We start from the raw sequence: 72,089 nt of genomic DNA on the forward strand, positions 1-72,089 counted from the left end.
TTTTAAAAAAAAAATAAATAAAAGGGATTTTTTCTCTCATTCCAAAAAATAGGAAGAATAGATCATAAGTCTTACAACATAACATATGTTAAAATAGAAGCGGTACTTTTACTTTTAACCAGTGTACTTTCTTTTCCTCCCTAACTGAGGTATTTCCATATCCATAAACTTTGGAATTTTCCCATTTTGTCTTTCATGGCTTAAAAAAAAAAAAATCCCTCCCTTTTATCTTTTTAGATGGGAAGTAATAGCAATAATAATAAAATAGAAAAGAACGAAAGTGTATTGCTATAAACACACACACACACACACACACACACACACACACATACATACATACATACATACATACATATATATACAGAGAAAGTGAGAGGAGGGGTAGGAGGTTTACGTCACACTGAAGCACTACCATAGCAAAATACAATTTTGCATTGAAATGAATAATGACATCCCGTCTTCACTGAACATATTGCTTGGTGAATTTCTGAAAGTTAATAGTTACTACTATACGTCACACATTATTTTCTGAAACAAAAGGACACAATTATTTCTGACAAAACAAAAAAAAATACAAAAGAAACCTTCAGCGAACTGACAAATTTTTAATATTCTTTCATGTCTTTTATATTTATTCTATGTTTGCAAGTAATAATAATACATTTATATTTTTATCAAGTTTTATGTCAATTTTCTTCGTTCTTTTATTCTTAATGCTACAGTTTTGTTAAATTGGTAGTCTGTTTACTTTGCCGTTGCTTTTTAAAACTATGTTTGTCAGAAATGTTAAGAATTTCGGACGCTAAGTTTTTTTTTCTTTTTAAGAAGTTACTTTTTTAATATTCGATATGAAGATCTAGTATACAGCAGGCATGTGCAAGGTGCAACAGAGATTGTGCCAGCCACACAGGGCTTACTGGCGTCGAGGGCCATACGACACAATGTACATTTTCAGAAGAATTAAATAACCATATTCAATTTATAAAATCGTTAGTCGTACACTAATACAGTGGTGCCCACCCCCCTTATGTCCATGACGCACTCCCCCGCAATTGTCTATCCATAGGTGTTCTTCCATTTAAAAAAAAAAATTTCGATTAATTTTTACACCCCCTCAAACATATTTATATTGATTTTTAAGCCCCCCCAAATATTTCAATGACGCAATTTGCGTCATAGCCCCCCATGTGAGCACCCCTGACTAATATTACAGGAACATATAAACTCTTATAACGGTAACTGAAGAAAACTAGAAAAATATGTTTACCATTTTAGTGAAAACGTGACCAGTCTGCCAATGTTCGGTGGTACATTCTCCACTGGATGTTCCAAAGCGGAGGATATTTTCAAGGTGGACATCAGTTACCCAAGAAAAATTTTCAGCTTAGTTTAGGAGATTACGTAAGAAATTCATTCTCAATAACAAGTCAAGTGGGCCAGATTAAAGGACTCAGTGGGTCGGGGGTGGCCCGAGAGCTGGCTGTTGCACATGCCTGGTATACAGCATAGTTAAATGAATCATAAATTAGCAATTTGCTAATAATTTGAGGCAAGATAACTACACTCATCTTTGCCACATATCGTAAAATGACAACTAGTTAAGTCCTACAATATCTCAGTGTTAAGTAAAACACAGCGTTATTTTTCTATAAGTTGATTCAAATCACACAAGTGAATCTTTTCGAAGAACAATTAATACCAGCTTCAGATATAATAATGAATAACCAAAGATAAGGTGAGAGAAGAAGGCACTTGACGTGGTAAGAAGACTCTGACCAACAGCTAAGATTCTCAACTCAACTTCCCTCAATGCGTACGCGCCTTTGGCGTGGGAGACCCGGGTTCGATTCCCGACGGGAGCTCATGTGGTTCGGATTCCACGTTAATCAGTAGGTCCACGTCTCATATAGCCTCGGTGCTGAACGGGACGTTAAACCCAAAATCAACTCAACTTCCCTCAACACGATCCTGTAACTATTCTTTTATGTTTATAGGGGGGGCGCGGTGTCTCAGTGGTAGAGCGTTCACCTCCGGTGCTTGAGGTCCCTGGTTCGATCCCAGCTCGCGCCGTGTGGACTTTGTGGTGGACAAACGCCGTGCTCGTGGGTTTTCTTGGGGTTCTCCCGTTTCCTCCCACTTTCTTCATTCCACCATTTCACTCATTTCTCATTATCACCGTCTCCTTTAGCCTAACCGGCATAACCGTGGGACGTTAAACTTAAAGATTTCATTTCATTTTTTCTTTTATGTTTATTATGGTTTGTTATTAAAACATTCTTCTTTCATATAGTCTATATCTGAAATTGATTAAGGTAATTGCCAATGCATTCTTGGAAAAGATGAAAGGGCAATGGTTTACCAAGTTAGAATTTTGTAATGAGTTTGATCGTTGATATTTCAACATAGCTAACCATGAAATCTTTGCAAGTTTGTAATTTGAAAGTATCTGAATTCTCTTTCTTTGAGTTATTGTCCTTTTACTTAATAATCTCAAAACGTATTTTGCAATAGGCGCTCCCCCCCAATTTTTTTGTTGAATGGCTCCAAGGTTTGGGGAGTCCAATATTATAAGCCATTACGTATATGAGTATTGAACGGGTATTATTCTGCGCCCGAAAAGACAATAAGTAATTGTAAAATACTTTCACCTACATTTTCAGAAAAAAAATGATAGAAATAGATTGTTTTTACAAGAGAAAGAGTTCAGAGAAAGTGTAAGGTCAAATTTTCATTGTACATCAGTCATTCTCCTGTTTAACAGGTATAGTTTTATTGAGGAAGTGTGTGTTGAGTTAGGAAATTTTTGGAGATCCGGATTCGGCTGAATCCCGTGGACGCACCCCTTTCTTGTAATATGCTGTTAAAATATTTTAAATGATATTCCATTAAAACTTAATCCATTAAAATGTTCTTGGAATTATTGTCAAGTGTATTTTTCCGTATATCCTATCTACATCTGTCTCACTCCTTATCATTAATGGGACGGCTCATGAACGATCCTAGATCCGAAGACAGTCAGATCTATGACCAGGTGATCCAGACGGTCTCGGAGACAACAAACTATTTTCATACACATAGAAAATATGAGTATGCAGTGGTGCCCACCCCCCCCCCTTATGTCTATGACGCACCCCCCCCCCCCATTGTCTATCCGTATGTGTTCTTCCATAAAAAAATCTCCTTTCGATTAATTTTACCCCCCCCTCATCAAACATATTTATATAGATTTTAACCCCCCCAAATATTTCAATGACGCAGTTTGCGTCATAGCCGCCCCTTGTGGGCACCCCTGGAGTATGTATGTAGTTAGTAATAATATTCTTTCCTTTCTCTGCTGTTTCTTTCTTTTCTATCTCTTGTCTCTATCTATCACTTTCTCTCTTGTTGTGTACATCTGTGTGTGCAAAAGCACTGCACTAAAGAGCAACTGTAAGGTATATCAGAGTATAAATAAGCGCGTTTGAATCACAGACAAGAAAAGTTACCGGTACATGTGGTTTTATTTATTTATTTTCTCATGGAAAATATTCAAGTTTAATCGAGCGAGTCACGTTTAATCTTTTGTATAGAATGTGATCAAAACTTTTGTAATGCTTTTCAGTGTGGAAAAATGAATAAAATATGAAATTATATTTGATACATTCAAGACATCGTAACTTGATTAAGAAATGTCACCTCGGGAATCAAACAAATGAATATTCGAACTGAAGCAGTGAACATCACTAATCCGCTAGAAAATTTAACAGTAATGCTGTTGTAGAGCTACATTTTGCCTGCTTTCCGTCTGTGTCGCCAGGTCTGTCCGGGTCAAACTGGGTCTGAGTAGCGAGACAACTCTTCGAATGACTCGGACCGAACTCATGAGTGACTGAAGTGACAAGTGACCCGTTCCGTCACGGATTCCTCTCTCTATGAGGCAAGGGTAAAAGGAACAAATAGGCATCAAATTGGTTACTTGTGTGTTCTTATCTGTAAAACCCTAGAGAAACCAAAAAACGTAGTCCTCGAGAATTGTGATCAAAAGGTAGGAATCGATATAAGATTCCAGCAAACATTCGAAAAATATTTTGCCGTCTACGTACAATGTATTTCAACTTTTGAAGTGAAACAAAACTAAAACGAAAGCAAATGTTCTTCTAAGGTCGTGCCTAACGTTTCAGTCGAAATCACTTCTCCGTAGAGAGACTAATTTATCCTGAAAATAGTGCAAAAACTATTTGTCATACGTAGTTTAAGATTTCTCCAGGTATTGAACTACTTCAATACTTTACGTTCAATTTTTTTTTTTTTTAATTTTTAAAATACCTTAGTAGTTTATTATTTTAAAATAATATTATCTTTGATAAAGCAATATTGCAGCGCTGGAAAGAAAACATACATGGAGATGTAGGTGACGTCTTTTCTTTCCTCAGCTAGGAGGAGTAGGTACAAGTTCTTCACTGATCCTCACAAGGTAAACGGGGCAGAGAGCGAGAAATTATCCATATAATATCGTGAAGAATACAGATCTTCGAATTTGTGGTAATAAGCATCCGGCTGTAACAAGAGTAGGGGAATGGTTGTGGAAGAGGAAAGGGTTGGGGGAGGAATGACTTGTAGCTATCTATCTTCAAATATATTTACAAGTCGTATAAGACAGGGCACTCTTTCTCTATTTAGCTCATTTTTATCCTCTATGTAAGAAATTATGAAAATTGAGTTAAAATCAAATATTCTTCTGCATCGATGTGTATAGAGCGGTATCAGGGGTGTCATCTGGGGGGCAGGGAGGGGCCTTCCCCCTGAGTTTGAGATTTATATAGATTTCATCAATAGAATAGTAGGCTAGTAAGTCAGTGAAAAACGCGAAATTTTACTTATTCAAGAGGTCTTGCCCCCCCCCCTCGAAGCCAAATCTGAAATGACGCTACTGAGCGGTATATCATATTGTCATTTGTTGCGAAGGAACTTGCTGCGTATCTAGAAATAACGGGATTTCGTGGAGTTTTTTGTTCACCTTTAACTTTCATTCCCCCAAAATAAAGTTTTTGGAGGTAGACATCAATCCAACATCACACTTATTTGGTAAAGAGACTGAGGACAATTGAGTTAGATTTCTCAGATTCTGAGTGTCATCCTTATGAGTTCGAGCACCTTTGGTTCGCGCACTATATTCCTACACTATTATCAACGCTCGCCAACAGGAAGCATTTTAGACGTTGTCATTATAGTCCTACTAACGGTGTTGGATAGATAATTTTGTGTTACCTACGCTCAATATTAAAAATAATTTTTAAAAAAACTATTAGTTTTCGTTACTTCGCGACAAAGCTACATTTTTAAATGAACACACAAAGTAAGTGAAGGTCTTTCTTTTACTATGAGAGTTGTATGTGAACAACCATGACATCGACTCCACTGCATTAACCCTAAAAGAAAAATTCACTTCGGTTTCTATATGACTGATATTTGTGTATGACGGGCCTGTCAGTCAACGCGTGCCACTTGAAAAGAACGGACGGACGTCGACGTCTTCTCTGTGAGCCTTCTCTCTAGCATTCAGTCACATAACATCCCTCACCTTTCTCTTCTTTTTCATATATATATAAAAACCACATGTATATCCTCTCCACACAAGGAGTGTCTTTGCCTCGTTTTCAAGCTGTCCGCTTGCAAGCTGATATCTCGTGTCAAATCTCCACTCTGGTGCAAGGGACTTCTTTTTTACTTGACTTTTTTTTTAAAAACTTCCAGTTTCGTCTCCTTTCTGATGCTTACTGGAAGGAGGTGCCAACACAGGCTCATCTTGCCGTCGTCCTGGAGAATTACTTCCTGTTATTTTTTCTTCTTTCTTTTTTTCATATATTACTTTTTTCTTCTTTTACGTTGACAAAATATGGGAAAGAACACCAGCAAGAGGAGGGAAAGAAAAAGTTTTTTGGCGTTTGAAGATGAATACGGATATCCACCGCCATAGAAGCTATATTTGTTGGTGGTGGATGAAAGGTAGTAAACTTATCCTGCATTGCTGTCACATAAACTTTCAAATAATGTGACAAAAAAGAAGAAGAAGGTACTGCAAAAATAAAGGATGCAAAACGAAAGAGCAAATTTTTTACACTTTTATTTCCCCTCTGTCTTCTTTGAAGAGCAGTGCATCAATTCTTTTGCACTTATTGTATTTTCGAGAGGAAAGAAATTGCAACATTCTGTTGCTCAAATCAGATTTGAGTAGAGACTCGTAAAAGAAATTTCATTTTTTGAAGTGAGATAGAGAAAGTGAACATTTTGCTCAAAACGGAAAGTTTGATACAGAAATATGCCCATGAATTGGAGTGGACAGGAGCGCTCAATTGGTCTGAGTACAATGATAGGAAGTATCAAATCTCAGCTTTGCATTTTAGTTAGCAAATTTTTGTGAACACAAAACAAAGATCTTAGAATCTCTGAATTATGTGTTATCAAAATTGTTTCATGTTTCCTTAGCTATTGTTATGTTAAATTAACGCATATTGTCCAATGATATGACTCTGGTTTGTCTATAGATTGAACAAAGCATATACTGGGTGCTCGGTCCAATTTTTGTTATATTAGAAGTATTTTATATTTAAAATATTTACCTGAATTTCCTTTCAGAACTTAAAAGATTCATATCCAGATATTGTAAGTAACTCGGTCTTATAAAGTAAGAATCAGTCGTTACTTTTTCATCTATTTAAACGGGGTGTACAAATTTATGTTTCTTTTTCTCACAGTTTCAGTAACAGAACTTCAATCCCTTGTCCTCTGAACGCCCCATATTCTCTGTTCGTTTTGGGGATTTATTTAGAGCACATATATCTCATGGGATTCAAACCGTTAAATTTACATCCTAACATCACAAATAGATAACTTATACATTTCCACATATTTTCGGACATGTACAGTACCTTCGCTTCCAATACTATCTATGTTATTTATCAGACACTCTACTAACAAATGTCTGTACAGAATAAACACTGGGGCTGCGGTGGCTCAGTGGTAGAATATTCACCTCTTGTGCATGGCTCCTTGGTTCAATCCTAGCTCACTCCAAGTGAGCTTTGTGGTGGACAAACACCGTGCGCGTAGCTTTTCTCGGATTTCTCTCGTTTCTTCCCACTTTCTTCATTCAACTATTTCCTTCATTTCTCATCATCACCGTCTCCTTTAGCCTCACCGGCATAATCGTGTGACGTAAAACTTAAAGATTTCATTTCATTCACAAAATTAAAAAATGAAAGCTTGTGATCATATTAACAGTCTGATGTAACGTTTACAATGTCAATTGGATGTTACACTCACTCTCACAACCTCACGCTCACATTATTTCTTCTGGAACACTCTTATTCGAACTCACATTCTTAAGGCGAAATCATGCTCAGTCAACTTCACGCTCATATTACCAATTTGATATTACACTAGCCCAATCTTATGTTCTCGTCACTTGTACGGTGTCCCATTCATAGATCAATCCGACGTCATACCTACTGAACATCACACTTATTTGGTGAGGAGGCTGAGGACAATTGAGTGAGATTTCTGAGATCGTGAGTTTTCTCATGATTTCGAACACCTCTGGTTTGCACACTAATTTGCTACACTATTACCAACGTTTGTCTTTGGCGCTGCACCCTCTTTGCCCTTTCAATTGCTCTGGTGTATGGTAAAATCGCGTTTATGTGGCATTGTGTGTGTTATGACTATGAGTGACGTTTATCTGGAGGAAGAAAATCTTAATTTCTTTTGGGGTTTATCGTTGTTCAAAGAGATTTAAAACAGGAAATGATTCACCAATTCACGCTTAAGTTACATATATCTTTAGATATCGAAAAATGGTCAGTAGTATATTGCTGTTTTCTATCCTAATGTTATCCTTATGGAAGAAAAGGAGAGGTAATCAGAACAAAAGGTAGATAATAGTGGCTATAAAGATGAATGCAGAGTAGTGGGGGAATACTTCCGGTAATATAATGTAACTTGAGGTGAAAAACAAGTCCAGGTGGACTAAATTCAATGGGATGATTGAATTGTAGAGTGTATGATGGCAGGGGTGGGAGAATATCTTTTGTATGGGAATTTGTGAATAACACGAGAGAGAAAGAACAGATGATGTCGTAAGAGAGAGAGAGGTAGAGAGAGGGAGAGAACCTTCATACTTTGTGTGATTGATAATTGATGTGTAGTCAAGTATGATGTGTTTTGGCTCTAAGAGACTTCCAATTATATTCTTATATATTAACCTATAGAAAGATGTAATGATGCATGAAAAGAGAGCTCGTGTTCACAAGACCCCAAGACCCCATATATGTGTGTGTGTGTGTGTTGAAAAATCATGAGAAAAAAAAAACAGACTACCCTGCATCCTGTTTACGTGAATCAGAAGGCAGATGTGAATGAACTATTATGTGTATCCGTTCTAAGAATGAGAATCCCTCTATTATATTGAAAAGCCCTATTGATTCTGTATATATATATATATATATATATATATATATATATATATATATATATATATATATATATATGTGTGTGTGTGTGTGTGTGTGTGTGTGTGTGTGTTGAAAAACCATGAGAAAAAAATAGACTACCCGTGTTTACGTGAATGTATGCTATATTTTTTCTACTTTTAGAAGAGACAATTCTTTTTTTCTTTTCTGCTTTTTTAATATGTTGTTGTTATTGTAAAAGTTTTGGTAACTTGACCGTGAGAAACGTTTCCTTGTAGCAGGTGTAGATTACCCCCGCCCACAGTGCTTTAACTTGAAAAAAAAAAGTATGAGGGAAGAAGATTGATGGAACCACCGTGTTTAAAAACGCGATGTAGATTATATATGTATCTTATTATTTGATTAGGTGTGTGTGTATGTATGTGTGTTACGTAGTTGGTGCTTGTTTTGTGATTAAAGTTATTTATTCTACAATTAAAAGGTAAGAATTCTTATACGTTTTATTGATATGATTTGTGAACATACCGTGGGGAGGCGTTTTCCCTTAATATACTTTTGTATTAGCGCGATTGGAATTTGATTGAGTGAGAGACCCGGCTTGGAGTTTAGGTGGGATGGTTTGGATTTCACGATAATGAGTAGGTCAGCAATGATTTAGCTTTAATGATTGTTAGAATAATAAACTTAACGTGATTTGAGTTAAATTTTAACAGCGGTGGAAATACTAGTAAATATAGTGGTCGTGTATGTAATTGTGAATGAAGTTTGAACGTGTACTCCTTATACAAGTTATGCGAGAGAAGATGGGAGAACCCCGAGGAAGCTCACGTACATATTGATTGGTGGGGGGTCGGGATCGAATCCTGGACCTGAAACAGTAAAACTAGAATGAAATCTTGAGTTTTACATCCCACGATTATGCTTGGTAGGCTAAATGAGAAACGTTGCTCTCATAAAATAATGGAATGAAGAAAGTGGGAGGAAACATGATATTAACGAGGAAGCTTACGTGCATATTGATTGGTGGGGGGTCGAGATCGAATCCTGGACCTGAAACAGTAAAACTACAATGAAATCTTGAGTTTTACGTCCCACGATTATGCTTAATAGGCTAAATGAGAGACGTTGCTCTCATGAAATGGTGGAATAAAGAAAGTGGGAGGAAGCTCACATACATCTTGATTTGTGGGGGACCGTGATCGACCTCAAATAGTAAAACTACAATGAAATCATAAGTTTTACGGCTTATGTTTATACTGGCTAGGTTAAAGGAGAGATGTTGCTCTCATGAAATGGTGTAACATTACAATGTTTTGTTTATTACAATTTATATAATAATTTAAACATACGTTTGTCATGAAATATTTGCCATTGAGCAAACAGCAGCAAAGGTGAAAGCCTTCCCTTAACAATAATTTATTGATGTTGCATGTGTATGTATGTATATTTGTATGTGTGAGAGAGGGGATGTGGGAAAAAAAGCGTGAATGTGCATACTTGAAGCGATCTTTAATGGACGCTGAATGGGATGGAATTTAAGACAATCCAAACGATTTGAGAACAGTGGCGTATATGAAATTTGAATACACGGGTAAATTATTTAGCGCTACTTTAAAGATATGTGTGCCATTTGAAAGATCACAAATGGAATTAGCAGATATGTATATGTAGAGGTAATGGAAAGCACATGCAAATTTAAAATGTTCATACATACCTAACATAAAATTGCCATCTTCTTCTTCCATGTTTGAAGCACATACGAAAACTGTATACGAACAACCAAAATATGGCGGGGAAATGACAAAATATTTTTTCGGTAAGCGTATGAGGCACTACCGGTTGTAGAAATAACACTAGAGCGATACGGTGTGATGTTATCGGCAAAAAAGCATGCATGGTACTGACATGTGTTGGTATATAGGTGGCGTTGATGCAAAAAGATGAAGATTTTTTCCGTATAATAAGTTTAAATATTCATAAATCGTAAACGGTTGATTGTAGAACAAAACGGAGTAGAGAAATGGATTTGTCAGGTCAAAATCTATATAGAAAGACACCCTACACGATAAACTTGAACAATTTTGATTTTTTTTGAATTCTTACAAGAGAAGGGTGCGGACTGGTATTACGTTTTACGGTAAACTACTGGTCGTAGAAACAAAAGAAAAGTATTTTCTTGAAGGATAGGACCTAAGGAACACTACAATTTCAGTTAGAACAATGTAACTTGAAAATAATTTTAAATGGGCGTAGCTCCTAAACTATTGATCGTAGGATAAAATGGATTACAAAAATCGATTTGTCAGGTCAAAATCTATATAGAAAGACACCCTACATGATACATTTGAACAATTTTTTGGAAGGCTAACAGTGGCGGCTCGTTATGTAAGGGGTGGCACATTACATTTTTGGCTTTTTAAGGCAAACTATTGGTCGTAGAAAGAAAAGAAAGGTATTTTCTTGATCGTTAGGACCTAAGGAACACTACTATACAGCTCAGAACATTGTAAATTGAAAATTAAAATTTAATAAATTTGCATAAACAATATGGCGTCGATTTTTTTGAAACTTTGGAAATATGTTTATTAGAGGTTGTATTTTTATATCAATAGATAAAATGAATGATATTACTAAAATAAATACCATTTTCGCGCCTTGTTACCGCGACCGGTGCGCGCCGCGTGGTACTTGCGCCCGGAAAAATGTTTCGCGACGCGGGACGCGTAAAATATTGCCGGCCGGAAACTGCGCGGGGTATTGCCGGTTATAAAAACAAACAACACTCGGTAACTTGCTATGATACATGTACACACACGCATAGTCTTATACACACTAATGTCAATGTTATGTGTACAGATGGCATTGTTTAAAAAAAACAAACATGGCGGATGAATTGTAATGTGTTTTCCATGCATTAATGATATGTAGTATATGTAATAAGGTTTATAATATAATATTATCTTATTATAAAACACCAATAATTGGAAATTTGAATAAGTTAACACGAAGATTTCCGAAGTTTTACGAACATTACCGAACATAAACATAAGCGTTTATACACAATTCCTATACATGTTGGTAATTGTACCACACGAATGGTTCCGAACATTGTGGAACTTAACAGAACATAAACATAAGAGTTTATCAAGTATTTTTGTACACGTTTGGTAAATGTAACTTTAAACATTAGTAAAGGTATACGTATAATCTGCAGTAATTGTAATTTTATAACGAAAATAATTATAATATTAACATGGAGTATAACACTACTACTTGTATAGGCTACAACACAGTTTGTAATGTCGTACCCAAACGCATTTCGTTTTGTAATCTCGTACCCAAACGCGTTTAGTTTTGTAGTCTCGTACGCATGTGTTTTAACACATTTTATGTTAGTAACAGTGATATTACACAATATGATGTAATTTGTAAATTTTATTGACTCGTTTGCTGTGCAAACTCATTATTTATTTATTCTCTCGTAATAAATTACTCGAACACTTTGTGTGAGCCTATAAATAATTCGTTTCCTTTGGAAACTCGTTGTTAAAAAATGTGAGTATACCATAGATGATTACTATTCCCTTATGTTATTGGGTTTAAAAATTCCTTTTTAGTAAGGCTAGGAATTTCTTTTGTTTGCCTTCGTACATGTGTTTAAACTGGTTTAAACTAGTTTTATTGTTTTTTTTGTTAGGCCTTGTATATATATACCCCCGTTGCTGAGGAAATATTATCATATGATTGTTGGTAACCGTACCTTCAACACAATATTTACTTAGTGAATAAATTAATACAAACATATATTAAAAGAAATACTAAAATATTATATTTAGAGAAGAGTATTAATATTAACTGTATTGTTTCAGTTATACATATATAAAGAAGATTTTAGAACAGCAGAGAGCGCAAGAGACGACATAGAAAAGGCTAAAGGGAAAAAGAAGAACTGTTGTGAGACTTTCAGCAGAGTTAGCAGTTTAAATTAGAAGAAAATCGTAAGTCCATTTTTATTATACATACTTGATTATTTAAGATTGAATTTGATGATTTTCAAAGAAATAATGAATGTTAATGAAAATTATACTTATTAGGTTTATATATATATATATATATATATATATATATATATATATATATATATATATATATATACGAGTATTTGAATAAAGCAATACAATTATTTAAACTTAATACATTTGTGTATAACGATTTTAGCGAACACATGTATTTATTATTTTCAGATTATATTTTTAAATATTTTTGGGTTTACACTCATTAAGTGTATTATTAAAAATTTTAATATTTTCACAGTATAACAGTTTTGATAATTTTATCAAGATGAAAATTCTATTGTGTATGTTGTATGTATTTGTTTGTTTAAAAAAATACTGAAAATTATTTTACGTATATTTTCAGATGGAATTCCTGGGCACCTCGTTGGTAAACGAGTTCAACGAAATTGATGAAATTTACCTGGCTGGTGTTATAGAAGGCCTGCACACTAAGGAGCGCGTGTTGGAGACCTGGTGGAGAATTATGGATAAGCAACGCCAGGGATTTCGTGGCAGTGAAAGGTATGATACCTTGCTATCAGCTCTTTTTAATTTTTATCATGATAATCAAGCGCTTATATTGCAATATACAATGTCTAGTGCCGACATTGTTGACTTGTTCACACACGGATTTTTCCGTGAGCAAGTCATGTACCAGTGGGCACATGATAAATTCGTTCATTTTAATTATTTTAATTGTGCACAAGGTGATAGGATAAATGCAGCAGAGGTAGCCGCATTTTGTAATTATGGATCGCGTTTTGTTTTGGTTCATAATAATGTGATGCCATCTGTTGAAAATTCCGTAACCTCGGTCCACCAAGAAAGTCAACCCTTGGAAAACATACTTCAAGAAGAAGATTTTAATTTAATTGATGAGATTATTAATGAACAAATAGAAAATGAAGCAGCAGATGGTACACAAACAAATCAAAATTCCGCAGTTTTAGTAAATCCCGATGAGTTTGGAACATCTGATTATGTGGAGGCTTTATTAAACGAGTTATGTGAAAACGGACAAAATCCTGTGGATGTTGTAAATAATGAAGTACAGGTATCAAGTGTACAATGTTCACGGGATACTCGTGGTTACGGAATGGGTTCTCCACAGCCTAGTACTTCTGGTTACGTTCCTCCAAGTGAACGTAGCGCACATACAGATGTTCAAAATACAGGGGAAGGTAATTTCGAAGTAGTACGTAAAAGCAGAAAAAGTTTCACTAAGTTTAACTTGGTGGGGCATGAAATTGCGGTAAGGCCAAGGGGAAATGAAGAAATTAGAAATCCTGCGGCCTATATTGAAAATCTAATGAACTTCGCATTGGATAATGTACTAAACAATGCGAGACCTAATGATTTTGTTGGAATGTACATTGATTCCTCCAATAGTAAGGATAAGAAAGCAGTGTATGTTCCATGGAGACGCCGCAAAGATATTTCTGCTAAGTCCGTTTTAGCTTCCATTAGTAGAGTGTTAAATAGTAATGAAGACTTCCTTTTAGGTAATAACATCCTCTTTCGTTTCCATATAGTAAATTCGATGTATGGTGCTGGAAGAACACGTGATAATAATTCCACACTAAACAAATATTTACCGCTAAATGAATTTTTAGTACAACATTTGGTTGAGCTCCCGGGAACCGATAATGAGAAACTTTGTTTACCTAAAAGTATTGCTTGGGGTATAGCAAAGCATACCGAAACACATCAAAATTTGAGTCATTTAACAGATCCAACTAGAGATACATTAAAAGGTAGAGCAATTAAGCTTTGTACTCAGGCAGGTGTTAGCTTTAAAGGAAAAAATGGAATGGATTTTAATGATGTTGAACTATTTCAGAAACATTTAAGTCCAAATTATCAAATTATTATTTATGAAAAAGTACCCCAAAACATACGTGAATTTAGAGTACGTTATCCGGAAACAGAAGTACAAAGACCAGAGTTGCAGGATGCAAAACCGATCTATATTTATTACGATCAAAGGGGAAGTATTGGGCATTTTCGCCCTATTAGAACGATCACTTCATTTTTAAGAAAGAGAAAGCACTGCCTACATTGTTTAAATGGATTTAATGGTGGCAATCGTTTACATAAGTGTGAGTTAATGTGTTCATCTTGTGAACATATGCACAACGTGGACATTAGCATGTATAAAATGAAATGCAATGCATGCAATAGATATTTTACTAGGGGTGAATGTTTTGACAATCACTTAAAAGGTAATAAAATTGGCAAGAATGTTTGTGAATATGTCAAAGTTTGCACCAACTGTAATGCACTCTATGATTTAAGAACACGAAAATCCGATCATACATGTGGTGAATACTTTTGCAGTACGTGTCGTGAACATGTACATGAAGGTCACTCATGTTATGTGAAGAAAGTAAAACCTACTCATATCAAGAGGTTTCTTTACATTGTCTTTGACGTAGAAACCATGCTCAAACCGGAAAATGAGCGTGGGGAGCGGGAACACATTGTTTGCTTGGTGTGCGTTAGACATGTATGTTATAAATGTATGAACAAAGGCATTGATGAAGCCTGCAGTACATGTGGTGATGAAAACGGTAACCGCTCGTTTTCTTTTAAAACCATTGACGAATTTATTACACATATTTTATTAAATAGACCCATATTTAGTATAGTATGTGTCATAAGTCACAATGGTAGTCGATTTGATAACATTTTCTGTTTAAGATCTCTCATTGAGTCCCAGCATATTATTCCAAAAACTTTAATTCAGGGTCAAAAGATTTTTAGTATTTCTATTCATAATAAAATAATTTATAGAGATAGTTATTTGTTTGTTGGTGTAAAATTATCAAAATTACCTAAAACGTTGGGCCTTTCAGAAAATTTAAAGAAGGGAGATTTCCCATATCTCTTTAATACAGTAGAGAACCAAAATTATGTAGGACCATATCCGGGAATAGAGTACTATGATCCTGAATCGCGATCTGCTGAAGAAAGAAAGCGGTTGGAGGGTTGGCACCAAGAACGGGTGCAATTGGGAGAGCAATTTAATTTGCAAAAGGAAATGCTGGAGTATTGTGAAAATGATGTGAGAATTCTCACAGAAGCTGTTATTAAATTTAGCAATATCATAGAAGAAAAAACGGGTGGATTACAATGTTTTCTAGTATCGTCTACGATTGCAAGTTTAGCCATGCAAACCTATCGTACATCATATCTTCCAGAAGAAAGTATTTCTGTTATACCACCTTTGGGGTACCATTATAAAACAAAAACAAGCGAGAAAGCAATGAAATGGCTAAAGTATATGGAACACCAGTTGGGTATAGAAATCCAGCATGCTGGACGAAACGGAGAACAATCTTTTGGAAGGTATAATGTTGACGGATACCATGCAGAGCTTAATGCCGTGTTCGAATTTATGGGATGCTACTGGCATGCCTGTAAAACGTGTTTTCCAAATAACCGTAATGCCATAATAGATAATGCACATGGTCCGTACAACACATTTGAAAAAAGGTATGAACATACGGAAATCCGTCGAAAATATTTCACAGAAATTCTAAAAATGAATTTGTATGAGATATGGGAGTGCTCTTGGGATGATAAAGTACGCACAGATGTAGACTTGCAAAAGTTCCTTAAAGAACATTGCAGTACTACCGCCGACTTTCTTATTCCTAAGAGTTGCTACAACGGCGGACGAACAGAAGTTTTCCGTTCATATGTGAATTGTGCGGACGATGAATCCATACTTTATTATGATATTACATCGTTATACCCCTACGTAATGGCAAGGAAACCTCTTCCGGTGGGGGCACCTAAGGTGCATAAGGGGCCGGTTTTCCCAGATGTGGGAAAAATTCATGGGATTGTAAAATGTACTGTATTGGCTCCTAAACAACTCTTTTTTCCCATCTTACCGTATGTAGCGCAAAGCCGATTAATATTTGGACTTTGTAGGCTATGTATGGAAGGAGAAACTATTGATAATTGCACACATAGTGATACTGAACGTGCATTAACTGGAACTTTTTGTACACCAGAGCTTCACCGTGCTCTTGAAAACGGTTATAAAATCGTCAAAATTTATGAAATATGGGAATTTGAACTCATGGGTTCTGAAGATCGGAATTCACCTAGTTTATTCCGGGACTATGTGAATACGTTTCTTCAGATGAAGCAGGAAGCATCAGGCTATCCTGCTTGGTGTAAAACTGAAGAAGACAAAGATAAGTATATTGACGATTACAATGCTCACGAAGGCATAAAATTAAATAAAGATAATATTAGGTCGAACCCTGGACTTAGACAATGCGCGAAGTTGTACCTCAATTCCTTATACGGAAAATGGGGACAGCGTACAGATATGACACAGTGTGTAATTATTGATAGTGGGGCAGAGTTCCATAGGTACCTTGCGACACCGAGATATGAGGTTCATAGTGTTATTCCAGTTGGTGATGAACATCTTATTCTAACATATAAAGACTTGGAAACTGAAAATGTACCTCTGCAATTTTCCAATGTCATCCTTGCTGGTTTTATTACTTCATGGGCCAGGCTACAATTATATGATTTACTTGTGACTGTAGGACCTGAAGACGTAATTTATTGTGACACAGACAGTATTATGTTTACGTGTAAAAAAGATAGGGAATCTCCGTTGAAGCTTGGAAGCTATTTGGGTGATCTCACTAATGAAATTGAAGAAGGGTGGGAGTTTGTAACGTTTATAGGCTTAGGGCCAAAAAATTATAGTATGCGGCTTAAAAATGCCGCAGGGGAATTTCGGAATATTTTCAAAATTCGGGGAATTACACTAAATGATAGGACCTCTCAAAGAATAAACTTTGAGAGTTTCTATGGATTAGTGGCAGGAAATATTAATTGTACAATTATAGAAAATCCAAATAGCATTCTGCGGAAACAGTGTTTCACTATCTTTTCACGTAAAGAGACAAAAACACACCAAGAGGTAAAAAAAAACGTAAACGTATTGACGATATACAAAGTGACGAACCTGTACCAAAGACAAAAAGTTTACCTCATGGATACGTGCAATAATAATAATTTTAGCTTGGCTTATAAGTGATTGATTTTATTTATTTATTTATTTTTAACAGATCATTAGTAGAGTATGACTATTTATTTATTTATTTATTCCATGGTTTGCTGTGCAAACTCATAAATTGTAAACCAAAGTATATTCATAACAACAGCTAAGCTGTGATTCTAATCATTTCAAGCTTTAATATTTATTTTTTAACTTATTTTTAATTTATTTTGTTATTTGTGTGAGTGAGTGTGTGAATGAGTATATAAAGTAAAGTATCTATTGTATGCATTCAGTTTAATACAAGATGTTAAAGTTTCAACATCCATCAACCATTTTAATTGCTGGTCCTTCACGAGCAGGCAAAACATGTTTTGTAAATCGATTATTAAATGAACGTGATCAAATGTTTACTATCAAATTTAATGAAATTGTTTGGTGTTATGGTGCAGTCATACCAAATTCAGATGCAAGTTCAGAAATTCGTTTTATAGAAGGTATTCCAGATATGAATAATTTTGAAATACAAGAAAACTCATTATTAATATTAGATGACTTAATGTCTGAAACCAATGGTGATGTTGCAAACTTATTTACAAAATATGCACATCATAAAAAATTAACAGTAATATTTATTGTTCAAAATTTATTTCCAAAAGGAAAACATGCTCGTGATATAAGTTTAAATGCACATTATATTATAGTATTTAAAAATCCTCGTGATAAATTACAAATACAATATTTAGCAAGACAAATTATGCCACGATATACTAAACAAGTTGTAAATGTGTTCGAAGATGTAACACGTGAACCTCACACTTATTTATTATTTGACTTAACTCAAAAAACAAATGATGCATTACGATTACGTACAAATATTTTTCCTAATGAAACATTGCATGTATATGCAAATGTAAAAGACACTAATTCATTCGTTTACGTTTAGTTTAGTTCAAGATGTTGAAGGTGAAACAACACATTGATACTCTCCGTGCTTTGTGCAAATGCAAAAGCGCAAAGCGAAAACAAATTATACGACATGCATCTGGTGATTTAATACGTACTATTTCACAAGTTGCTAAAAACACAATAAAAGGAAATATTCCATTGAATTCGCGTCAGAAGCAACGTTTACGTAGACATAAAAAGATCTTGCGTGCTTTATCTGCACAACGTACAGCACTTAATAAGAAAAAGAAAATTTTATTACAAAAAGGTGGTGCGTTTTTACCATTAATCTTAGGACCATTACTTGGTGCAGTAGCAAGTAGTTTGTTTGGAAGATAACTATGTCTGAATTTCGTAAAATGATATTAGTTCCTGAAAATGCAATGCAACAAATGCATGCAAATATGAAATCAATAGATTCACATCAATCACGTTTAGATGAAGAAATGAATAATATTTTACAACGTCGTAATCTTAGTGTTGATGAAAAATGGAAATTGTATCAGCAGGCATTACAACAGTATTTAAATTATACTTCATCTGTTTCACAAAATCCTATCACATTACCTATTATTGAAAAAGATGCTAGTGAAACATCATCAGCTCCAGAAAAAAATAATTCTATTTTACCCAATGTATCGGACATTTTACATTCAGTACCGAAAACACAACGAAGGAAAACAGATCTATTATTAAAACAGTTAACAAGTTCTGATAAAATTCATTGGGATCAAACGGAAACAGTACGTATTCAAGGAAAAATAATACCGGGATCTAATATTATCGATTTAGTAAATGATGTTCGTACACGTAAATATTCTAGAAATCCCATAGGTATTCGTGAATTTAAAAGTTTATTAGATGATATTAATGTACCACGGGAATTTATTTCCACGCCTATAGTTAAATCACATAGCAAAGTTAAAAAATCAAAAAGTCCAACAATCGTAGTAAATGTATTTAAAAATTGGAAAGATTATAAAATGTAAAACATGGTAAAATTGTCAAAATTATATTATGATTATACGAATCCTGCTTCCTTATCAAGTATTAAAACACTACAAACAAAAACAAATTTATCGAAAAAGAAAATTAAAGATTGGTTAGCATCTCAAGATGCGTATACATTACATGCACCAGCACGTAAAGTGTTTGAACGTAAACAATATTATGTTAGTGCACCAAATGAAACATTACAAATGGATTTAGCAGATATGCAAAATATTGCAAAGTATAACAAAAATTATAAGTATATATTGTGTTGTATAGATATTTTTTCTCGGTACGCGTATTGTGTTCCCTTAAAAACAAAAACAGGTCCTGAAATGGCAAAAGCAATCATAAAAATTTTTAAAAATTTTAAACTTTCTGTGTTTAATGTACAAACTGATTTAGGTACAGAATTTTATAATCGTTATGTAAAACGAATATTTAAAGAATATGAAATTAATCATTATAGTGTACATTCAGAAATTAAATGTGCATTAGCAGAACGATTTATAAGAACATTAAAAGAAAAATTGTATCGTTATTTTACTGCTAAGAATACATATCGTTATATAGATGTGTTAGAGCAAATTGTAAAAAATTATAATCACACTTATCATAGTAGTATTAAAATGGCACCTGCAGATGTAACTCATTCTAATGTTGATCAAGTTTGGAATACATTGTACGGTGATAAAATGAATAAAAAGAAAATAACATGTAAATTTCACCCGGGTGATCATGTACGTGTTAGTAAATATAAACATAAGTTAGAAAAGGGATATTTACCAAAATGGTCTCAAGAAATTTTTATCGTTGATAAATGTATTCAGACAAATCCTATTACATATAAATTAAAAGATTGGAATGATGAAGAAATTAAAGGTATATTTTATACACAAGAATTACAAAAAATAAATGTGAATTCAAACAAGACATATTTAATCGAAAAAGTATTAAAACGAAAGAAAGGTATGATGTATGTAAAATGGTTAGGATATCCGTCAAGTATGAATTCATGGATTAAAACAATTTCTGTTCAGTCTTCAAAATGAGTTCAATGATAAAACATGATTTCTATGTTACTCTTCCTTCAAATGCTAGTACTGAAATTTTTAGTAATAATACAACTTCTTCATTTATAGTAAAGCTAGCAGAACCTATTCACTTAAGTGAGGGAGAATGGTATGTTGCATTAACACAGCTTAATGTACCTTTTAGTTTTTATAATGTTCGTCAAAATGAAAAAATTGAAATAGAAGCCGTCATTAATGATGAAGTTGAACTTGTAAGCATTAATATTACACCAGGATACTATACTTCTATTACATCCATTTTAGATATGATTCCTGAACACTTGCGCTTGTTAAAATATTATAAAAATAAAAATCAAGTTGGAATTAAACATTCTTTAAAATTAAAAGATTTTTTTCTCATTCGAATGACACAGGGATTACAACATTTACTTGGATATATAAATGAAAATACAAATGCGTTTACAGATATTGTTTTTCTAAAACCTGCTAATGTAGAAGTACCACAAATAACACGTGCGAACTTTTTATGCAATTTAGATTTCAATATACCAAACATTCTTAATGTTTGTGTTGATATTGTAAAGCAACAAGAAGATATTGGACCATTACTTCGTAAAGTTAGTGCATATAATATTGAGCATGGAAATGTAAAATGTTTTCTATTTCACACACCACAATACGCTAAAGTTGTAAAATCTTATTTTAACACAATTGAAGTAAACTTAAAAGATGAGCACGGTTTAAAATTGCCATTTGAATTTGGAACTTCAAACTTGACACTTCACTTTAAACGAAAATGATTTCTGAAAGTATAGATGATAGTTTTTATATTACACTTGTATCAAACGCTAGTACTGATGTATATCCTACAAATAGTCCAACACATTTTATAAATCAACTAAAAAATAATATTCAATTATCAGAAACCGATTGGTATGTAGGATTAAGTGAATTGCATGTTCCTTTAACATGCTATAATGTTAACGATGGGGAAAATATGATATGGTATAAAATAAAAAATGAAGAAGAAGCACAAAAAAGTAAAATTGTCAGTGGATATTACCACTCCGCACATCATATCGTTGATGAATTAAATAAAATAACAAAAGAGATAAAATTTTCTGTATCAAATATTGTACAAGTAGATTGTACTAATCGTGTTGAATATGCCTTATTATCACCAACATTAGCATTACAATTAGGGCTTCGTAAACATAAAGATCTTGTTTTATATAGACGTGGAATTAAACAACCATATATTGATATTGGTTACCCACATCAAATATTTATTTACACTGATATCATACAATATCAGTTTTTAGGTGATACAAAAGCCCCATTATTACGTATTGCAACAATATCAGATGTTAAATATGGTAAAGTGGAAACAATAACATTTCAAGATATTCATTATCTACCACTTGCAAAGTTTTCATTTAACAGTATTGAAATACTATTAAACGATCATGCAGGACGAAATTTGCCATTTCGTTTACACTGATATCATACAATATCAGTTTTTAGGTGATACAAAAACCCCATTATTACGTATTGCAACAATATCAGATGTTAAATATGGTAAAGTGGAAACAATAACATTTCAAGATATTCATTATCTACCACTTGCAAAGTTTTCATTTAACAGTATTGAAATACTATTAAAAGATCATGCAGGACGAAATTTGCCATTTCGTTCTGGGACACTAAGTGTTACACTTCATTTTAAGCGCTCTCCTAATAAAAATTAATTAATTTTATTCAGAATGAAATTTAGAAGACATTACGGACATGGTATCCCATACTTTTCAGGACCTGTATATCAACGGGGACATGGTATAGGTAGTTTCTTCCAAGGATTATTTCGTTTTGCATTACCATTTCTTAAACAGGGTGCAAAAACTTTAGGTCGACAGGCATTACAAACGGGAATACAAGTAGCGGGTGATGTATTACAAGATAAACCATTTAAAGAATCTGTTCGTGCACGTGTAAAAGAAGCTGGTGATACATTAAAGACAAAAGCTGTTAACAAAGTTGGTCAGTTATTAACTGGAAGTGGCAAGAGACGGCCACGCAAGCGTAAAGCTCCGGCAATCGTTCGTTTTGGACCTCCAACTAAACGTAAGCGTACTAACAAAAGCAAAAGCAAAAGAAAAATAAAAAGAAAAATAAGTCGTGTTACAGATATATTTTCATAATGGCACTACTTAATTCAAGCAGTGTGGAATGCTGTACCAACGATTTCGATTTATTTAGTACTCCAATGACGCAAACTGCAATTGAATCTTGCTTTAATGCTGAATATCGACCAATTTCAACATTAAGTTCTGATGGACCTATTGAATTTTTTATTCCCGGTGAAACAGGAGAATTTATTCATACTGCATATCTTTATCTTTACGTACGTTGTAAAATTACAAAACCTGATGGCACAGCATTAGCTGACACCGATGTTGTAGCACCAACAAATAATTTCCTACATTCATTATTTAGTCAAATTGACATTTCATTAAATGATAAATTAATTACTTCTTCATCAGGATTTTATCCTTATCGTGCATACCTTGAAACATTATTAAATTATTCCCGTGATGCTTCTGATACACATTTGAAATTAGGTATGTGGTATAAAGATACCGCTAAACAATTTGATACCATTGGTAATGCTAATGTAGGTTTTCAACAACGTGCTAATTATATTAAAAATAGTAAATCGTTTGAAATGTATGGGCGTCTGTATACAGATATTGCTGGATTACCAAGAGCACTTGTAAATAAAGTAGGTCTTCGTATAAAATTACATCGCAGTAAAGATGCTTTTTGTTTAATGTCACCTGTAAATACTTCTTATAAAGTAAAACTTGAAGATGTTACTCTACATATACGTCGCATTGATGTTGCACCTCATTTGGCAATGGAAATCAATACTAATATGAATCATGAAACAACAAAATATCCCCTTACAAGAGTTCAAACAAGATCGTATACTATTCCTGCAAACGTTAATTCATACAATCTTGATAATATTTTTCTGGGTAATGTACCTAAAGGTCTCGTTATCGGATTTGTTTCCAATTCGGCATTTAATGGAAAATCTGAACTAAATCCATTTCATTTTCAACACTTTAACGTTAACAAACTGCAACTACAGGTTGGATCGAAATCTTTTCCTCCCAGTCCCCTCACCCCCAATTTTGAAAACAATTTGTACCTTCTAAGTTACCATTCTCTGTTTTCCGGTACTGGTTTATATTATAAAGATAATGCACATACTATTACTCCTGAAGAATATCCACACGGCTATACTCTTTATGCATTTATTCTATCACCTACAGCAACATTAGATGATTGTACGTGGGACCTTGTGCGTGATGCACCTGTAAATGTTAAAGTTTCCTTTTCTGAAAATTTAACTGAACCTATAACATGTATTGTTTACGCACAGTTTGATTCTTTAATTCAAATTGATAAAGATAGAAATATATATACTGATAATACTTTTTAAAAGTATCATTTTAATAAAAGAAGTATAGGAGGTCACTTCTAAGCATATGAATTACATGTGCCCTTCTGGTACAAACATTGTATATTGTAATATTTTTGCTTGATTATTCAAAGAGTTGCAAGGTATCATACTATGAAGTGTCTTAAAAGTATTTTTTATGCGTTAGCACCATTTATCGTTATTGGAAAAGTTATAAGAAAATCTGTGAATAATATTGAGCATGCTATTTCGTTTTATGAGATTATTCCGTATTCCCCACTAGGTCTTCCAACATATACGCGTATAAAGTGATGTAAAGTGAAGTGAAGTGATGTGAATTTAAAAAAAGAAAAGTTATGTACACGGATGATTTAATAAAAGTGTTACTTCGTGATAAACTTACTGGTGCAAATGTGCATGGCATATATCCTATTGATAGAATACCAAAAACTGTACAACCACCGGCTGGACTTATTATAAATTTAAGCAATTCATCTTCAGGTGGCACACATTGGGTGTGTATATTCATTGATGAAAATCAAAGAGGGTACTATTTCGATAGCCTAGCTTTACCATTTCCAAAAGAAATAAAAACTTTTTTAAATAAAAATTGTAAAATATATTTTACAAATAGTTCTGCATATCAAGATGATAATTCAATCTTGTGTGGACAATTTGTGTTGTACTTTCTGCATCATATTGTACGAAAGAAAAGCTTTCAAAAATGTTTAAATTTATTCAGAAAAAATAATCTTAAACAAAATGATAATATTGTATTCAAACATGTTACCAATATAATGAAAAAGAAAAACAAGTAGAATAGCTTAATAAAATTTTTATTTACAATTTAAAATCTTGTATTTTTATTTACAAGAACATATCATTTCCTTTTTACAACTTTGCAAATGCATTAGTTAATGTTCTAGTACGTTGAAACTTCCACCAATAACATAATTGTTGTGCATTACGAAATGCACATCCTGATTTTTTATCAAGTTTAATATTTTGTTCATGAAAAGTACAATAATCATTAAATACGTTTGCATGCAATGTGTTTAATGGTGGACACTGTTTACTTTCCAAATCAATAACATTAGCTAGTGCAAAAATATTTTTAATCCAAAGTGTTTTTTCTGCACCTTTACAATAAAAGGTTGCATCTTGTTTACAAAGTTGATATATAAGGTTACGTATGTGTGATACAGTATAACCGCATTTATCATTCCAAGTTAATCCGTGTAAGTTTAATGTTAACCATTCAATTTGTTTTTGACATCCTAACGGGAGTACATTGTATTCTACTGGCGATTTTATTAAACAATGCAAATTTACTGTATCATCACACGCAGTTAAACAAAATTCACGTATAATAAATTCATGATTTGAAATCTTAAAACCTTGTATGTCAATAATATATTCATTAACACATGGTGAAATTTTATGTTTACGTTCTAAGAAAAAAGGTATAATTTGTCCAACAAATTCAGTGTTCTTTAAACAATCACGCGCTTTGCGTATAAAGTTTATACTTGAAATTTCACTATGGTGTTCTTCAAACACTTCAAATAAATCAATAAGAGTAATATCGTTGGATAAATATTCTACAGCAAAAGTTCCTACATCATGAAGAAATAAACATTCATGTTCAAGATGTAGCAAGCATTGTTCACAAAAAATATTGTTTAATCGTAAGTATAAACTTATAGTTTTTAAAACACAAAGTTCACTAATATTTTCTTCACTACATAATACACATACACTAATATCGGAAAACATTTTGCACAGTATGTTTTCTTAACACACTTCACTATACGCATTCGATCTGTCTTTCTCAAGTAAAATACGCAAAAGATCTTCTCTTGCATTCACATCAATTGTTAGTTCCCCATATGTAATATTAAAATAGTCTCTTGTTACTGGTCCAATAGTGTGTGTTTCTCCTTAAATGTTAAACAGTTCGTCCTGTACACGTGGAGTCGTCAGCACATACCAAACACGTAATCGTAAAATATCGTCATCACAATAAAAGCATTCATGAGTCCAATGAAAAGTATCATTCCAATAACATGCATAGCATATCAAATAATCATTTGGATTCCATTTCACAATACTGTCTCTAATACAGTTCACATCCACGTAGTTAACACAACATTCACACTTCCACCCTAATTCTGCTGAAGCAGGTGAAGGTGGCGGCGTACCCACATTTGATACCAGGACTTCGTCTGATTCCGCCTCAGAATCCACGTTATCCTCCGAAAACTCGTACACCTCGTCATCGGGTAAATCATTTGTCTCTTCACTATCAGATGATAAACATGGGTAAACTTCTACATTATCATTTTCATATCTTTCTAATTGTGTTTCGTTAAATGATGAATCGGGAGAATTTGGATAGTTCTCTATTTTTACTTTCTTTTTACAAAAAGTATCATTCTCATCGTCTAACTTACGCTTCTCAACATTGTCTTCAACAAACTGATTGTTCTCCATCGCTAACAAAACTATACATATAATTTTTAGAAATCAATATTTAAATAAAAAATCGAATGACGACACGCGCTCGCGTCCGCACACGCGGGTGTTTTCCGGTCGCGCACGCCTCCGCGCACCTTCCCGCGCCCGCCCCGCGCCGCGCCGCGTTTCCACCATCGGCTGCAAGGTTCTAACATTTTTCTTAAAATTATTATTATTTTTTCAAAAACATCCCAACTGCAAAACCATCGTTTACATATTATGTTCCCACGCTATCAACATCTGGTACTATTCTTTCTTTCTTTCTTATTTACAATTCATCTTTCGCAACAAGCCTTTTCCCACACCAACCCTACAAAATCTTTTAAACACAAACAAGTATATAGCATTGTATGCTTCATTTCTCTTTTATCCTTCTCACCAATTATTCTTTTTAAAAACATACACCTGCATAGCGTTGTATATACAATTTCTCTTTTATCCTCTATTATCCTTTTTGTATTCTTTAAACATATACCTATATAACGTTGTATGGTTCATTCTCTTTTATCCTTTTGTTTACATACCGTTAAAGAATTCTATACACCTTCTCATCACACCCCCACCTCCAAACCATATGTTTTTCTATCGTCTCATATTGTATCCCCCTTCCCCTACTACAACCATTCTCTTTTGTTCTCTTTTGTTTACGTACACCTGGTGCCTCTCTAATACAAATACAAAGGGATTCTATTGTGTTTTACCCCCCTCCACTTTAGGATAGAAAACGACATATAACTACTATGGTCTGTCTGCAAAAGTATTTTAATGTATAAAATCAAGGCTATTGTCCTAGTCCACTTTCTGGTTTCTCAACTGCAGCGACCTTGCTCATAAACGACGGTAGGTTTATAACTCTGTAAAAAGCTTCAAAGAAATTGATAACTTATTTGCAGAAGAGTAGTGACAGTAGCTACATTAAACTGACAGATTAAAGATTACATCAAATGTAGGAAAGGACACACAGGCACGTAGCCAAGGGGGTCAGGACCCTTCCCCCTTCGAGACCAGAAATGAAAAAAAAAGAGGATCAGTGTTAAAAATGAAAAACTACAGGAAGCTTTTGGTTGTTCTTTCTTATGAGGAGATTTGTATTACTTGCAATACATGGTGGCGAAGTGAGCGAGATACCCTGTAAAAGTCAGGGAATTTGAAATTTCTAGAAAAGTTACGGAATGCTCAGAATTTCTGCTACTAGATTCAAGCTTACGAAAGTTTCACGGAGATTTCCAGCTTCCGAAAGCATAGTGCCGTTGTGTAACAGCGTGGACATTTTTTATCATAATTTTTCGTTATCGTATCCTTGCAGTATCAAACATGTTATTTCAAAAACAATTTTCTACTGCTCCTTTAACCTGTCATTTGGAACACACACTAGCTGACGAAATAATAAAAACAAAACTTTTATGTGGAAAGAAAGTTCTGTTAACATTTGATTCAATAGAGAAAAGAACGCAGATATTGTAAAATATTTTACAAAACATTATTGAGTACGTACTTTTTATAATAGTTGAGGTCATAATGAAAGGAAAATTGTTATATTTAAATAAACAGAAGAAGGACGTAAATATTGTATAATCTTTTTCAATACGTTTTTTTTTTATTATTTTACTCGAGATTTCTTCATGGTTTGTTATTAAAATACTTACCAGCATATCCTCATTCTATTGTCCTCACAATCCAATATATGTTGATAGTAAAGTCGTTTAGATTGATCGAGCTTCTGGGCCTTCAGAATTTCATGTTACGCCCCCCCCCCTTCCCCCTCCCATTACGAAATCCTGGCTAAAGGAGCCAATATATTTTCCAGTAAAATAGTGTAGAATGATGTAGCGTCTGGTGTGATAACCATAGTATTTCATGTCACGGACATCCCCTTCACGAAATCCTGGCTATGTGCCTGAGTCACGTGCTGAATGTATGGCTCCAGAAAGAAATAAATGTCTGTGATTTTCATATCTGTGATGCTTTCTGAAATTAAAAGTCATGTGATATATCAATTCGGGCCAGCATGTTCTCAAAAAGTCAATTATGAACTTTAGTGATCATTATATATACTTATTTGGAAGATTTACGTTCATCTTTATAGTTATTTACGAAAATCTAGAAGATTTGATTATCACGGAAACACATGTAAGTTAAACATATCTGCAAGCGAAGAAAGCTAACAGTGAAACTTGATATCCAAGTTGTATATCATTACATTATTTTTATTATTATTATTATTATTATTATTATTATTATTATTATTATTATTATTATTATTATTATTATTATTATTATTATTATTATTATTATTAAGCTTCCCTGCTGGATAAAAAATATCACAGATTGCAAAATGACGGATTTCAAGATGGCGGCGGAGGGTCGTGGTGTACTCTGCCTATTGTTCTTTTGCCAATATGTGAAACTACCACCGTTTGCATTGTCTATCTTTCACTACTTTTACGATTGAACAGTTTATTTGATATATTTCAATAACATAGCATAGCCCTTCTCCCGCCATCTTTGACCCCTCCCCCTCCGTTTCTTGTGGCGCTCAGCCCCTATTATTTTGCATATATATATATATATATATATATATATATATATATATATATATATATATATATATATATATATATATATATATTCACATCTTCTATCAAGTGTATTAAGTCTCATTCTGCAACTCGATTCATCCATTTGGACCCTTTACTTGTAAGAAATATCCATCAAGCAGCATAATAATAATATGGCGTTGTACACCTTTCGCCCAATCCCCACAGATTGGACACCTTAGAACAACTCTCATGCAATGTGGAGCAGAGTCATAGAAGTCGTGAATGGTAGCAAGTAACGTATTATATCATTCTGCGTGTAGTGCATTATTCATTCCGTGACAAGAAGGAAGGGTCTCCAAAACGTGACTTCAGTTACGTTCACATCTGGGAATTAAGTGGACTAGGGACAAAGTTCAACTTCACCTTGATGTTTCTCAAACCATGTCGCAACAGCTCCGTGTCGATGAGTGCATTATGTTATCGCAACATCTGAATCATAGGATGCACATGATCTCCAAAAATGGCGACATAATCACGGGTAGTGATACGACCCGTAAGCGACAGCACTGGACCAACTGAAAACCAGGATATTTTGTGGCCTGCAGCATCACAGAGTCACCGCCATGTTTCTCGGTTGAACAGAGATTCTGCGAATCATACGCTTCTTTCTGCACCCATTTCTACAAACACGGTCTATAGTTTGAAAGAAGGTGAATGATGACTCATTTGACCATATCACACGTTTTCAGTCATCAGCTGTCTATGTTGCATGTTCAGGGCACCACTGACGTCGTGCTAAGGCGTACTGGTCCTGCTGTTTTTGTTCTTCTGAGGCAAAGATAGTTTGCAGTTAAGACCGTTCGCAGGTTTATTGCTCCGTCCCTCTTTCGAATCTTCTTTTATTTATTGCAGGACCCAATATATGCTAGGACCAATCTAAACTGTGACAGTCCCTTATCAGCGGTTTCGCACATGCAAGCTGACTCTGCATTTCCTTGTCGTGTGTCCAGCGGCAATGTCAACAATTAAGAGTAGCAGTTTCAGTTCTTCCGTTGCGCACAGGTATAGAGAAAGTAATGAAAAGTAATAATATAACAAGATTCATAGGGCCATACTTCAACACCAGATTGATGCGACTATTTCTACTGAACTTAAAACAGAAAACGTCCAGATGTCTCAACAGAAAACGTCAGTAATTCAGAATTTCAACAGCAAATGCATTCTTCTTTGGGCTTTTAACGAATGAGATAGCGTATTTGATCTTATGCGCTTGCTTAAGGGTTAAATCCTCAATCCATAATTTAAGTTTGGTTTAAATTGTAAATACATTTAGGAAAGGCTGAAAATAGAGCAATTCTCGAGTGCTACATTACGTCTGGTTTGGAGTATAATTTTTTTAAAATCAAAGTTAAAAAGGAAGAGAAAAAGAACTGTAGTGCTAAAGAAAAATGAATACCAGAAATCACTTCCTCCTCCCCCCCCCACCCACCCCCCAAAAAATCAGTATTGTTCTACTGGATCCATGGGATTCAACTGGGAGCTTCATCTTCTTGAAATTGAGCATAATAGCATAGGAATGTTTCATTCTTATTTATACAACTTTTTTAGTACAAAATCTATCACAGTGATGTTGTGATGATGCAACATTTTTCTTTTTTAATTACTAAAATATGGTGTAATATTTACAGTAGATCGTTAATTTCCCTTGATATTATACAGTTCGCTGTGTATAGAACAATATCCCAAATCTCAGAGGTAGCCTGGCCAAATTAAAATGGTAACCTAGCACTCTCATTGTAATTTTAGGTCTATTATTTTACTCATCGTATCACTTACCCTCACTCCATCCTCTTATTTTTGTATCTGTGAACACTTACTTAACGAAAGCTTCACTGTTATCTACAATGTTCTCATGTATCTTTTAAAAAGTATGAATACGATCTGCTACAGTTTGTATTTCCATTATATTATCATAAATGTGTAAGAATATAACGGCGTAATTTTATATTAGGATAGCATAAGGAAACTAAAATTTAATTATTTGTTATCAACTTTGACGTCAAAATTCTCTACTATAGGCGACCTTAAATCATTTAATTTGTTTTCAGTCGTTTAATTTAATTTTATTCTTGTACCAAGATTGACCTTAGTCATTTAATTTCCTTTATCCTAATCAAAATTGACCTTAGTCCTTTATTTTGTTTTCGGATCAAAGGATCCAATATATTTCAATAAAAAATATTCTTGTACACTTTATGTCTGGAGAACTACATATAGTGTAGTCCAGGGTGCGAGTTAGGCGATTTTTCCAGGGGGGGTGTAAAGTAAAAAGAAAAAAGTTTAAGCCAACTTCATATAATCGTGTCAACCCTGCTGACAACAGCGATTAAACTTAACACACTTGGCTTAGATTTGGGGGAAAGTACACCAAAATTATATCATTTTTATCCTAACCTTCAGGAGCAGCAGATCTCACTAACATTTCTTTTTTTGAAAAAAAAAAAAAAAACACCTAACCTAACCTTCCCTTCTGCTAGCCCATACACAAGTATGTGATTAACCTACTTAACCAATTTCTTTCTGCTGTTATATGTACACAATAAGGCAGGTAAAATAAAAAGAAAGGTCCTGCACAGAGTATTCATATAAATTCAAAGCACCATATGCTATATAATAAGATACATGTTAACGTACTGAAAATAAATTCTTTGCTCACCTTTGTTCCACAATCCTCAGTACAGGTTCACGTCTAATTAAAATGAACAGTTCCTTGGTATAAGAATCTTAATCTTTCCTCCTCAGTTTCTACAGCACTTACACTACGTACAAGTATTTGTATAAAGTTTGGTCAATGAAGCATAATGAAACACAGTCCTTAATGAAAATGAAAGAGTTCCTCAGTAAAACAATTTTGTTCTCTCCCTTCATTCGGAGTATTCCTTTTACACCCTCTCGGATTATCGAAAGCACAATGACTTCCTTCTTTTAACCACAATTTGCTGGATTTACGTTTAGTACATTGAATTGAAAAATTTGAATGATGTAAGGAATATAACTGAGGGCCGGAGGGGAAAATAGCATCCCCCCATGGGATTTTTCTGCCTTCCAGCCAGGGATAAAAGCTTTCCAGAGGGGGATTTTCCCCACCATCCCCGGCCGTAATTCTCACCCTGGTGTAGCCAAACACTTAACTCAGTATGATGTGCTTACCGTAGAAAATACGAAAACTCGACTTAGGGGCCGTTCAAAAATTTTGTGGCCCTTTATCCCAAAACTAAATATTGACCAAGATTGTGATTTTTGATCTTTTTTGGGGAGGATAATTCCTAAAATTCTTTTTAGGAATGACCCCCCCCCAAAAAAAGGATCAAGTTAAATAGTAAGGTAGATTATGATACAAGAATAAAATTCTTTTTATTCTTGTATCATAATCTACCTTACTATTTAACTTGTATTTCATTCTTACATCATTGTCGACCTCTACATAAAATTGATAACAATACCTACCTGTAGGTAGTCGCTCAATTTACTTTTCCGTGTGTACCTTTACGACTTTAATTATATTTTATTTATTATTTGTGCTAGGTGCTACTCGCAAATTTAATAGGTTATTTTTGAGTTGCGATCAATGAGTGACTAGCATATTTAATTTATCATTGTGGTACACACTATATGCGTCACTAATCACCCATTTTTCTGCTACATGGCATATTATTATTATTATTATTATTATTATTATTATTATTATTATTATTATTATTATTATTATTATTATTATTATTATTATTATTATTATTGTAATATATTTTAGAAACCAAATTCTCAAAGCAAAATAAACTTAACAATGCACCAATGCCCTTAATGATCAGAATTTTATAATATTTAATATTCTACTTAGAACTTCCTAAATATGACGTTACTCTCATTAGTAAATATAAACAAATTTAATAATTTAATAGTAGTATGCAGAGCATTGCATATTATATGCACAAGTAGATATAAGTTATTAACCAGAATTTAGGGTACTAGTCATCATTAAATTTATGTGATTAGTTACTTGACAATACGTTGTGGATTTTTTAAAAACATATGTTGTCCTTATTTTGGTATCAGATACATAGTGGTACAATAGTAGACCCTTTGTCTCTAGTGCGAAAGTTTCTTGTTTCGTTCCTGAGTCCTCTGAGGTCGTAGTACAAAGAAAGAAAAATAAAAACAAATCAATTCCATGGGATTTCTGGTAGTTCTCTCACATTTCTGATAATTTTATTCATTCCTCAGATTCTTTAGCTACTTTCACATATCTGCTTTAGGCAAAGGGGACAGGTTCGTTTTGTATCTTAATTTTCTTTCCAGCCCGGAGCCTATACGAAAGCTGGACGTATAACTTGATATGGGGTCCGAATTACATTTTAGTTCCCACAAGGAATCAAATTCGGGTTTTCTGCAGAGAGCCGCGTACGCTAACTGCGTATACATGGAAGCTTATGTTGAACTAAAGATTTTATTTCATTTTCTATATGAGCATGTTATTTTAGTGTGATAACGTAATTATAATTTAAAAATCACTGTAATGCAAGAAGTGACAAGAAATAGTTGAGAGTCCCGAGACAACCATCGATATAAATTGTTCTTTACAAACTAACAAGATCAAAGATCGAATCAAGTACCTGTTAGGAACGAGGACTGTACTGTTATACCACCTATACGCAAATAAAAACAGAAAGTTTTTTTTTTTTTAATCAGAAAGACCTTATTTTGTTAAGTAACAAGTTAATTTGCTTGACCAGTGTCCCATATTTTGGTTAAATGACCTGTACTTACTGTGCTAATACGTGTGTAAGGGTGAATTTACTTTATAGATAACTTACTATGAAATTTAAATTGATGGAAAACTCTGAAGATTATAGAATAGAATATTGTAAATACCGAAATAAAGATGGAAACAAAAATTTTGGATTGAAACGAATTCTGTTTTCCTGTTATAGAAAAAATCATCTTTCGTTGATTTTAATCTTTTCCTCCTTTTCTTAAGCTCCCTCGTGGCTAAGTGGTTAGCATTCGAACCTTTGGCGTAGGAGACCTTTCTTCGGGATCATATCATAATCAAATCCAAATCAAATTAAAATCCAATCAAATCAAATCAAAATCAAATCCAAATCATATCGAATCAAATCCAAATCATATCGAATCAAATCCAAATCAAATCTAATCTAAATCAAATTGAATCCAATTAAATCCAAATCAAATCGAATCAAATCCAAATCAAATCGAATCCAAATCAAATAGAATCAAATCCAAATCAAATCGAATCAAATTTAAAACAAATCAAATCAAATCCAAATCAAATCGAATTAAATCCAAATCCAAATCAAATCAAATCAAATTCAAATCCAAATCAAATTCAAATCCAAATCAAATCCAAATCAAATCAAATCAAATCAAATCAAAATCAAATCAAAATCAAATCAAATAAAAATTAAATCAAATCTTCCTTTTTCCTTTTTTAGCAATTCTTATTGTAAATACACATTGTTTTTACAACATACCATCTCATCGAGAACGTTTTCTTATACCTCAAATAACGATTATTAAGACTCTCGTTTCAGGTATTTTTTTCTATAAAGGCAACCATAAAAGACCAGTCCACCAAACAAACAGAAGGACCTTTTTCTAGTGCAATGCTGGTTTCAACTGCTTTGGAACCGGTTCATGGGATGCTAACCAATGGCGACAGCGCCATGGAGCTTTGTACAGGACCAATTTCTCATCACATGTCAACACCCTGTCCTGAAATTTCCCCTTCCTCGGATGAGTCAGCTAAAAAATCATTTGTCTGCTCACATTGCCTTCTGGCCCGGGGTCAAATCATGTGTGATATATCAACCCAACTTGTAGTGCTTCCCAAGTTGATGGAGGTGCTGCCGAACAATTTCTACACACACACTGAATTGTAGTCCGAGTTCCTCACATATCTGGCCACTGTTCGCTTCAGTTCTCCCTGAAGATCTTCATTTGTACACGTGTTGGTCTTCCGGCATGTGATGCATCTTCAAGTGTTTCGTCACCGTCCTTAAACGTGTTAAACCACCGCTGCACTGTCGGCGTAGTCACGACATCCTCACCAAATGGCTGGCATATCTTCCGCCCCGCTGCAGCGGCGTTTGAACCCGGGTTGAACTCGTACAGCATACATGCCCTTATGACGCTCTGTGGAGCTCCCATGTTCACTCTGTCCTTATGCAAGTTCACGGTATAACTGAACTGCCACAGCCAGGCAGTCTGTTGAATATATCTACACCAATAACTGACCTTCACCTTATCTCCAATCGCATTCAACTCACGGTGTGAGGGCCAATTGAACACGGACCTCCATAAAAAGCGACAGAACTTTCTTGGTTACCTTTATAAATAGCAATTAGAGACATTTCTAAATAGCAAAAGTTCAACTAAGTCAAAACCGGAACTTTGATAGTTTATAACTTGGGATCCAAAGGCCTGTGGACCCTAATATTTCATATTTTTAATAAACTTATTAAGTTCTAAATCCGAAATTTGGTCAAGATTGGGTAAGTTTCATGATTGCAAAGATTTTTTTTTTTCGGAAAATTTGACAGAAATTGTGTTGCCCACGAGATAAATCTCATTGTCAAGTCTCGTTGGCAACACTAGTTCACTCAATTCTTAGATATCTAGCACTGTTCTAGTCTTCATTCATAGTATTCATAGTATAAAAACTATAAAGTGGTAAAGTGGTTGTATGAACACAATGAAGAGCATTTATCAAGGTTTAACCGTACGAAAGTCATTACACAATATACTGCAAAAATAAATATGATTTAAATGTTATTATATCATATCGTCCGTAGGCTTTCCCTGACGCGATGAAATCTGAGAACTTCTGGAAGAAATTAAGAAAAAGGATCAGTGCATAAATTTTGTGCTCGAGAATCAAGACGAGACAACTTTTCTACACAAAACTTACGAGACACTAACCTCAAAGTCCAAACCCTAACTGTGACGGTTTATAGCTCAAAAACTAATGGTCTACACACCACAATATTTCATTGCGCATACTTACCTTGCCAAAGTCTACCATCATGCCAAATTTGGTCAAGATTCGATGAGTTTTATAGATGCGTACAATACATACCTAAGTAAATACTATTCCATCTGATTCGTTCTTTTTATCCTTAGAAAAATTAAATAAACGACAGAAAAGTGAGTGCGGCAAAAAAAAAAAAATGGAAAACTGATAGATTTTAATATCTAGAAATTATTGGTTATAAAGATATGAAAGTCAAGAGTTCTTTTAGTCTTAATGTTGTGTAATTCTACATATTGAATATCCTTACAGTAAGATTCCCGATTTTCAGTGGTTGTGGTTTCAGGTTCAAATTCTATTTAGAGCACAATGTCTCAAGAACTTCCATACTGTATAGAGAACTAAAGCAAATCAAAATATCACTTGTTCTTCTTCTAGTAATACTAATAATAATCATTGTTATAAAGGTAACCAAGAAAGTTCTGTTGCTTTTTCTGGAGGTCTGTGTTCAAGTGGCCCTCACACTGTGAGTTGAATGCGAATGGAGATAAGGCGAAGGTCAGTTGTTGGTGTGGGTATATCCAATATACTACCGGGTTGTGGCAGTTCAGTTACACCACGAACATACGTAAGGACAGAGTGAACATGGGACAGAGCAAACATACGTAAGGACAGAGTGAACATACGTAAGGACAGAGCGAACATACGTAAGGACAGAGTGAACATGGGACCTCCACAGAGCGTCATAAGGGCGTGTATTCTGTACGAATTCAAACTGGGGTCAAATACCGCTGCACCGGGTTGGAAGATATACCAGGCCTTTCAAATAGATAAAAGATAATAGAAATGTGGAACAAGAGCTCGCTAGACAATATTATTTTACATGAGATACCGTTATCACGACTCACTTATCTGCTTTCGATTTCCAGCCATTTAGAAAATCGGCATTTATTTTCGCGTTTCTAAACAGCTGAAAATGGAAAGCCGCTAGGTGACTTGTGATAACGGTACCTCACGCAAAATAATATTGTCTAGGGCGCTCTTGTTCCATATTTCAATTATCTTTTATCTATTTGAAGATATCACATAATTACTGTAAAATTAGCGATATTTTAATTTCGCCGGGATGAAGACTCTTAACGAGAAAATATGACCTGGTGACTAGTGTACGATGGTTAACAAAAGAAATCAAATCTCTAGAATTTGTCACGCCAAAGGTGAGCAAGCAATAACTGGGACAACATCTCCTTAAATTATGATAAAAATGGAGCTATGTATAATTAAAGTAATTATTACAAAATAGAATTATGAATTTATTGTTATAGTTCATTGTATTTAATACTAATAGAAATGAATTATATTTTTTTGAAATTTCTTATTAATGGGGTTATTAATATAGTTTAATTTGTATGTATTAGATATCTAGTTAGTTTTCACTCTGTTTTGGTGAGGAAAAATCTGGTTTCGTATTGGTAATGCTGATGGCACAGTAATCCCTCCATTTAATGGATTAATTGGAACGACAGTGAATCTGTAAAATCGGCAAATCCATCAAATCGCGAATTGTGTTGGCAACATTATTTAAAATAGCGTATTTCACTTAAAATTGTGCTGTATATTGTAAATATAAAATATTTCATGTACATAACATATTAATAAACTGTGTATCAGAATAGTGAGAAAAAATGACATTGTTGTTACTTGAACGAACCAGGGGCAGCAGTGGTTCAGTGATAGAGTGTTCTCATCTTTCGCATGGGGTCCTTGGTTTGATCCCAGCTCGCAACAAGTGAGCTTTGTGATGAACAAACACCGTGTTCGTGGGTTTCCTCGGGGTTCTTCCATTGCCTCCCACTTTTTCATTCACCATTTTATTTATTTCCTCATCAACACCGTCTCCTTTAGCCTAGCTAGCGTAACCATGGGACCTCAAACTTTAAGATATATTTCATTTCATTTTGAACGAGTCAGTACCATATTATAATCACATCCGTCGTCTTGCCTTTTAAAAACAAAATCTGCTCTCAGTTTTTGCTCAACAGTTTCTTTTTTCCCAACTACATTTGCTACATTAGTCAAATTCTGTTCGTTAAATCCAAAGTCCATTAAATCATAGATTTACTGTATTTTGCTTACGTTTTGGCCACTTTCTTTACGCAGCATAGCTCGAGAACTGAGGTTACGGTAGATAAAACAGAAACTTTAGCAAACAGAATCATTCTCTCACTTTTTTATTTGGCTTTTTTTTTTTTTTGTCTAATTCGTAATTCATGCAGCATCTTCATTCCTGACATGTCTGGAAATAGGAATTAAAACTATGTTTTACCTTTTTTTCTCTCTTTCTTTACCTCTTGGTTCTCTTGTCCTTACGGTCTGTTTCCCCCATCATCTGTGTTTTCGTCTTTTTTTTTTTTTTTCTTTCTTCCAGAGAGCTCGTGTCGTCTGCCGTGTTGGGAAGAAGATACCCTCCACGTGCTAGGGATGTTTGTGCGGTCCTCACTTTTCTCGGCTCTTTTGCCCATCTGTGCTGTACTTTTTTGGTGTGTGGTATGGTCGTTCGGAGTGTATGGTGTGTGGCGGTGAGCATGATGTATTACGCAAAGGGGACGAAGCCAAGAAAGGCCATGACTTATTCCTGGAGGGCTGTCAGCTATTAGCATCTCCCACCCTACCCTCTACATAGGACCACCACATGTCTGGTGATTTCTCTTTCTCTTGTGTGCAGCCATCATACCATTTCCTTTAAAGACGAAAAAAACAGGTGAAGAAACCAGCTCACAAGACTAAATTGTAATAAACTTGTGGAACAAACGAGAATGTCTATTTCTTTGCATTGTTTATAAACAAAGAACATTAGTTGATAAATATAATGTTAAGCGACTACACTTGTCTCTGTTAGATAAATGATGTAAGGCACTTACTGGGTAAGATTTAGAAAGGCTATTCATTTAATTCTCAGACTTATGCTATAAAAATCATAGAGACAATTTAGTATCTATTCCTGCTTGTCCACTAAAATACTTTGCTGTTGTATCTACACATTGAGTGTAACGTTGTCACTAGTGCTCTCAAACGGGTCGGGTTGACCCGACCCGACCCGTGACCCGACCCGACCCGAGTCGGGTCGGGTCAGCTCGGGTCGGGTTACGGGTCGGGTCGGGTCAGGTCAACTCGGGTCGGGTTATCGGGTCGGGTCAGTCGGGTCAGTTCGGGTCGGGTTGTCGGGTCAGGCTACTCGGGTCGGGTTGTCGGGTCGGGTCAGTCGGGTCAGCTCGGGTCGGGTTGTCGGGTCGGGTTATTCGGGTCGGGTTGTCGGGTCGGGTCAATCGGGTCAGCTCGGGTCGGGTTGTCGGGTCGGGTTATTCGGGTCGGGTTGTCGGGTCGGGTCAATCGGGTCAGCTCGGGTCGGGTTGTCGGGTCGGGTTATTCGGGTCGGGTTGTCGGGTCGGGTCAATCGGGTCAGGTCGGGTCGGGTTGTCGGGTCGGGTTATCGGGTCGGGTTATCGGGTCGGGTTGTCGGGTCGGGTTATCGGGTCGGGTTGTCGGGTCGGGTTGTCGGGTCGGGTTAGTCGGGTCAGTTCACTTTGGTCAACTGAGTTTAGGTTGAGTTTAAACTCGGCTGGAGTCGAAAGCTGCTGTTTTTCACTAGCTGCCTAATTAAAAATAGCAATTTTCAATTGATTTTATAGAAACCATAAATCTATTTTGAACACTTGCAGCTAGTGTTTTTATGATAAATGCTTATTTTTCTACTTGTGTGTACTTTAATTTTTAAATGTGGAAGATTGATTTTACCAATCGACTGTAATATTAATATCTACGCCAATATGGAGTCTGGATTTAGAAGAAAACTAGAAGTTGTTTAAGCAACGCCAAAAGAGATATTGGATATGGATGACCAAGCCCAAGCAGGGCCGCGGTGGCTCAGTGGTAGAGAATTCATCTCTGGTGCATGGTGTCCAGTAGCGTAGCTAGAGTTTTTTTCAGGGGGGGGGGGCAATGAAGGGCCCAAGAGGATTTTGAGGGGGACATCTCCAATATATATATATATATATATATATATATATATATATATATATATATATATATATATATATATATATATGTGTGTGTGTGTGTGTGTGTGTGTATTTAAGGTGAATGTTTCCATCTTTATTGTTCATGATTTTACTCTTTGAAAAACAGTGAAAATATAAGAATTTAGTACCTCAAACAACTAGGATTCATTAATGCAATTGATTTCTAATATAAGTAAATAGTTATTTAATCATGGCGTTTAAAATATGTGTAGCTGGTTGACTTAAGTGGAAGCAAATACACTTTTACAGGTAAAAAAAATAACTTATAGGTTCATGCCTCTACTTGAAGAGGATCTTCCTATTCGTGTGGGCAGCAGCAAACATATCCACAACTTGTTAAAGATCTAACGATTTAGCAATTTTCTTCTCAAAATAAAGTAACACTAAGTTTTTCAACCTATCATGAGTCATTGAATTGCGTATACAAGTCTTTAATCTTTTCAAAGAAGAGAATGATCTTTCACATGTAGCACTAGAAACTGATATAATCACAGAGATGACACCTAGCTTGTAGGTTTCTAGGAATGCGTTTTTGTAGACACAAAGAAGATCAACGAAATTCGTTAAGGAACCAGCTTTCGTTTTCTTCTCGTCTTCATACAACTTAATTGTTAGAGCAACCCACATTATGCTTTATTTCTTGTTTAATTATGCTTTTTTTAAATTATGCTTTATTGTTAATTTCAATGATTATTTTACATTAATCGTGTATAATGTATATTTATTATACATTAAATATTCTAAATATCTTGATCTATTTATTGATATTTTTTTGCAACTAGTTTCTCTCATATTTAATGAACTTTCTACTTAATTCATTGTAAAGAGATGTGCTTTGCTCGAATAAATTTTTTCTATCATTTGTGTGCGCCTTACAGGTACATATATACAGAAAGGGAAAGTAAAAGATGCCACCAAAAAGTACAGAAAGTGCTTAAGTTCAAAAAGTAAACATAACAATACAGTGACGACGCCAGAAGGGGGCAAGGGGGGCGAGCGCCCCCATAGTAGCTACTTTTGCCCCCCTGACTGCCACTTAGACTGCCCCTCCAGACTCGTACAATCTTTAAACATTCTTCACGTAGTATTTTATATCAGTATCATAACCAATCTCATTGACAAATTGTAGTCCACTTTCCATGAATTTACTATGTGGCAGATTAATCCTCAAGCTTTCTTCTTTGAGCGTCTGGGTATGCACGCATATTTCTGTTTTCTAATTTAGCCCCTTTTGAGGTAAATTTTAGTTATACTTCTTTCTTATGATTTTTAATAATTGTGCCTAGCGAACAATAGTAGATTTGGTCGACTTGTTTTCTTCTCATTGGATCAACTTCGATTGGAAACAAAAGAAAGGTAAAATCAGTTACGTAACTTGTTTGTATTTATCCAGGTTTGAAGTTTTCAGTTTCATATTTTGTTTTATTTAAAACTTCATTTTCTGAAACATTATTCTCGGCTTCCAATATTCAGAGGATGTGCTTATAACAGCTTAGTTTGCAACTACCAGGGCTTAATTTTTTGAAGGAGATAAAAAGAGTTGTGTTTTCCCTTCCTGCAAATGATAATAATAAAGTTATGGAAGAAATTGATTCCCAATAAAATGTATTGTCAGAGTGCTGATCTTTAGTTAGTAATTGGTTTATACTAGTGCTCCTTTACTTATTTTGTTTCAAAGTACTGACGTGACGTCTACCATATTGACTAGGAACTGCTGAAAAATTCGTAGCCCAACCCGGAAGGAGTGCACGTGGATTGGTGAAGTTTTACTTCTTCTTCTCTTCCCCCGAGAGTCAATATACTACCTTGTACAGTGCTCCAGCTTTTGCAGAAAAGTTTAAAAAAATCTAGATTTCCTCGCAGCACTGTTCGTAGCACTACCCCTATCAGATCTAAAATGGCGTCTTTCAAGTGTTATTTAAGTTTGAGAAATAAGTACACGTAATAGTTAGACGGAGCTAAATCTGCGGAATAAGAATGATGATCTAGACATTGAAATCCTAGATTATGCAATGTCAGTTATGTTCGCAGGGGCTTGATGGACAGGTGTATTCTCCTGAAGGAACAGAATTCCTTTCTTTTCATTTTCCGCAGCGTTGAACTTTGAATTTTTCTTTCAGTTTTGTAAGTAATGTATAGATTCTGGATTAAATATCTGACCATTGAGGAGGTAGCCTACCACTCCATACTTATACCAGAAGAATGTTCCAAACAGTTTCTCAACCTACTTCTGTGTCTTGAACTTTTTGGGGCGATGGAGAAATGAGTGCTATTACTCCATTGACTGTTGTTCCGATTCAGGATCATAGTGGTACAACCATATTTCATCTATGGTTACTATTCGTCAGCGAAATTGATCAGCATTACGGTCAAACTGGGAGAAGACTTCTCTTAATGCCGTTACCCTTTTATTCTCCTGACATATATTTTGGGAACCCATTATGCCGAGAACTTGCGCATACCCAAGCCATTCTGAATTATGCTACCGACGAGTTCCAAAGAAATGCCCAGAATCTCTGACACAAGTTTTGCTGAGAAGGTAAAAACTGAGAAAGCGGGGTGCAGACCTCAGACTATAATAAATATATCGTGAGTTTACTATACACTTTAAAAACTATATAAATAATAGCTTAAATTATTTTTGTCACACAAAAACTGGGGTGGCCTAGGAAGAGTTTTTGCTTTTAATCATCCTGGATGTAAAGCATAATTTGATGAGAAATTGCTACGTTTATAATAAGCCACTTACTTCTTCACCACCATATATAACGGAGGAGAGTCCCGTGGTGTTTCACTGATTTCCTAATTAATTTACTTCGGTGACTTTCCTTGGTGGAACAAAAATGTTATAACAGTAAGGATCTGGATGTTCGTGAAATTATCTGTTTGGGCACACATAATCACTTCAGAGGCCTGAGAAACAATAAGAATGTCATTATTAATATGAAACTTTATATTTGTATATACAGAGATATGTTTTTCTAAACTACGATTTCATTTTTCTACCTAGTACCTACACTCCTTCTGGATTGGACTACGACATTTTCAGCAGCTCCTCGTAAATTCTCTCTCTGGCTATATATATATATATATATATATATATATATATATATATATATATATATATATAGAGAGAGAGAGAGAGACGTAGCATATAGACGAATGTGTTACTTGTAGCATACGCGAAAGTAATTCAATTTATGTTTAGGCTTCAAAATTTTCATTGAAAAATATTTCATGTGCAGACGTTACTTATTTGTTAGTTACAAATTTTATTTGAAATAAGTTTAATTTATAATCATATAGATCTAACATAAAAACAGCAACGAAATACACAATGTAATGTAAAATAAGTCAAACGTAATAAATATGTCATTTTTGGTATGGCAAATAGCCCCCCCCCGAAAATGTATCTGCCCCTCCTTTGCCCCCCTAAGAACTTAAAGCTGGCGTCGTCACTGTAACAATATAGTATGGAGTTCTTGCATACTATTCATTGTTGGCAGAAAAATTTTTTCTTTTACTTTTTTCTTTTCTCCACATCAAAGGATTTCACCGATAAGTTTACAGAAATGAAAATAAGATTTTCATTGTTGCATTGTTATGTTCTCAATGATTTTGCATCGTAAATATTGACTTTAAAAATATTAACACAGTATGTTAAACTTTCAGTTAAAGAGAATTTTCCAAGAATTGTGCTATATATTTTAAATTATGCTTTATGCTTTATTTTCTAAAATTATGCTTTTAAAACTAGTTTCCCAATGTGAGTGCATTTTGGCGTTCACCCAGTGTCGTGATCATAGTGCTCTCAAACGGGTCGGGTTGACCCGACCCGACCCGTGACCCGACCCGACTCGGATCGGGTCGGGTCGGGTCAACTCGGGTCGGGTTGTCGGGTCGGGTCAGTCGGGTCAACTCGGGTCGGGTTGTCGGGTCGGGTCAGTCGGGTCAACTCGGGTCGGGTTGTCGGGTCGGGTCAGTCGGGTCGGGTTGTCGGGTCGGGTCAGTCGGGTCAGCTCGGGTCGGGTTGTCGGGTCGGGTTATTCGGGTCGGGTTGTCGGGTCGGGTCAATCGGGTCAGCTCGGGTCGGGTTGTCGGGTCGGGTTATTCGGGTCGGGTTGTCGGGTCGGGTCAACCGGGTCAGCTCGGGTCGGGTTATCGGGTCAGGTCAATCAGATCGGATCACGGTTCGGGTCAGTCGGGTCGGGTCGGGTCATCGGGTCGGGTCAGTCAATTCGGGTCACGGGTCGGTCTTCAACCCGACCCGACCCGACCCGTTGAGAGCACTAGTTGTCACAATCGCTGGAAGATTCCTGGAATGCTTGTTGTGGAGTACACCGAGTCCCCTCGTCGTGTTATTCTGGATATCCTGGATGGTGTTAAATTGATTCCCTTTTAAGGTGAATTTCAGTGAAGAAAGTAGAAGAAATTCATACGGAGAGAGATCCGCTGAGTAGAGGAAATAGTGTAAGACGGGATGTTGTTTTCTTATCAAGAATCGGAGACGATTACTGAAGCGTAACACTGAGCATTGCCACAGTGCAACAATGCTACTGTCCAGATGCTCACTTGTCAGGCCTTTTACGACGAACGGAATTACGCAACCGTTGTAACAGCTGTGTAGAGCTTCTTACTGACAGTTTGGCCACGTGGAATGAACTCGTGATTCCAAAAAGAAAAGTACACACACACACACACAATCAGTGGCACTTTTATCTGTTACCTGACCTTCTTGAGTCTAGGGGATCCTAGTGACTTTCATTGGGACGGTATTACGTTGGTTTCAGATATCAGAAAACGTGCGAAAGTGCCCAATACTATTCGTCATGCATTGTGATTTGACCTAGTTTCAGATGCTTGTGTTCTTGCTTTTCTTTGTACTGTTGATTTTACTAATTTTATGTGATTATTTTTAGACCTTGCATACATAAGCCCGCAGTGGAGGCAAGAGGGAGAAATTGCTCGCTTCTGAATTTTGGAAAGTGGTTCGGCTCTTCGAAATGCATGTCAAAACAGATTTACTTACTTACCCGTTGCATATTTAATATACGATAGTATTTACTGTAGTTAATGAAGTTATGCAAAGTGTATCAATGATAGTTGTGTTACATGAAATAGGCCTATTATGTGCATCAAGGAATGAATAGCTATTGCGACTTCGCTTGAGTGTCCCCCTCCCTCGCTTAGAGAAAATTCTACGAGCGTTTCTGCTTGAATATGTCTTTGTTTTTCTTTTTTGCTGCTAGTTTGTCTATGTCGTCTTTTGTTTTCTTTTTCTATTTATATTTTTTTATAGTTATGTGTTTTATTTTCATTGCTTATTCATTTTAACTCTTATTTCTCGTTTTATGCTTTACCTTCCTGCCTTTTTTCCTTTCAGCATTTTGCTTATCTTCTGGTGACTTTTATTTTGCTTTTAAACCATAGTATTTTTTTTCTTCTTAATTTTCGCAGTTTAACTTCTTCCACATCTGGTCAGTAGTCTTTAGTGTGACGAGGATATATGACTACGATGTTGAAGTCCCTGTTCTTACCCTAACTATCAATTACAAGTTTTCATTTCATTTCAATTGCTTCTGATTTTTATTAGTACCATAAATAACTAATTCTATGCCTCAAAATACCCAAAAGAAAATTGGCGCAAAAACAAGTGCTTGACACTATACACTACCAAACTAATCCAATCTGGATTGCTGTAGTCTACCTCCCAAGGATCTGGTTTTATATATCATCCTCTTATCTCTTTCTCAATCTATTCAAAAGCTTCTCTTGCATAGGTTTCTCAGTTAGAACCCTAATATAGGGTAACTGACTACAATAACGCCATCATTCTTAGTTTTTCGAGGATTCTACATTTAATATTTGACGGAAAAAATAAATGTTGCATTGTTCAGTAGCTTAGTGTTCACTGATTACAACATAGTGCAAAGAATCTGGAAAAAATATTTGTACTACAAGTAATACACAAAAATGTCGCGCAAAGTGAAATGGTGGTATTGCATACACTATGGATACAATAGCGACAGATTATCATTATTCATATTATCGTGAAACCAATGAACTGAGACACGCTTGAGCAAGTACAATTAGTTGGAACAAAAAGAACAGTGTCCAGTAAGAGGCAATCTGTCATCACAAGTTACGTGATACCACCCCTTACAGGCTCCACATTACAACCAATCAATAGTTTTATCATAATCGTCGTAATAGTGCCCTTTGCGAGTAACGCAATAGTACAAGCTATCTTTGCGATGACATCTTTTTTAACTTTCACTTTCGCCATACTTTTTATAAGTACCCCCCTTTCTTTCGTCCACACGCTTGCAAAGCAAACCCTTTATCCTTAAAGTATTCGTTAAACAGACTCCTAGTCACTACCACTGCTTGGACATTTTTTGATCTATTCCTTCCAGGAAGAGATCTGTTAATTTTTGGAGTTGGAATAATTTCAATGAAATAGATGTTACTGGAGGATGTAGAATGAGAAGACTGAGACGAAGCATTAGCTACAGGATCACGGATACATGCAGATGATGTTGACAGCTAACTGTTGATATCTTCAGTGGATGGTTGGTTATTATTGTCCAGTGCAATTAATTATAATAGTTTATATAATAGATGTTATAAAATATTCTTGACAACCTTCATTATCACTAAAGGAAAACTCATTTGTGTTATCTTCGAAGTTTGCTTTCTAAGTATGTGGTCCCGTAGAATATTGTGACTAATAATACTGATTCCCACTTGGAAGAAGTTTGCGAAAAGCTCCTTTACTCCTATGATTACACAATAGCAAAAAAAAAAAAAGAAAAAAAAACTACAGATTGCATCAAAACCTCTTTTTAGTTTACACATATTGTTTGCATACGTCATTGCATTCCTTCTTTTAATGAAGTGAAATCATACACCATCTTTCTTTCCTATGTATGTTCTTTCTTTTCTTTTTTTTTTTTTATTCCTTTCCTTGTAATACTTAATCCTTTGTCATAGCACTGAGAGAGAGAGAGACTTAGAACTCGTTATTAGACTTTAAAAACTTCATTACAGAGCTTTTTTGAGATGGAGAGCTGAGCTTCTGTACTGAAACAAAAGACAACCAGCGAACGACATGATTACTGAAAAAGATAATGAAAACAAAATATAGGCTTCCAAAAAACAAAAGAGCATCAGGAGATGAAGAGAGAGGGAGACCTACTACGTAAGCGTATACTCACACCCACACACATACACACACTTTCTTCCTTATTCTCTATACCTTCTCCTTTTGAAGAAGATTGTCTATAAAATGGAGATTAAGAACTAATATCTCTTTCCCTTTGCTCTTTCTTCTTTTTTTTACTACTCCTTATAAAAGAGAAAAAAGCTATATTCAGAATAAGGCTCATAGTTCTCTTTTTCTTCGCTGCTAACCATCTTCGCATCTTTAGGCTAAGGGGAAATCTAAATGAAATTTATCATTTCTGACAGAATTTATGAAAATATTTTTGCCTAGCAACAATAGTTACAGTCTTCGAACCCACAGTCGCTGAAGAATGGAATGACTAGTGTAATAGCAAATTGAAAAAACAACAATATGAAATTTTAAAATTAGACTCTATACCGAACATTTCCACTTTCTTTCAAAAGAACGCCGTTGAGGTCGTAAGTAAGGGGCGGTTCTATGCTGTAATCATAAAGTCACGTCATATCTGACCAATTAACACGAAGAAGTAATAATAATAATAATAATAATAATAATAATAATAATAATAATAATAATAATAATAATAATAATAATAATAATAATAATAATAATAATGCAAACTTATTATTTAGTATTCTGCCTTTCGCCAAGTCCTGGAACTAATGAGTTTTTTTTTTTTTTTTTAATTTTCAATTTGAGACTGGAAATGTTTCTTTCATATTTCTTGATTTTCAGCTTCCTCTTTTAACTCTCAATATTTTCTTCTATTTTTCAAATCATCGATCACTTGTGATCTTCCTATTCCTCGCATTCCTTCCGTCTTTCCTTTTATGGCGGTATGAAGAAGACAACTTCTTCGCAAGATGTGTAAAATCCAATTGACCTTTCTACGAAGGATGGTTGCTAGAAGGGTTCTCTTCTCTCCTATCTGTTTTAAAACATCTTCGTTTATTACTTTTTCTGTCCATTTTATCGTCTTCGTCTTCCTCCAACATCACACTTCGAAGTTCTCTAAATATTTCTTCTCAAACCTCCGTAATGTCCAAGTCTCTGAATCATAACGTCCAATACTCCATATATAGCACTTGACCAATTTTGTTCCTTAGTCCAGTATTAAGGCTGCTAGTTAAGAGTGACGTTTTCTTGTTGAATGCTCTTTGGCTATGTCAATTCTCGACCTGATCTCTTTCGTGCAGTACGTGTCTTTTGTCAAAATATTTCAGAGATATTGGAAATGATCGACTCTTCAAATATTTTTGTTGTACTCTGACCCGTTCATTTCCATTTCCACGATGATATTCTCATGACTGTTGATTTTTCAATATTCTTATATAATATACGAATGAGGAAAGACCGAACAAAAAGTAAATACGGTTATTTACTAAATATGGAGGCTTAAACCCTGTTTCATGTAATAGTATAAGTCACGATTCTTGGTATTACCTTTTGTTCAAGTATTCTAGCTTGGTTCTTTCTAGCAACCACTCAGTTGCCATAGAATAGAGAACATCTTGCCTTACATACAATGTAATCACATTTTCACCGTGACTAAAAATCTCGTTTCCTATTTTTTGTGACTGGCAGGACAGGGGGAAATTTGAAGTAGGCTTAAAGTCTTACTGTACTTTATGCGCGCGCTACTCATGAGAAAGAGTGAGGAAATTGTTCTGATTTTTGCGGGATAACCTATGTTATTTCAAGGACAAGAGAAATACGCAGTAGAGTAAAGAAGCACTTTGCAAACTCTTGCTTTGCACAGAATTTAATAACACCCGATGTATATATTTAGGTAACTTTTTATAAAGAAGAGGAAGCGACCGTTTAGGAAACGAGTGGATATTTTTTTTAATTATATCTTAAACAGATTCATCTTTGAAATTTTACTGTGAATGCATGTATTCAAAGGTACAGACACTTCAACTCAAATAAATAATTGAAAAACATGAATAAGTAGAGAATAACAAAATATTAAAAAAAATACACTCTCAAATTTTAATATAAAAAAATAATAATTAATACATTTCTTACTCACCTGGAGGCTACATTTATTGTAGATTTTATGAAATGAAATATTTGTTTTACGTCCCATGGTTATGCCGGTTAGGCTAAAGGAGACGGTGATGATGAGAAATGAATGAAATGGTGGAATGAAGAAAATGGGAGGAAACGGGAGAACCCCTAGAAAACCCACGAGCACGGTGTTTGTCCACCACAAAGTTCACGCTGCACAAGCTGGGATTGAACCAGGGATCAAAAGCACCAAAGTTGAACGCTCTGCCACTAAGCCACAGCACCCCCTCGTAAATTTTAGTCAATTGTCAAGTCATGTAGAATAGGGTTAAGGCGGACGGTTCAGTATATTAGATCGTCTCTAGATTTGAAAAACTTCACGATTATCAACATTGTAAAAAATTTCATAGGCAAATTTACAGTAAACGTAGGCAATCTGTTTGCCAAGCCTCTATGCAAATCAATTTACACCTATAAAGTAAAATTACTAATATGAAATTGTGTAAAATTACATTTTTACCAATAAAAATATCATATTTTCTTATAAATTTGTATATCAACTTACAAAATGAAGGATAAACGATTTTACATTGATATTTGGTAATTTAAACTACATACTTTTTTTCAGTCAAGTAGTCTAAAAAGTGTAGAGACTTTTGAGCATGAGATAGCATTAGTTTCTCAAATCTCAATATATATTTGCTGTAGTGTATGAGACCTAGCATCATATACAGTGTTTCTTCCAGACATGTTTTCGGGGGGTACTGCCCCCGGAGCTTTGAGAGTGCCCCCCAGAGGAGAACAAAATAATACGTATATAATATAATAATAAATAGAATAGTACCAGCAGTGACCCCCCTCCCCGGAATACTAAGTGTGCCTCCCCGGAATTTTTTTTTTTCTGAAAGAACGACTGATCATATAGCATATATATGACAGCTGTCAATTCAACTCAGTAGATGTGCAAAAATGTATTGCAGTTCTTATCATCAGACGTAAAGTATTGCACCGTGAAGAGGAATGAATTTTCCGAAAACTGCTCTACACTTTTCGATTTCATTTTGATAAAGGCATAAATGCTGTCTAGGCCCGTGAGGAAATTTGGGCTGTGTATGGGCAAGATACGTTATCAAAAGCTACAGACAAAAGATGGTTCAATCGCTTTCGTTCTAGAAACTTCGATTCCTAGATGGTCCTCTCAATGAGAAGGTAATTTGAGCGAAAAAGGATGGTGATATTTTGACAGAAGTCGAGTAGGATCGGTATGTACGTATAAACAGTCATACAACCTAAAACTCGTATGTAAACAGTGACAAACTATACGGAGAAAATTGGATACAAAAAGCTCAACGTTTGGGTGACACATGATCTGACTCAAAATTCGATATGCGAATCTTTACTGAAACGTAACGAGTGCTAACAATTTGTGAAGCAGTTGATCACATGTGATGAAAAGTAAATAACCTACGAAACATATTGGTCAAAGCGAGGAGAAGCATTAGAGTCCGTGGAGAAGATCTCACTAACGTCCAGGAAAGTTATGTTGCGCTTTTATTGAGATTGGAAGATAATCCTGTGTCATGAGCTGCTATGGATTAGGACCTCTATTGTCGATAATTAACATGAGTGCACCTAACAATTCAGAAAAAACGACCGGAATTGGTCAACAGAAAGAGTGTCGTACACCACGCTGACAACGCCAGACAGCACACATCTTCAACTATCAGTCAGAAACTGAGAGAACTTGGCTGGAAGTTTTAATGTATCTATCGTATAGCCCAGGCTTGGGGGGTATCGTCAGGTTATCATTGTTTCCGTCTCTGCAAAATTCCCTAAATGGTGTTAAGTTAGTGTTGAAAAAGCCTATGAAAATCACGTTTCACATTTTTTTTTTATTTATTTTTTTTTTACAAATCACAGAAGTTCCATGGTGAAGGGATAAAGATGTCCTCAAAACTGGCAGAAGTTAGTAGAGCAAAATGATGCAAGTGTGATTTCATAATGATATATTCAAATCACTGTTAACGTATTCTGAATTTTCACCTCCAAAGCCTTAATACTTTTAGGGCAACCTGGTATTTTAGAGCTTCTTTGTGAATATCTCGTAGCAAACGCATATTCCGCGTAAGACACCAGAGTTCGATTCTCAGTAGGAGCTAATGTGATTTAAACTTTACGTTACACAGTCGGTCATCGTCTTGGTGCTGAAGATGAGTGATCAAATGAATTACTTATTTGGTTTAGAAGTGTTCTAACATCAAATCAATCCTTGAATTTTATTGCATCATACAAATTATATCTTTTGTATTTCTAAAATGAATAAATATCTATAAACATGCTACTTAACTATTCACTATTAGTTTTTGTATCCGTTTTAAATTTCATTGTTAATAAGTATGTATATATGTTAATGAGTACTCAACGCACTTACAAAATTGATTGAGAAATTCAATTTCAAGAAAAAGGTTGAGCTTTGTTAGCAACATCTTGTTTCCAGTGGCGTATTTACGATTTTGTTTCAGGAGGGCTTTGCTAACTTTCAGGGGAGATTTGCCTAAAAATGTGAAAATTCTACAAGATATTTCATATACGGTACTTTACTATAGTAAATAAGATTTCGGGGGGGGGAGCTTATGCCAGGAAGACCCCCCTAAATTATTTCCACTTTTTGAATAACGAACATTCTCGTACTGAGTGTTGTTGGCTTATTGATTTGGAGTATAGCATTCTGTTCAACAACTAGGCTATATGACACGTGAATCTGCAGTTTACATGATCCGAAGTACATGAGCTCTACCGGGAATGGAACCCAGGTTTCCTATGCCCAAGGTACGTGCGGTAGCCACACAGCCAGGAGGGAGTTCAATTTGTCCTAAGTGAGTTAAACATTTAAAATTAAGTTTAGTAATATTATGTGTTTGATACAGTATATGATTAAGCAATGGCAATGTCATTATTATTGTTATTTGTAATAGCTGTGTCTCACATCAGAATTTAAAGTTAAAAAAAAAAGGGACAGATCCCAAAGTGGAATTGCATGGGGGTAGACAAAAGTCGATGTGACTAGTTACCTCCTGTAGATTTCTGGAGCCAGCACTAATCATAAGTACAATAATATTCGTTAATAATTTTCAATTTGTCTTCATAAGTACGTTATTAAAATCAACTCATAGGTATAAAAGCTTCACTCAAAACATTTTCACTTCCTTTCAAAAGAATCGTTGAAATCATATCTATAATAGCCTCGCACAAAATGTTACCGTTTTACTTTAAAAGAACGTCTTTTTGAAATCATTAGTATAGTTGCCTCTCTCACGAGGCTTTCACTTTATTCTTTCTTTCTTCAAAGAAATGTTGTTGAGGTTATAAACATAACAAACTCACTCAAACCTTCTTTCAAAAGAACATCGTTGAAATTATAGGTATAATAGCATTGCCTAAAACTTTTCCATTCTTTTTCAAAAGAATGCCGTTGAAATAATACTATAATAGCATCGCCCCAAATGTGTCCACCTTGTTTCGAGAAAACGTTGCGCTATTGAAATTCCACGCACGCTTTTCCTAATCTCTGTAAGATGTATCTGTCAAGTCATTCAAATCAATGGTGGCATCTAATCTGAATAATATATACATATGAAGAAATGATGATACCCGCACGAATTCTTGACTGTCCTGTTTCCTTGGAAACATTACAAAGTAACGTAGAGGAGAGTTACTCAAGATATATTGTTGTGGATAAGAATTGGAGAAACCTTTATCTACCTGTGGATTGACAATGGTTGAATACATATTTGCCAGTTCTTGAGATTTCATTAGCTGTTGTAAAGCAGTTGAAACTAATTTTTGTGATCACTCCATCCACCCAAGGACACGAGAACAATGAACACTGATATTTTTTCCCATTCTATTGTATGCAAATAAATGGACTTTGTGTCCGTCCGAAAGTGGAATACCTATGTGCGTGTGTGTGTGTGTCTGTGTAGGTATATGTGAAAATAGGTATAAAGAGAAGACTGCATATATATATGTGTGTGTAGTGTATATGCTTGTATGTATGCATTAGTTATAAGAAGTGTGTGAACGTTATCGTCTCCCCATCTTAGTATGTATGTCCTATATGGCTCGAGACTGCCAGAGGGTTTGAAAGGGTCAAGTTCACAGACCGGATAATAGGTATCTTCCGGTTTTTGGTAGAAGTGGGTGTAGAGGTAGGAAGAAAAAGGGGGGAAGCGGGGCAAAACCTTCCGACTTTAGAGGTTGCTAAGGTGACTGTCGGCTCTTCAGTGCATTTATCAGGCATTTAGCGTGAAAACGTATGCGGCGTTTTACTCTTAACTTGAAAGAGTCTCTGAAGATCTCGAAAGGATTTTGTAATAAAGTGGTGGTGCGTATATGTATAGCCACCTATGTGTGTGGTGCAATGCATCGGTAGTTTTCTAGTCAAAACAACTTTAGCCTCTCCATCTTGAATGTAGAGATGAGTCTTGTTGACATTGTATAAGCCTTTCTGGATGGGGGCATAGTTTCATTTAATATACCTACTGCTGTAAGTTCTCTAAAACGACTACATGAGTTAATTTTACCTTGTAAGCTCATGCGCTTAATGTACACAGCATAATACAGTGTATAAAAGAAAATTACGATGCAGAAGTATGGAACTTAATATTATCACAAAAATCGAAATTTGGTCAAATGAAACCAATTTTTCTTTGGTAAAATGTCTAAATTGAAACATTTCAATAACTAACAGACATAGAATTATTTTTTTTTAAATGAAATAAAATCTTTCAGTTTAACGTACCACAATTATAGGAAAGGGGGGCAAGAGTACGCAAATTTTAATTAAACTTATATATTTTGGTAAAAAATAGTTACAACGGAAAACTTTTACATGGAACACAAAACTTGAACTCTCCTTTACAAAATGTGAACGCAACTTTTATATACCTCTATTCTTAGAGGAAGTAGAACTCATAAAATGAAAACATTCAGATTCGTACTCTTGCCCCTATATGTGGGGCAAGAGTACGAAATCAAAGGGGCAAGAGTACGCACTCAAAAGAGCATTAACAATTATCACAGATGAAGGTGCTACTCCTTTATATGATGTGCATTGTTCATGCCACCATTCATGGCATCTTGCGCACTTGATCCAGTCTTCTATTGGTGGATCACTGTAAATGATATTGCATAATGGACACTCGTACACTACTTCCTCACTGACCTGAGGAGTTGTAGCTACAACTTCGGTTGTAGCTTTCCTGGTGCAAGATGATATTTGCCTTTGCTCTTTGGAGGGTGCCGTTTCGAAAGTAAGTTCTGCTTGAAAGGAGAGGATGTCAGAATCTCTGATTGACTTCGAGAAGATCAAGATCTACTGGTTGAGTGCTTGGTAGCAGTTGGAGGAGGACTGACAACCACCAAAGGAGTGCATGGTGTAAATGGTCCACATGGGCCCCTGCTTACCTCCAGTTAAGATCTAGTTTACTGGTTGAAAGTTTGGTAACCCATGAACGAGCAGTCAGCAGAGTAGTGTTTGATGTGGATAATCCGCATGAGCTCCTGCTTGCTTCTAGTGAGAATCCAGTGTTACTGGTTGAAGGTTAGGTAACAGATGAATGAGAGCAAGCAACCGGCAGAAGAGTATTTGAAGTGGACAGTCCGCATGAGCTCTTGCTTGTATCTAGTGATGATCTAGCGTTACTGGTTGAAGGTTTGGTAACAGATGAACGACAACGAGCAACCGGCAGAAGAGTGTTTGAAGTGGACAGTCAGCATGAGCTCTTGCTTACTTCTAGTGAGGATCTAGCGTTACGGTTTAAAGGTTTGGTAACAGATGGAGGAGGACAAGCAACTGGCAAAGGAGTGTTTGATCTGGATGCACCGCATGACCCTCTTTTTACTTCCAGTGAATCATCCGATGAACGATTTTGGGCTCTATTTAGGTCTGATGCTTGATTTTTTGCTTCAGGAATGCTTTCGTCTTCAGACCTGGCTTCTACATTTAAGTCTATCACATCCACAATAGAAGGAAGAGAATCTTCTTCAGTGAACACATCTAGATTCAGTAGGACAACTCCAGATTCTTGAAGGCTGGATACCAATGGTTGCAGCGTTGTAGTCATCATCATCATAGGTATTCTGCCTTTATTGGCAGGTCACTTGCCGCAGCTGAGAAGCTTTCATGCTCCACGGTCCTCCGCTAACTTCTTCGTCTTCGCGTATGATCTTTCTGTTTTTATATCATCCATTAATTATAGTCTCCTTCGTCCCCTCCCTCTCTTTCCCGCCACCATACCCTCTAGGACGTCCCTCATGATACAATATCTTCTTAGGCAATGTCCCAACCAGTTTCTCTTCCTCTTCCTAATAATATCTAAAAGTGTTCTTTTCTCACCCACCATTTCTAACACTCTCTCATTCTTCCGCTCGACCCAACTAATTCTTTCCATTCTTCTCCACACCCGCATTTCGAAGGCTTCCAGTCGATTTTCATCACCTTTACGTAATGTCCACGTTTCCGCCCCATATAGTACAACACTCCACACGAAGCATTTTATGAGTCTTTTTTGTAGTAAGCCTCAGTAAACAAACTCGCAACTTGGGATGGATGATTCCTCATCCATTTATCACACACAGTTGAATACCAGGATTTCATTGGGTCAAAAAAAGGAGCGATCTAATAGTTTCAAATTATGACTGGGATTTGGTGGTAAACTCAACATCACTATTATATTTTGCCTGCAGAAATCAATCGCTTCGATTGAAATGTGAGAGGTCTGATTGTCAACAAGTAAAAATACCTTTTTCGTAACCGAATTTAATCGCACGTGTTGGTGTAAATAATATAACCATTCTACGAAAAGTTGTGAGTTGATGAACCAGAATTAGATATTCCCACAGAACCTGGCGGCGAGCCATCGAATAATTCTTGTTTAATTTGTTTTGTGGGAAATATCTGGGGAATAAAGGATCCAGATGCACTCACCATGAAACAGTTGTTATGTTAATTCCAAAATTACTAGATACAGTTTTATTCACAACTGATTTTTAGTCGACTTTTGGAACTTTATGAGGAACCGTATTTATTCCAGTTTCGTACATGTTGTAGATATCCCGTGGAGAAAAGCCGTTTTGTCTTACAAGATCTTTTAGACAATTAAAAAAACATTCAACTTGTGGCTTGCTAAAACCACGAGCTCTCCCCAGACCAGTCTTTGAAGGCTGTTGCAAAGCAATTGTTAAATGTCTACGACGGAAAGACTCTGTCCAATCTCTTTCTGCTATTCGATTCACACGACTAAAGGATATGGGGCACCTAGTTACGTTCAATAAAATTGTATGCCATTCTTCTTAGATCTTTTAAAGTTAATTCATAGAAGAATTGATCCAGTAATGTGATATATTACACTAATTCGTTCTCCATTTCTTCGGTAAATAGGCCTACTGGCTTTATTGTACCTAAAGACGTTGCAGATTCTCATTCAAAAAAAGAAAAGAAAAATTCTTAATTCTCCTTATATCAGTAATGGGAATGCATAGGATACAAAAAAAAAAAATAATAATAATAATATTTAGACTCTTTATAAAAATATATTTCCAGCTTATTCCATCAGTTACAGAATACTTGTCACCTACAAGGGTAACTTGAAAACTTCTCGGCCTATCCTTGATGAAGCTACATATTGTCAAATGTTAGGTTAGGTTAGCTTCATATATCTTTATAGACTCCCATACCAATCATTGGACTGATACCGCCTTATGCAGAGTCGTTTTAACGTATGCTTACTAAAGGACTGACCACTACAGGAAACATACGGTAGTCGAACTTTTTAGTATGGCACTAATCACGCGTCAGAACGACTCTGCATAAGGCCCATTGAAATTTATTACTGAAGACTACTGACATTTAAGATAAAAGAGGACAAAGCGTAGTATTTCTGAAACCTGAATAAAATAACGTTATTCAATAACTGCAGATGTCACTATCTCACACGTTTATCTGTTTCGAAAACTCAAACACCACCTTAGATACTGTTATGTAAGGAATGGTATTTAGAATAAAAATGTATCCCTCGTACATAAGAAAATATCAGGATTCTTCAGAATTCTTAACGTTAGAGGCTACATATGGGAACCAGTATTCGTAAAGTTTGCCGTCACTCTCTATTACAACGGAATCTACATTCTTTTTTGATTGTTAGTTCTAAATCAAATTGGATTCTTTTTCATAGAACAGAAGGGGCAAGAGTACGCACGCGTACCCTTGCCCCGTAGGTATCTGCGTACCCTTGCCCCCTCACTACACAATTGCCTTTCCCGTGATGTTGTACAGCCAACTGTTGGAAGAAAGTCAATTTACTCCATCCTGTCAAACAATGGATATGTTAGAAACTAACGCTTTATAGTACTTTGAAATCGTTATAAAATTGTGTAAGTTATTCATTAACTACTTATGTCCCAATATTATATCAAACTATTAGAAAAACATAAATAATTACCTAGATAGCTAATAGATTGCCGCAGCACACTCAAACTTGTTTAGATTCTAGACGCCATTAACATCAAACTCCACGTGACGCATTATTGCCATACGCAAATATATTCACCTGATTTTAGGGAATCGTATCCTTACCCCCCACGTACTCTTGCCCCCCTCTACTCTATATCCTGATTAAAGCAAGTGAATGATTATGAACGAATTGGTGGAATGAGAAAGTAGGAGAAAACGAGGGTACCCCTAGAAACCCATGGACACGACGTTGTTGACAACAAACTTACTTAGCCGGAGATCGAACCAGGAACCCCATGTATCCGAGGTAAGCACCCTACCCTACCACTGAGCCACTGTGCGCTGTCACAGAAAAGAAGAAAATGATTATGGTTCTAAGGGAATGTTTAGAAAATACTACTTATTATTTTACGGTAGGCCTACTTGCTTGAACCAAAATATTCCACGATTCCATTGACAGTGTGTATTGTCAAATTATTTCTTTTATTGTATTTCCTCCCAAGTCTCTAAGTACTATACTTATTTATTTATTTATTTTTTTTTTTTTTTGATTCTTTCCATATTGCTAACTACAGATTTGTTTACTTGAATAAGCGGGTTTTGCTATAATGTCCTTATATTTACACAGGCCCCGCATGTTCCTCGCGTTTACGTAGTCCCCGAACTATCAATTTCGATTTACTGTGGTTGTCAAGTACGCAAATCGTCTTGCAAAATTATTTCAAATTATTTCAAAAGAGAACTGGCCCTTTCCCACTGCATTGTCTCGCCTCCAGTAATTACAAGAGCTTTTGTAAAGAGTAGTAGTCTAGTGGCGTATCTAGTATTCAGTAGAATATTAAGACTATACTCTGTATGATCAAATATTAAAGTTCAATAAATAACGATAGTTTTATTTTGTATCTAATTTAGGATAGTGTGTTTGTGTGTGTGTGTGTGTGTGTTGTCATCTTGCTAGTGCCACAATGAAACCCATGATGTGCGTATGTTTTAGTGTATATTTTTACCTTGGGTGATGTGCTTCTCGAATAGCATATACATTATTAGATACTAAATCTAAATGCACTTATCTGGCTAAGTAATAATTACTTTCATTCATTAATTATTACTTTGGCACATAAGTACAGTACATTAGATTTAGGATCCAAGTAATAATGTAATTTTCACGTTAATAGAAAAACTCGTATTTTTCTGATAAAGTTCTTCTCAGGCAATCAGCCAGGTGAAAACTGGTGGATAGGCCAACGTTTCGAGAGCTGTCATCGTTCTCGTCATCAGGGCAATTATGTAGAGATCAGCGGATATAAGTAATATATACTCTGGGCTGGAGAAAATGCTGGTTCCTGATTGGCTGAAAATGCTGGTTCCTGATTGGCTGGTTCAATCTGAAAACTGGAACCAGCATTTTCAGCCAATCAGGAACCAGCATTTTCTCCAGCCCAGAGTATACCTATATTACTTATATCCGCTGATCTCTACATAATTGCCCTGATGATGAGAACGATGACACCTCTCGAAACGTTGGCCTATCCACCAGTTTTCACCTGGCTGATTGCCCGAGAAGAACTTTATCATATACGCCGCCAAGAAAGCTTCAAATCTTACTTCGTATTTTTCTATTTTTTTTTTTCGAAAACTATACATGAAGTTTATCCCCAAACATGTCACTTTATTTGATTAATATAAGTCTCATCTTTGGACATTATTACTATTATTATTATTATTATTATTATTATTATTATTATTATTATTATTATTATTATTATTATTATTATTATTATTATTATTATTATTATTACTATTACTATTATTATTATTATTATTCGTAAATACTCAGGGCTCGGATTTTTGGTGCTTCACCTAATCATAGAATTTCATTGGGGAGTGAGTTGCTGAAACTATGTTTTCAAATTATCACATGACTTTTTGGGGTTCCAAACTTAAAATTTATGTACATCAAATTCCACCAAAAAAAAAAACCGTCACCCAAACAAGAAATTCTCACAAAAGAAGCGTCAAATTTTTAAAGATTGTATTTGTTATCCGTACGTATTGTACCCATGCAGGTCTAAGATCTTCCTCTTTCTCCGCCAGTGACTTGTTGAATCCTTAGGCTAATTTTAGACGGAAGCATTTATTGTAGCAGATGTGCTGCCAAAATTTTCATATAATATTCTATGGCATCAAAAGTATATGATGCTTTTAAACGGTAGCATTTTGATAAGCATCTGTTGTGACGTAGCAAACAAATGTTTCGTAACTTTAAATTAATCGGTTTGTTGCTATTTGGAATAAGTGATTATGGGAGATTGCTTATTGTTATACTTGGTAGTAAGATAATACTATTTTGATGCATTTTGATAATTTAATGAAGGTACATAAAGAAAGGTTATGACAATAATATGTAGTACATAAAAAAGGTCATGACAATAATATAGAAGTTACAGATTAACAAAATGTGCCTGTCATGGAGAAGACCTCCATGCACGAACTTTTTATGCGTTGTTTTTCGGCATAATTAATAAGTACTTACAGAAGGTTATAGCGGTACAGGCTGAGGTCCATCCTGATGAGGTTCTAATGGTCGACTCTGTCTGTTCTGACTGACTGCCAATGAATAACCAAAAACTGACCCATTGTTTACAATTTTATATGTTTATATACTCTGTTTTTGGCTTTTTACCTATATGCAGTTCCTTATTTTGTTTTTATTTATTTGGACATTTTTACTTTCATTTTTAGCTTTTATTTTTTTTAAAGTTCGTTTACGGAACCTCATCCTGTTTGTTTCTTTTATATTTTTAATTTTGGAAGTTTTAATACACATTGAGATGAAATTATATTACACAAATCACTGGAGAAGAGCGCAATTATGGCTCCGAAATTAAGCGTGAGGTAGCTAAAGCTATAGTAATTGTAACAACAGTTCTCGCCGCTCATATTAAAAAATCGAAAATCACAAAGAAGTATGTGGACAAATCCCTACTCCAACTCATTTTTCTTTACTACAATTCAATTTCCCACACAAAACAAAGAGCATGGATATTTGGTACAAAATCTTTCGCTTCTTTTTAACACATCACGGCGCTGCAATCGGAGCAGAAATGCTGGGGAAAATGTTACGAAATAGAGCAGGTTCTATCGACAAGAAATGCTATAGGATATGCCATGGCATGGGAAATGCTATAGCATTTGCTACTTTACACGGTAGGATATCGATGATACGATTTTTGCTATGAGAAATGCTACGATAAATGCTTCCGTCTAAAACTAGCCTTACATTATGAACAATAGTTCACGAGAACTTAATTTTGTTGTCACAGCAAAGTAGAAAAGATGTCGAATCGTAAGCTCTGGAAGGCATGAAGTGGAAAAATGAAAATGATTCCCGTACCTCTCTTTTACGTTTCGTCTATTATAAATAAAGTTATTTCTGTAGTTTAATTATGATATGTGAATGAAAGGAATGAAGATCTGTTAACAGATTTATTTAACAAATAATAAACAATGTCACATTCTGCATTTTGCTATTACAAGGCACTGTTATGGAGAATATTTAATTCTATTAGATATATAAGTGCCATTAGCTTAAACAGATATTTCTAAACAAAAACACAATGATAAATGGGAGCCAAATGAGATTAATATTCTCAGAACAAATGTACTAAGTGAACATGATATTGCATGAATGATAAGTTTGAATGCTCAGTAGTATTAATGGTTAGCGAAGCCTGTCGTTGGAAAACCTTCCAACAATCTGGCATAGCCAATGTCATCGTAAAAATAAACAGTAAGGAAAAGGAAGGACAACTTACTGACCAGGAGAGTATGGTGCCATTCTTGTAAAACCTCGAAGCGCCTATTCAAGATTTGGTAGTCGAATCATAAGTTGTTGTTAAAAGTGAGGTTTTTTTTATATGATTGCACTGAGAAAAAAAATTGTAGGTGTCGTACTTAAAAAGATAGGTTACATGCGTAATTCCTGTAGTTTTTGGACTTAACGTACAGCAGACGTATAACTGAAAACGTATGTTTTATAATACTTTCTGTATAAGTGCTCCATCTATACGTACTTTCTGTATGAAACAATGTAGGCGGTCAGGATCTCACATACAAATGGACGTATATAACATATAGCTGACGAAGGTAACATAAGTATATGCGTGTGATATACGGAAAACAGTTAGATGTCAGACATCCTGCAACGGCATGATGTAACATCTAAGGGCAGTGCCTATGTTGCATAGGGATAACGTATGCTCCGTACTGATTTCTATAGTAAGCAAAAGGATACCGTATATTTGTACAGTATACCGCTGTCCGGAGAACGGATTTTTCTCAGTGTGTGGTAGGACACTTTCCCTTTCACTAGAAGTTGTTTACAATGATTTGTAAGGCTGATGAAATACCTTGTTTCTAAAGAATATTGCTATTGCCTTTTTATGTTTAAAAGTGTATCTTAAAGTTTTAATTATACTCAAATAAAATTCTCAATTTATATTACACAACACACTTAGATTACGGAAAATGTAAATCTAACTTGACAACATAAAAACTTGCTGAAAGTATGAAATGTTACTGTTTCCGAATAAAAGAAGTAAAATCATAAATTATCCTGGATAAAGAGCTTGAGTCAATGTAGAAAAAAAAATGCTCATCCATAACAAATGTAGCGATGGGAAGCAGAGGACTATGGGAAATTCCATAATGAAGTTGTAGGCAAAATGTATTTCCAAGCAGGAACAATACAACATAGTTGAAGCTGCAAAGAATGAACTGCATGGGATTAGCAAAACTCAAGACTTGAAGGTATTTTTTCGCAAAAAGAACCGGGGCCTTAGAAGTTGGAGATGCAACTAGTGTGACGGATCTGAAGTTTGTCGTGAAAACAAAGTATGCTCACTTGGTGTCTATAGACGTTGATGACTTCTTGAAGTATAAAGTACTTCTAGTAAACCGAGGAAGTCTAGCATTTTTCAACATTGGAATGACGAATGTTGTCAGATTCAATTTACTTGTATACCACTTCTTCACGCCTTAAAATGTCAACAAATTGAAAGACAGATTTTGATATGCAATTACCTTTTTTGATGTTGGATTAAAGACACGTTTTTCAGGTGCTAAATTTGTATATATAAATATATATATATATATATATATATATATATATATATATATATAGAATTGACTATAAAAATGTCAAAATTATATTAGTGACATAACATAATTATTAAGATAATTTTCATTCCACCGAATTTCCTCCAAAAACTTTTTTTTTTTGCCAAAACTCGTAGACGTACTAATAACAACAGAGCGAGGTAGCCTAGTGAATAGTGTTCTTGCCTCACAATTGGGAGGTCTTGGGTTAGAAACAAAAGGCTAAGGTGTTTTCTAACGCTTTCCTCAGTTCGATCAGGTGAATGCTACAATGTCGTCTTCAAATACAGGTCCTGGTCAATTTCTTTCTCTTTCCTTTCTTATTATTGTTAGTGTTGTAAATTACTAACAATTCTAGATTAAATTACCCTTAGAGGCTGTATACGGAAATCGGTTAAATAAATAAAATCATTAAATTACCCTTGGAGGATATACCCGGAAATCGTTAAATCAATAAAATGATTAAATTAGCCTTAGAGAAAGTATCTGGAAATTGATTAAATAAATAAATGAAACATCTGAAAATCGGTTAAATAAATAAAATGATTAAATTAGCCTTAGAGGTTATATCTGGTAATCGGTTAAATCAATATAATTATTACACTGGCCTTAGAGGTTGAACTTAGAAATCGATTAAATAAATAAAATGATTAAATTTTTCTTAGACTGTACCCGGAAATCGGTTAAATAAATAAAATGATTAAATTAGCTTTAGAGGCTGTATCTGGAAATGTTAAATAAAAACGTTTTATAGAAAATACAATTTGGATCAATCCCAATGTAATATAAAAGTTAGTGTGGTGGTACTGCACATATACTATACACCCTTTAAAATAAACTTTATAAATAACATACATCACATTTTTTGTCCTCCTTTCCTGTACAACTGTGTTGTCACTTTCCGTATGATAAATATATCAAAGACAAGTAGACTCTTTATTAACGTCAGGCAGGCAGAACTGACAGCTTCCCTATTCCACATTAAGAGATAGAGGAAATCGCAGAAACACTGTAGGGGGCCTGTTCTGTTTCTCCATAGTCGGTCACTTGTGAAATTCTCACACACATATACACACACATCAAACTCAATGAGCCCATTCAAGCAGGATGTGCCGTTTTCTCCCGCTGAAAATGTCATTCATTTTGCTCACACGAAGAAGGCTCGTTACAAAATTTACTCCTACGTTGGTACTTACTTTGAGTTTGTAATGTTGTTAATTGTTATATGTATGTTATGTTTAAATCTGTAAAACAACCCATAAATTATGTGTATATTAAAGAACACTTTCGTAGTTCTCTATTTTATGTATGTTTAGTTTAAAGGAAAATCAAGCTACTCACCTTTTATTTGTGATGAAGATGCCGGTATGTAGATTCCATTTTGCTCTAACTACATGGGCTGTTCAAATGGAATCCAAACTTTCTTGTCAATGAAGAACGTGAAAACAAAAAGAAAAAAACACCTATTCAGAACTTGTTTCTTCAAAATACTACCTTGTGGTGTCTACACATGGTCCCAGCTTTTTTTTCCAGTTCAGAAATGCCTGTGGGAATTCCAGTTCTGGAATGGCAGAAAGACTGAACTAGAAGTGAGGAATAAGCACCTGGATTATCGTGATAAACAATCAATAGTTTGTTCAGTGAGGAATAAGCACCTGGATTATCGTGATAAACAATCAATAGTCTGTTCTGCAACATCTCTGGCCTATAGCACTGCACCTGCAACTTTTCTGTTACACAATGTCAAACAAGGAATATTACATTTATTATGAATCAAGTTTTAGAAACTACGAATGATCAAACAATATGGTTTACATCACTGGGATTTACTTTCAATGCTTTTCTGATTCATGATTAGGATTCTTCGGCCCACTATGATAAATAAGAATTCGTTCTTACATCGTACCAGTACATCTACGTTTAACTACCAGTGATAACTAGTTTCAAGACAGTTGCGTCAGCGTGGAAACATACGTGATTTGAATTTCACCTTAAGCTGTAGTCCAACGCTTCATATATCCTTTCACTGAACGGGAATTAAAGCAACCTATAGTTTAAGCATCAGCCTCCAGCATTACAATCAAACCAATAACATTGCAATCAAACCATTGCTGCTTTGGCGATGAAACATGAACGAGATACATACCTCTGTTTTTGAAAGTTCTCTGTAAGATAAGTGTGCAGTGTTTGGGTGCTAAGTCACGCGATAAAGTAATTGTGTTCCCGATTAAGAAGCGAATCAAAGGGCTAATACTAGAAAGTAACAAACCATACAATACTCAATTCGAAAACGAATAACCAAATATTCCAGTTAATCTATTTGTGTTGGTTTGAATATGGGCAAAAGAGATCTTTCGTCGTGTGTTGAGTGAGTGCAGATGCTATAGAACTCAGAGTAAACGTTGCAGTCATTATCCTTATTCAAATTTTGTCGTAGCCCTTTGAACTCGAATGTGTGTTCCCTCTATGTTCATCTATCTCATAAAGAAAGAACAATTATCTTCACTTTATCATCTTCTTGCAGTACCCAACTCATTCTAGTTGAGCATTTTCCTAGCCCTCACCCGAACTTAATTCACTCAACGCCCTTATATATAGTGCATTAATTGGCCCTTACCTTCAAAAAATAGGCTTATACATGCCCTCACGCTCATTCGCCCTCATCATTACTCAACTCACCTTCAAACAATATTTATGCCGGTATCCTCAGGCACACTCACCTTTACCATCATATACTGAAATATGGGTTATCATCACGAGACAAAATCAGTAAGCATATCTCTCTGTATAGCATGTTTATATGCAGAAAAAGTAGTGTACAATGGTTACTTTTAAAAATACAATCCTGCTTCCTTTTGTCACATAAATACTGAGTGAACCTAAAAGATGTGCACAAACTCCGGAAGCTGATTCGTAACATCAAAAGAAGGCAAAAGGTCATTTTTGTATATTGCCGAATTCCGCGTCGTGTAAGAGTGATAGGGGTGCCAACTTGGAATCAAAAATCGAATCGTGGCAATTGCAACGGAACAGAAAGATGTGCACATACTTCGGGAGGTGATTCGTAACGAGTGTCAAAGGTGCCAACTTGGAATCGAAACTCCAATCTTGACAATACACCGTTTCGATTCCAAGTTGGCAACCCTGTCACTCGTACACGACGCGAAATTCGACAACATGTAAGAGGACTTTTTGTCTTCTTTTGATGTCACAAATCACCTCCCGGAGTTTGTACACATCTTTCAGATTCACCCTGTACACATAATATACTATATGTAGATTTCTATATCCTAGGTAACTTAATAACTATTACTGTACAAATTTGTATCACAACCATTTTTGTTCTCTTCTTTCTTACCGTATTTCTGACCAGTACAAATTATCTTACCGCTATAGCTGGGATTGGTTCCAGTTTTTATAGCTAGTCTTACATTTCGTTACTATGTTCCAAGAATGTGACTTGTAATTAAAACAAAATAATTGAGAACAATTTATAATAATTGCACTAATCCATTGTGGTTACTAACATCTTAAGCAAAACACCTTTTTAACTTGCAGGAGAAACCAAAGTTTAAACAGGTTGACGTGGCACACATTTTGAAGTAACATTGGTTTCATGAAGACCCCAAGCGTTAAAGGATGAAAAGGCAAGGTTATTATAAGAAGAGTGTAAAGCGCAAGCGACTTCTGTTTGTAGTTTCCAAAAGACGAGAGATACTAAGGCTACCGGCAACGGGTGCGAGCAGCGAAGGGTGAAATGAAAGGCCCGAAGAGAAGAAGAAGAAGAGGAAAGAGCGAATAAGAGGGACCTACATGCAGGAAATTAAGTATGTCACTTACAAGCCATTTAGTCGTCGTTTGGGGTAACACCATTAGTGGCTGTACTCCGAAAACTCTCTCTTAGGAACAGCACTTAGTGTCTTATTTGGAGAAAATTAACAGAAGAAACAACACGACGTTCACAAAAAGAAAAGGGGGGGCGGAGAGTAATGTGTAGGTGCACAACCGTCATAAGCTTTAAGTCCGGAAAGAAAGTGAGAATGAAGATGAGGGGCAAAACAAAAATAAACCAATCAACAGGTTATGTTCAACTTAAAGGCCAATCTAATCAGTGGGTAGGGTACCATCTCTTGTAAAGCTATCTATTCAATAGAGGCTGGAAACTAGTCAATGCTCACGCAGCATTCATATTAGAGGCCATTCTCAATCAACAGGTAAAAATCAAATCAAGCATGAAAATGAACTTAATCACAAGAAGAAAATAATGATTAATAGATAGGTCAGGTACAGCATGGCGCACTTTCGTCAATACTTCCGTTATTGTTTGTTTCCGGTTTTAACCGATTTAAGCCCCCTGGGTCGGAAACGTCCCACTTATATTTTGTTAATGCTAAAGCTTATATATTTGCCTCCCGGGTCATTTTAGACCCAGTATCATAATTAGCCAATGGGTGATCAGCAAAAAGAAATGACATGAAATTCTCCAAGAATAAGTCGAAAATTATCTATTTTCCAAAATAAATCAAAATACAAAACAAAAAAAAGATAAGGGCATATATGGGCTAAAATAAATGAGGACCTGGAAGTTAGATTGAGGCACAGATAAGGAATATGCAGGCAATGGCTGGGTCAAAGTACTTCCGGCATTATATTTCGGATGTGTTCCAAAGAAATGTGGGGCCTGTGAGCTACTGTAGATTGAGGCATAGACAATAAATATAAAAACAGTGGAAAGGTCAAGCGTGATGTACGTACCTCCTCAAGTACTTCCGGCATTATGTTTCGAGTGTGTTCCAAAGAAATGTGGGGGGCTGGGAGCTGCTGAAGATTGGGGCACAGATAAGGAATATGCAGGCAATGGGTGGGTCAAGCGTGACGTACGTACTTGCAGAAGTACTTCCAACATCATTTGTTTCTGGCGAGTTCCAATGAAATACGCTGCATATAGAACTTACAATGGTTAAGATTTACATGGACCTGTAAACATTACAATGAAAGGTAGATTTTTGATTCAGGAAACTTTAAAAAAGAAATAGATTGAGGGTTAGAAAAGTAAAGAAAAGTATAATATGAAAACAGATGTGAATTATATACCGGCGTATGCGTTTCTTCACCTAGCAACCATGTTGTTTGGAAACGGAATTGCAACTTTTGGAATTTTGGACTTTCATTGTCAACGGAATTGACGAAACTACTTGACTTACCCATTTCCAAAATTTTAATCTGGTCAAATGACGCATGTCTAAAAGTCTAAGAAATGGCTGACGATCCCAGTAAAAGTTTCAAAAATCAATTAAATCAACAAGCAAATGTTAAACGAAGAAGTTCGGCATTGGCTCCTTTGGAACACGTATGTAGATCGAGATTCAGACGAAACTACTTGACAGCCATTTCCAAAATTTTAATCTGGTCAAATGACGCATGTTTAAAAGTCTAAGAAATGGCTGACGATCCCAGTAAAAGTTTCAAAAATCAATTAAATCAACAGGCAAATGTTAAACGAAGAAGTTCGGCATTGGCCTCTTTGGAACACGTATGTAGATGGAGATTCAGTTGTTGGTAGGAGGTATAATTCGGGTATCATATTGAAGTGTAGATTCACTTGTCATACGACCTCAGCGCTGAAAAATGCATGAACACAAGTAAAACGCAACGTTTAACTAAACTAGATTATGAACTTAGTTTCATTACAGTTAGTATCAAACTTATTAATCAATGGTGAATAGTTTAGAAATAATTCTGATGCGTTAGTAATCATCAATACATCAAAGCTAAGCAGAAAGCTAAAAGAAAATTTTAGGGGTGGAGTATATTTATATATACAAATACATATAGGGTAGGCCGCGAAAAAACAATTGTTCACTTTCATGGAACATCCGTCCCCTTTAGCCTAAAGGGCATAGGGTCTAACCGTGAAACGTTAAACTAAGAAAACCTAATGTTGCAAACTCGCATAGCCTGCGTTCGAACCGGGAACCTCTCTCACCAGAGGCGAGCGCTTTATCATTTTTGAAATATAAAGTTAACTTATTATCCAAACATTTCTCAATGACTTTATGCTTTTAATATCAGTATTTGACCTTATTTCATTTTATTTCCCATTCCGTTGTCTACTTGATATGGCAGAAACATGAACACGAAATATTGAGGACAGTTAAAATTCCAAAGGCTCTCCCACCGGGAATCGAACCCGGGACCAACTACACTAATAATGTATGCTCCAACCACTAAATCAGCCAGGAGGGTACCACTGAGTCACGGTGCCCAATAATAATAATAAATTATTTTATATCATAAGTCTGAAGGGTGTTTACGAATTTCGAAAGACTAAAAAAAAACATAGCCTATCATTTGATTACGTTACTAAAATAAAAGACTTGTGACAATATATATACATAAGAACCTTGCCGTTATCTTCTACGATGAACATCATTAACTCGAAATACAGTCTTTCATTAAACTATTCAAACATCATGCTGCCAAAGATCTTAACACTATAATTACATTGCGATTATGGAACATACCTTTGCGTACCTCCATCTCAGCAAAATTCCTTTAGATTTTCTGTCTTCAACGTGTAGGTGGGTAAACAAACCCAAGAGAGAGAGAGAGAAACTGATGGAGGGAGGAACAAGGGAAATGTAATGAAATGTAAAGGTACAGTAAATCAATATATAGCACCTGTTTGTTTTGAAAAGTTTTTGACAAGCGGTAATTGAGCGACAAAACCGATGTTTACTTACATATTATTTCCGGAAGATACCTAAGTATTGATTAAGCAAAAGCAGAACAAAAGTCTGTTTTCCACTTCAATGCATCGCTGCATTTAAAATAACTTAAGTTTTTTTTTTTTTTTTTAATATGTATATTTCGTCTCTTATAATTCAACGGAATTATGCTTCAATGAGGTGATACTTCAGATAAAGAATAACTTCATTAATTCTTTGTACGAAGTTGTAATCTCTCAAACTATGAATTATTTACTAAATATAGGTTTCTGAGTGGGGATAGTATAACTAGCCTCAAGGCTTTCTCAAATAACGCCACAATCTTTTATAGTAAACTAGTTGAAATGTCCGTTCTTTGCAAGGGGAGAAAAGGTTTATGGGAAATATTTGAATCCCCTTCACTTTTAGAATATTTATTTCAATGTGTGTGTGTGTGTAATGATGAAAAAACAGAAGATACTCTACTTTTGGTATGAATATTGAAACACCCTACCCCCACAGAATGCGTCTTTAATACAATTTAATATGATTTAAAAACCCAGCTTGAAGTATGTACTACCGGTATCTTCTAAAAGTCACTTCAAACAAGTCAAACATTTTCCTGAACTCGAAAACTACGAATTGAATACAAATTTCAGTCATTTCTGACAATATTTTATTTTTTGCCTCAACTCACCCTCTGCCGATAGGAATTAACTTGGACTTAAACGGCATTGGGTGCGTCACAATTCATCTCAGTGACCCTGAAAACTATGGTTTACATACCAGTATCAGTCGTTTTGCATTATTTTTACATGTCATTTTTACACAAAAGTTTTCGTTCGATATGTAAATTTAAAATATACATACTCGTATAATAACCTGACAGTCCAATTTGAAAAAAAAATAAAACTTTATCTTGGGTTGCCAAAATTGTTAACGTGCCTGAATTACAGAGTGTGTCCAATGATGTCAAATAATATAATTTTCGTTCCTTATTTAATGTTTTGAAATGACCTTTACAAGGGCATATCATGATAAATGGTTCACCCGATATATATAAAAATATGACATTTATGATATTATTATAGTTCGTTGCATGAACCAGATACACTTCCTTTTGGAATACGATTTTATTTAATTAATATTCAATATTGAAACTGACAGATAATTCTATTGCACGTGCAACCGCTAGTTTAGGCGTCGTCTAATCACTAATGATCATTTCTAAATTGTGCCCGTTTTCTATCTTCATAATGCCGAACAGTAGAGCCTTCATTTGTACAGTTTTTTAGTACAACGACATTCTGAATTATTGTTACCTGTCACTTTTCGCAACGGAGAAAAAACAATAAACATAGTCATTAAGACAAAGAATCAATTCGACTTCCTTGTTCTAAGCAATTACCTGATTTTATTAGTGATAGTGAGCATTACAAAATGGCGTGTAGAATATTTACATTGATTACTTGAGGGTATATATATATGAAAGTGTTGAAAAGGTTATTATTGTTTTTAATCTCTGAATTGAAATTACCGTTATAAAAAAAAATGTCTCATGCTATACGGTCATTAATTCTATTGTTTTAAGAACGAAACATTTCTTGTCTCATGTCCAATCATATTTTTTTTTATTTAATTGACCCTTTTTCAAAAATATCATTAGAATTGCTCTTATGATTTACGTGTACAATTAAAATATTAGAATAATTAATAATTTCAAAAACTTTCACACCTTCTGTTAATGAATAATTTATGTATTTTTAAAAAATCTGTTAATAAATCTGTATATTAAAATGCTAAAAAAAAAGTTTGTGCCCAATCCTTTCGACAGTGAGTGCTCGGGAACCATAGGCTCTAGGAAAATGCCATTTTCAATGATTGATTGCAAATTTTATGTAGATTGTCCAGTTGTAAGTGAATATTTAGAAAACATGGCCGTTATTTCTTTATTACATTTTTAAGGATACACTGGAAATGTTGAAATTTTTAAAAAGTGATGCATCATATCCTATGAGTTATACATCCCAACACCACATCTTTGTATACAGGGGTTGTATAGCTCTCAGGCGTTTGCTTCATGGCCAAATGATAATGAAAAACGAAAAATAACCATTTCTCCAGTCTCAGATAAAGCTTTATTGTTTAGAGTGTTTTGCCCAATGAACACCATATATCATTGACATTATAATTAATTGTGTGTGTAATGCATTTGCTTATTATATACTGCATCCAGGAAGAAAGAAAACACTGATCATACATGAAACAGAAAATCCAATCATAAGTAGGCTCAAATCTTGCAAACGGTGCAAGATATTGCAAAAATAATTGAAAAAACTCTTCCTT

Source organism: Thermobia domestica, chromosome 5, assembly GCF_964235325.1.
Source record: "Thermobia domestica chromosome 5, izTheDome1.hap1.1, whole genome shotgun sequence".
Lineage (NCBI taxonomy): Eukaryota > Metazoa > Arthropoda > Insecta > Zygentoma > Lepismatidae > Thermobia > Thermobia domestica.